Raw genomic sequence first — 71,585 nt, 5'->3', positions numbered from 1 at the left:
CATCGATGTGGTTGGTGTCTGGCGTGGATCTGCCCATGTCACCCAAGCTTGTCAGAGCAGAAGAAAGATGATGTGCAACCTTCCCAGAAGCATCTGTGGGGCTTCTCTTATCACTTTTGTGGTTGTGTTGGTGACCTACATGGTAGGAGCCCTTGGTCTAAGCTTTTCCGTAGTTATCATACTGGCAGGAGGCCTGAAAACTGGGCATCCTCTCCTGAGAGCCCTTCTTGGAGCCTTGGAACTCTTTGTGCACTGCATAGTAGGTGTGGGCTGCTCACAAGGAGGGAGCAGCAGTCTAACTGGTTCACAAGAGAGCTTGGGGATTCTAAAGTTAGCAAAGCCTGGGACCCAGTCTGGAGCATCCCAAGGTTATAAAGATTTCTGGGGTGCATCATTTGATCCAGAGAGGGAAGCATAGTCCAGATCACAGTGGAGAATAGGCATGGTGCCAATAATATTTCTTTGTTGTTTGTTTTCTTTTTTTAAGACAGGGTTCCTTTGTGTAGCCCTGGCTGTCCTGGAACTGGCTCTGTAGACCAGGCTGGCCCTGAACGCAGAGATCTGCCTACTTCTGCCTCTCAAGTGCTAGAATTAAAGGTGTGTGCCACCACTGCCTGGCTAATATTTCATGTTTTAATGAAAGAATGGTGGAAGGCACTGTGAGGCATTGGCAAAATTAGGCACTTTGAGGGCACTGGTGTGGAACAGCATTGAGACTTCAGCTGGAAGTGGATACTGGCAAGATACGGAGTATATCAGGTTCTGACCAAAGGCCATGGCTACTCCTGGAATATGGCGCCTTTCTAAGGGCATTGTGTGGGGCCCCTTCCCAATCATCCTCAATCCGGGAAGTCAATCTGTGAGGGAGTGGGGGTTGCTTAGGATGAGAGGCTCGCACCCTGCTCAGTTAGTGTCGCAACGAGCTGTAACCCCTCACACACACATGTAATCCAGACACATGCTGGATGTCTCAGCAGATAGCACATGGACCTGTTTGGGAAATGTTGACTCCCAGCGACTTATGTGATTCACTGTTTCTGGTAGATGGAGGCATATCCAAGACTGGCTTTAGCTTCTCTCTATCCAGTCAAAAGACAGACTGAATTTGAGCAGAGTAACAGAAAAGAGGCAAACCAAGGGCAGCTGGTATGCAGTAACTGACAGCTTCTCGCCCTCTTGCTCCCTGTGGGCTGAGGAGGAGTGGGGATCTATACTTTGGGACCACATTGTCACCATATTCAGATGAGGGGGACACTGTCCTTACCACTGCCATCATAGGTGAACGTTACAACTCCTCTACAGCCATGAATAGGTTTTATAAAATTATATCCTATCTTGCATTCTTAGAATAAAACCCAACTTGTTTGCCTTGATAGTCATTAGGTATTTTGATCTACAGCTTTCTTGTTTTGTGTTTGTGCTGTTTTTGTCATGTTTTGGCCAGTGTTATAGTTCACTTATAATTATTATAAAGTAACATTACAAAATAATATACCAAGTGCTATTACCGGCAGTAGCATATAAAGTATGTTAACCCATACGTGCTGCGAAGGCTGCCTAATTTATCATTATGAGACTGACTGCTGCCTACCGCATTAACAAGGCTCCTTAAGGGAGCCTAATTTATAAGCAACTGCTCACAGTTCTGAAATCTAGGAAGTCTGTGAGCAAGTGTGGGCAGACTGGATGGTTGGTTAGGACTTGCCCTTGTATTTTATGTGTCCTAACATGGTGGAAGGGACCCGGCCAGCTTTCTCAGGTTTTATACTGGCCCTGATCCCATTTATGAAGGTAGAAGTCTCATAATCTGACTATCCACTGCATTGGGGATTAATTTTCAACATAGACATTTGGAATGGTCACAGACATTCAGAAGACAGCACAAAGCAAGAGTTTACTTTGAAAACGATTAACTTGTAACTTTTTCATGAAGGCAAGTGCTCTACAAGCTTTGCAAATGTCTTCAACAAATGGGAATTGTGGTTCTCAAACTTGGTTATGTGCCAATTGTCGGGAGGGGTTAGAGATGTTGAGAATCCCTAGGGATGGCGATCTCATGACTCTGAGGCAGAGTGGGCTCCTGACATTTTAAAAGAGCTTCTCAGGCGATTGTTACATGCAGCCAGAGGTGAGAATTGCTGGCTTAGCTGGACTATCTGGAAAGCATACATGGATCATATGCTTTTAAGTGGTGAGGCGTTTAGCCACTATGGCAGTTTCTTCTCTACTGGTTCTTTTGGTTAGTTTCTGTACCTTCTTCTTCTTCTTCTTCTTCTTCTTCTTCTTCTTCTTCTTCTTCTTCTTCTTCTTCTTCTTCTTCTTCTTCTTCTTCTTCTTCTTCTTCTTCTCCTTCTCCTTCTCCTTCTCCTTCTCCTTCTCCTTCTCCTTCTCCTTCTCCTTCTCCTTCTTCTTCTTCTTCTTCTTCTAGTTTAAATAATACTCCATGGTATGCACAGGACTCATTTTGTTAATCCACTCACATGATGATGCATGTGAGTTGCTTCTACCTCATGGGCTATTGTGGACACTACTTCATGAACAAAAGTGTGTTTGCCCTGGTTCTCCATAGAAATGGAGTCAGCAACACAAATAGAAATGGAGCCAATAGACTCTATATCTATATATGAATCAACTGTCTTATTTTCTTATAATAATTAATATATTGTTTTCATTTTAATAATTTGTTTTTGTGGTATTTGGATCAAACCAGGGCATTGTACTCTGGTTATACTTCCAGGCCAATACATTGTTTTAATTTCTGACAGAAAGTTGGTCATTTATTTTTCTCAGTCTATAACATGTGTGTACCACAGCTTTATCACTCTATAGTATCAAAAGGGGTTGTTGGTAGGGTTAACACTTTTTGTTCATCCCACTCAAGTAGGAAATTTCTGAAAATAGACATTGAAAAAAAACAATCTAAATCTACTCTGTCAGCTTAAGGGACTCATTTCCAAGAATAGCCATTACTTTCTTTAGTAATGCTTCAAAGATTCTTAGCTCTGAAATGTTCCTAGAACCTGCTGATCCATTGAGATTTATTCTTGTAATACTTTCCATTATGGTCTACTAAATACTTGGCTCCATTAATGGCTAATAGTGGGTCTGATTTTGCAGTCTCTCCAAGCCTGTTCGTTTTGAATTACTACTCCTCTGGCTTCAGTGTGGTTCTGCACTTGAGAGTCAACACAGACAGTCACTGAGCGATGGATGCTGAGTGATGGATACGATTACTTGCCGAGGGCAAAACTACTCACAACATTTCGAGCATCTCCTTTAACTGTTTCTTTGCTCAGGACTGTAAGAAGTAAATGACACTGTAGATATGATTTTGGTCAGAGTTGTCATTGGGGGGAAAAGTATTTGTCTTTTGAACATCCCTGGGCACCATTAAGCTAAGTGTGTGAAACTCAATATAGAACAATGTTTACTTCCGTCTTTGTGCCTGAGTGTCAGATGCTGGTTCTAACATCTGTATTAACTCGGGCAAGGTTTTCCTTTAAAACCTAAACATTTAGTAGCTGGTAGTGGCGAAATCCTTTAATTTCAGCACTTGGGAGGCAGAGGCAGGCAAGATCTCTGTGAATTTGAGGCCAGCCTGGTCTACATAGCAAGTTTCAGGGTAACCACAGTGTATGCAGTTGAGGTCAGAGGACAACTTGCAGTAGTCAACTCTTCTTCCACCATGTTGGTTCTAGGGGTCAGGTTTGAAGGCATGGGTTTTTATCCACTGAGACATCTTGCTGCCTCCTGGGAAAAGTTCTGTAAGTTCCCTGTGCCTCAGTTTCTTCATCTGTGAAGTATGGTTATTGTTTGTTTGATCTCACTCTATAGCACAGGCTGGCCTGAGATGGCTATGTAGACCAGGCTAGCTTTGAACTCACAGAGATCTGTGTTCCTCTGTCTCCCAAGTGCTGGGGTTACAGGAGTGCACCACCACATCTGACTGTTTGTAGAACACCTTGAACTGCTGTGGCCCCTGCCTGAGCCTTAGCTATGGTAACAAGCACTGCTTCCCCACTCCATTCACTTCCTGGAGTCATAACAAAACCAGCAGGACAGCTTTTCACCAACTGGAATTATTGACCTTAGCCGATTTGAGAAACCACTGTTAGAATAAGTCACTTACTGGGGCATTAATGTGTGGAGGAGGGACTCAAGTTCAGTATCTACCAGCTGGGAAATTCCATCCAAGAGCAAAAGCACCTGAAATGTCAAAGCACTGTGTCTGGGACATGCACCCTCTGTGGCTGTCAGCCGAGTCTGAAGAATTGATGATCACTTCCAAGTGAGAGTGTGCAAACACTCATTCCAACTAAGACGGAAGAGCGAGGTCCTCAGAATGGAAGGTGCTTCCATTTGGAAGGGATTGTGTCTCCTGTAAATAAAGAAAAGATGAGGGCCCAGGAACTCAGCATTCAGAGGCGAGAACAAGATAAGTAACAGAAGGAAGTTACTCTGTGTGGTGTGCTTTGTGAATATTTTAACTTGGAGTAGAACACGGGCCTCAGGAAGAAGGTTTGTTTTTTGTTTTGTTTTGAGACAGGGTCAGCAAGTCTTGCTGTGTAGCTCAGCCTGGCTTTGAACTTGTGGTGTTCCTGCCTCCACATCCCAAATTTTGGGCTTACAAGATTGTGCCTTCACACTAGAAGAAACTATGAATTTTTTTTGTTTTTTGTTTTTTGTTTTTTTTGCTTTTGTTTTTATGAGGCAGGGTTTCTCTGTATTGTTTTGGAGGCTGTCGGTCCAGCCTGGCCTCAAACTCACAGAGATCCGCCTGCCTCTGCCTCCCGAGTGCTGGGATTAAAGGCGTGTGCCACTACTGCCCGGCGAAACTATGAATTTTTAACAAAAGCCTGGGGCAAGGTGTTTGACTCCCACAAACTCTGTATAGGTATGGTGGCCAAGCTGGGACATGCTCTCTGTATATCCAAATCACCTCACCTTGACACTCCTGAGACATTGCAGGTCTTTCCCCGCCCCTGGAGTACACAGCCTCACTATATGGCTGGCTTGGGACTCTATATAGATCAGGAAGGCTGGAATTCCCAGAGATCCACCTGCCTCTGCCTCCTGAGTGCTGGTATTAAAGGTGAACACCACCATGGTTTTTTGTTTTGTTTTGTTGTAACAGAGCCTCACCGTATAGCCCAGGCTGGCCTTGAACTTTCAGTTTTCCTCTCTGCCTCCAAGAGATGGGATGAAGGCCTGTGCCGCCACACCTGGCTTCTTACAGCCACACAAATTATCCATGCAACCCTTCTTGTCTCCACAGCTTCGTTTATTGAGATGGTTAAAGACTATAGAAACCATGTGAAGATAATAATCTTGAACATATCTGACTCTTTCCCTTAGATTTTTAATTACTTGTGTTTAGTGTGAGGGTGGGTGAGTGGGCCCTGGAGTGCCATGGGGTGGGTGCAGAGGTGAGAGGATCATTTATGGGGATCAGTTCCTTCCGTAAACTGCTGGTCCCAGGGATTGAACTCAGATCATCATGGTAGGCAGTGCCTTTAACTGCTGAGCCATCTCATTGAGTCCCTTTCTTATTTATATAAATCTCTGTGTGTATGTAGGTTTGTGTTTGTGTGTGTGCATGTGAGTGTGCATGGACTCCTCATGTATGTGTGCATGTGGGTATGCTTGGACTCCTCGTGTGTGTGTGTGTGTGTGCATGTGTGTGCATGTGAGTGTGCGTGTGAGTGTGCATGGACTCCTCATGTGAGTGTGTGTGTGGGTGTGTGTGTGCATGTGAGTGTGCATGGACTCCTCATGTGTGTGTGCATGTGGGTATGCTTGGACTCCTCGTGTGTGTGTGTGTGCATGTGAGTGTGTGTGTGGGTGTGCTTGGACTCCTCATGTGTGTGTGTATGTGTGTGTGTATGTGTGTGTGTGTGTGTGTGTGCTTCTACTCCTCATGCCTGTGCAGAGGCCAAAATAGGCCATCAGGTGTCCCTCTCTATCACTTTCTTCTTTCCTTTGGGACAGGGTCTCTCACTGAACCTACAGCTAGGCTGACACCCAGGAAGCTCCAGAAACCCTTGTGGCATTGCTCTGTCCGACAGTGCTGGAGTTACAGATGTGTGCCACCACGCCCCCTTTTTATGTGGGTGCTGAGGATCACACTTGTACAACAGGTGCCTCTCCCCAGCCCCGCAGCTGATTCTCTAAAATCAAAGTCAAGGAAGTATGTAGTAGAATCAACAAATCTCCCTAATGTCCAGGATTTGCTTGTTTTGTTTTTAAAGAACAGTCTTGGTGGTGCATGCCTTTAATCCCAGCACTTGAATATCTGTGAGTTTGAGCCCAATATGGTCTACAAAAGGAGTTCTAGGACAGCCAAGGCTACATAGAGAAACCCTGTCTTGAAAAAAAAATCCACAAGTAAGTAAGTAAATAAATAAAACACGTCTCACCATGTAGCCCCAATTGGCCTAGGACTGACTCACTGTGTAGACCAGGCTGGTCCCAGACTCACAGAACTATGTTTGCCTCTGCTTCCTGAGTGCTGGGATCAAAGGTGTCCACAATTATTGAAGCTGGATAGCATTCAGTTTAAAAAAAGTAATGGTAATCAGGGTGTGGTAATGCATGACTGTAATGTTACCTCTGGGGAGGCTAAGACAGGAGGATGGTGAATTTGAAGGCAACTGGGACTACATATTGAATTCCTGACCAGCCTGGGCCATGGAGTGAGAGTCCACTAAAAAAAAAAAGCCATGAATCAGCGATTAAATAAATATTATTTCATAGATGAATTTATCTGGGTGGTCCTAGGGTATCTTAGTGCTCCCTGATGTTCTGGTCAAGCCAGTGGTCAGTACTGCGAACACTTGAAGGCCTAACGGGGTGGCAGGGTCCATTTTTAAGCTGTTAATGCTCAGTGAGTTGGTATTTCAGGTGGACAGGAGGCTCTGCTCCTCCACACAGCCTGTCCACAGGGTGGGCGTGTCTTCCCCACAGGGCAATGGCTTTCTTCAGAAGCTGCAACCACAGAAGTCACACTCCGTAATTCCTGCAGTGGTGCACTGGTCACACAAGTCTTGTCAGTTCCTTGCGGGAGGAGACTACACAAGGCTGTGAGGGACTCCAGACCAGAACTGCTTTAGCTGGAAATGACAGTGCACTCCTGTAATCTCAGCACATGGGAGGTGGAGGTAGGAAGATCAGGAGCTCGAGGCTATGCCAGCTTCATAGTGAGTTAGGAGCCAACCTGGGCTACGCACACTGTCTCAAATAACAAACAAAAAATAAATAAATAAGGAAATAGAGTTACTTTAGGACCAGACAAATAGTTCAGGGGTAAAGTAATGACCTAGTGTGTGTGAGTGCCTGGGCTCAGTCCCTAGTACTACTAAAGACACACAGACACACAGACACACAGACACACAGACACACAGACACACACACACACACACACACACACAGAGAGAGAGAGAGAGAGAGAGAGAGAGAGAGAGAGAGAGAGAGAGAGAGAGAGAGAGAGAGAGAGAGAGAGAGAGAGAGAGAGAGAGTCATCTTAGGGACCATCCTGATTGGCCGCTCTTTTTACAACATGGATACCAAGCACACTGGAGGAGTAAAGATAGTCATTTGGTGCTGACATAACCAGTTCAGCTTTTAGCTGCTCGCTTTTGGTTTGCTAGTTTACCTTCCTCCGTTCTCTCTCCCAGTTCCTGCGCCGGTCACTATGTCTCTAAAGGAGGTCTCTCGTCACCATTCATGACATTCCAGGCTTGCACTTGTGCACAGACAAAAGTGTTAGGTGCTTCAGAAGGACTCACGCTTTCATGAGAACAAGACTGTTTAGCTTCAGGGGATAATTCTCCTGTAACAATATCCCAAACAAAACATGCAGCAGCCGTCCAATTGTTCCTCATGGGATGAACTAGAATTTTGTTATTTGAGCAGTAGACATTTAGGTAACAAGGGTCATGTGCATCATTGCGAACAGGTTTACATATGTGCTTCGCTATTCAGATTTATAGCTACCCTTGTGGAAGAGACAATATGAATGTAGATATTTGTAGCCCAGGCTAGCCTCTGCCTTTTCAGTGTGCTAGGCTGATGCGTGCCACCACAAGTACAAATGTAAAGATGGGCTGCTCATAAGTCGGAGCCCTGATCAACGATGACTCTCTAGCCTCCGACACTTTGGAGGGTACACATCCATGACAGTGCTGACCTGAGAATCCACAGCTGCCCTCCTTCCTGAATCAGACAGTGAAGAGGCCTGGTAAGGGAAGGAATGCTGGGCATGTTGGGAGTTCTAGTGTCTTCTTTCATCAGATATTCAGTCTCCTATCACTGCCAATCTTTTGTCAGTGTTCTCTGGGATCAGACCCACCTTGTAGTCACTCCTAAATGATTATTGTCACCGTTATTACGTCAGTGCTGGAGACTGAACCAAATACTACTGAGCTACATCCCTGGCCTTCATTTCTTCTCATTTGTTTAAGAGAGCATGAGCTAGGAATTAAAAACACCAAGCACATTTAATCTTGAAAGTCTAAAACATACATTAATACTATTAACAGACACACAATTTAATACTATCATAGCGACATCAAGTGAACACAGTCAGTTGGGCCGTTTGTGGTCTGGCTTCAGATTGGAGGCGTCTCAGGATGGATGGATGATGGTAGAAGAATTGTGAATTAGTCCTGTTAATGCTGTGGTCTGCCAGCTCTGAGTCACAAGGGCAGAGTAAGTCCAAAAGAAGCCACAAAGGCTTTCCAGGTCATTCACCAGGTCCCCAGTGTATGGGCGGGAGCAGGGAGTAAGAGTGGCCTTTAGACTCAGACAGTATGGCTCCTGTGTACTCACCAATGGTGTGACCTCAGAGTCTAACACACCTTCTTTAAGTGGGAGATGACACTACCTAGCTCATAAGATTGCTGTCAGGTTTTGGGGGGGATGGGTATGTATACAAGATGCTCAGTACACTGTCTGGCTCACGGTTAGTATTCAACTGTTTGTCTAAACACACACACACACAGATATACACACACAGAGAGACATATACAGACACACACACAGTGTCACAGACACACACACAGTATCTCAAATCCAATGCCTCCTTGCTTTGTTTTTGATCAGTAAGACATTTTAAATGAGAATTCTCTTTCCGTTTTCAGCAAGTATTTTTTTTTCTTTTGATTTTTCAAGTCAAGGTTTCTCTGTGTAGCTTTGTAGCTCAGGCCTTGAACTCACAGAGATCCACCTGCCTCTGCCTCCTGAGTGCTGGGATTAAAGGTATGCACCACCCCTGTCCAGCGTCTTTTCAGCAAGTTTAAAACATCTTGGTTAAAGGACAGACCAGAGTGAACATTATGGGATAGCACTCAGGATATGTTTGTGGGATGGAATGTACTCAATTTTGAATACTCGGAGAGCTTTCTAGGTAGAGGTTGCGAGGGGAATTCCCTAAGAGTTAGATGTCAGCCTGAGTTTAAAGGGCAGATACAGCCAGGAATGATTGGAGGGTGTGCTGCCAAGACAAGGCCAGGAAGGAAGGTCTCAGCTTGAATTAGTTAGGCAGGCCCTGGGGAGGGCATGGGGTTAGATGGTGATCAGGGAATACATTTTCAGGAAAAAGTCACATGGTGGATAGCTTCAGCAAAACAGAAAGCTGAGTAATTTACAGAAGAGAAAGCCATCCTAGTCTTGGCTCCAGGTTTAGCTTGCTCAGATAGCAGAGCCGTGGAAGGTTCTGCTCTAGCCCTGCAGACAGTTTGTCTTCAGACTGTAAGCAGGAAGCTCATTTTTCACCCCAGAGACCAGGAACAGTCCTTTCCGGACCCCTAGTCAATTTCAAGGGGATCTCCGTTTTGTCTTGAGTCACTGGTCCAACATTCTGCCCATCACTGTGGCCTTGGTGGGACTGGGTTGAGCTGGACACATAGACTTGGTTCATCACTACCAAGAAAGGGTTCTGCTTACAAAGTAATGGATTCTAGCAGACATGGAGAACAGACCTGCCCAGTCTCCATATGCCATGTACCAAAACTCCATAGTCAACAGCCTCCTGAGCCTACAGGGTCCAGAAGCGATTACGTTGTCATCGGAGACATATTGGTTTCTAGAAACCCCATGTTGGAGCACACAGGTGGCCTTAGGACTAAGTGTTTGGCGCTGGGGTAGAACTCACTGATCATGGGGTCAGCAGAGAGAAGAGTGGGCTGAGGGTACTTCACAGGCAGCCCTAAATAATCACTGCACCACTGGAGCTGCCCCGATTGATCCCTCTGACCGGGGCAAGTAGGTGATGGAAGATGACATGTGAGTTACCGCAGACTCTCACAAGGCCAAGGCAGCCTTCAAACTTGCTGTTAGGCAAGAGTGTCCCAGAAACCCCTGATCTTTCTGCCTCCACCCCACTAGGATTGGGATTACGGATGTGCAGCATCAGGCCCACTTTTATGCGATGCTGGGCTTCACACCCAGGGCTTTGTACAAGTTAGGCAAACACTGTACCAACCAAGCTACATTCCCAGTCAGTTTTTCAGAGAATTATTTACAGTAAACATCACACATGCCGTGCTTCAGCATCTCCCTTTGAAAAGTTCTGAGTGAAGAGGTCTGTGGGGGCTGGGTAGGATTCAGGACCATGGAGGATCACTAGACTGCTCTAGAGCTATGTGGATAACTGAATTTGGGGGTGGTTCCTGGGAAGGTGCCAGCCAGGGAGCTGAGCATCTGGGGCTCACATTACTTCGATGCTTGGTGTTTACTACAGCAGAAAGCCAGCAGGGAGGGCTGCGAGTGCTGAGTGCCTCATGGCCGAGCATGGTAGGGGACTGACTCATCGTATTTACTCTCAGGCTCTTGTCTCGTAAAAGGATTAATCCAGTAGAACTCAAATTCCAGGGGAAAATGGACCATTTATTGTTTTAAATACGGGGCTTCTACACAGCCTGTGGGTTTTCCAAATTGCTTCATCTGACATTTCCTAGAGACACTAGCTAACATTATCCCATCTTTTCCAAATGGAAAGTTACGCTTGAGCATTCTATAAGCCAGCTGGTAAGATGAGGGGTTTCCAATGTTTGGGTTGATTTTGAGTTTGAATTTGATGTTGTTGCATGGTTTGTTTGTTTAGAAACAGTGTCTTGCTAAGTAGCCCTGTCTAACCTCAAACTTGTGATCCTCCTGCCTCAGCCACCAAAGTGCCTTTATTACAGGCATGTCACCACACCTGGCAGAATGAAGTTTTTAAGGGGGAACTTTTTTTTTTTTGGTGATGTGGTAAGTGTGGACTGAGAATTGAACCCAGGGCCTCATTAACGATAGGCAAACACTCTACCAACTGAACTACACCCTCAGCAAAGCTTTCAAACATGGGTCTTCCCTTTTTGCATTTTCCGTTGGCCCTCCAGCACTGGCTTGCTGTGGTGTCTACCCTAGGCATGGCCTTATGTAGAGAGCATGAAAAGCTGTGAGTCACAGCTTCTCTCCTGGAAGAATGCCTTCCTGCCCTGCTGGGCAGATCCACCAGGCCAACCCACTCAGCCCACAGTAAATACTACAATCCTTTGATCTTTCCCATTAGAAATGGTTAAGTCCAAGTAACTTAAATCCCAGCAAGAAGCACCAGCTAATTACATCTTAACTCTCAGGCATGTCTGATTGGAATTTCGGTATTCAATAACCCTTTAGGTCATTTTCCAGGGTTTTTACTTGCTGCTTTCCATCAGTGTCATAGGTGTCTTTCGTATTATCCTATAGCTTTGAAATTATTGACTGTAACTGTACTTTTTCCTTGACAGTAAAATTTTATACAGCTTCAGACATTTGAAGAGGCCACTGGGTCATTAACAATCTAGGCATTTTCCAAGGGTGGATAAGAAATGAGACAGGGGCCGAGTGCGGGTTTAGACTTGTTCATTCAGCGACCTCCGCCCTACGAAGGTAGACACAGCCAAAAGACACTTGGAAATGGTCTGCAAAATGGTCTCAGCAGAGACTTCAGACATGGGCATAGATCTCTGGAATAGCTGGCTTGCAAGCAATAGGTAAAGCCATAAAGATAGTAAACATTTGGAGAAGGCATAGGTGCATGCTCGTAATCCCAGTACTCAGAAAGCTTAGGTAGGAGGACCCTGTGAGTTCAAGCCCAGCCTGGCCACAGAAGGTGAGGAGAAAGGAGATTTTGTAGAACAGAATGTTGACCATGTCTCTCTGGGAGGCCCACGGAAAGGGAAATAAAGGGAGAGAGTGAAGAGGTTATAGGAAGCCATGGTAGTCCCAGGAACACAGGAAGGTTCTCAAGCAGAGTCACAGTCCTTCAGGTGGAAAGAAGGGAGGGGTCTTCAGTCTTGCTGCCCTGTCTCTTCTGATTGCAGCAGGGGGCTGGGTCATGTGCGAGTATTGTGAGAGTGTGTGTGCACATGCGTGCATTTGTTATGTGTGCATGGGTGGTTGCCAGAGGTGGATGTTGGGAGCTTCCTCTGACACACTCCACTTTGTTTTTTAATTGAAAAAACATTTTTATTAATTGAGACTTTCATACAATGTATTTTGATCATTTTTTTTGGCCATCCTTCCCCCATTTCCTTCATTGTCCTTCTCTACCTCCCTACATACCCACCTTCATGTTTTCTCTCGCTCTTATAAATTAAAAATAAAACAAAACAAACAAAATCCCTTTGAGTCTGGTTTGTGTTGACCAGCCACTCCTGGACATGGGCCTGACCGTGGAGTGTGGTCAGCATCCTGGTTGGCGAACCTCGAAGGAAAACCGACTTTCTGTTTTCCAGCAGCGATCAAATGCCAAGAGCCCCTCCATTAGGGCCGGGACCTGGCGTCTGCCTCCCCTCTCCACACCGAGTTGTGTTAGTCTTGAGCTTTTGAAGGTCTTGTGTACACTGTCACAAGTCCTGCGAATTCATAGGAGCAGCTGCCCTATTGTGTCCGGAAAGCGCTGCTGAAGTCATCCGCACTTCTGACTCTTACAATCTTTGTGTCTGCTCTTCCACCTAGATCCTTGAGCCTGCAGGGGAGGGGTGTGGTGCAGATGTCTCATTCAGGGCTGACTGACCAGCGAGCCCCAGCCACCTGCCTGTCGTCACCCTGTCAGCATCAGTTACGGACACTCGTTGCATGTTTGGCTTTCACGTGGACGCTGAGGGCCTGAACTCAGGTTCCCATGGTTATGCAGGGAGCACCTTATCCTCCAATCCATCCTCCCAGCTCCCTTTTTGTTTTTGTTTTTGTTTTTGTTTGGGACAGGGTTTCTCTGGGTAGCCTGGGCTGTCCTGGAACTGCCTCTGCCTCCTAAATGCTGGGATTAAAGGCGTGTGGCACTACTACCCAGCCACACCCCCCCCACTTTAATGTCTGGTCTCATTATGTGACCCAGGCTGGTCTCAAACTTGCAATACTGTGGAAGGATTTACATTACAGGATCTCACACTGTAGGCCAGGCTGACCTGGAACTACATAACCCAACTTGGTTTTGAATTTGCAATCGTCCTTGTGCCTTTTGAGTGTTGGAATGTCAGGGTGAGCCACCAAGTTTGGTGGCCTTTAACAACTTAAAAAAAAAGAGGGGGGTGGATAATATGGCTCAGTGAGCTAAGTTCACTTCCCAGGACCCACTTGGTGGAAGGAAAGAACCAACTCAAATGGAAAAAAGAGAAAAGGAACCAAGCGCCCAGGGCTGTCTTCTGATTGCCACACGGCTAGTCCCACCCACCTCACAAGACAAACAAACAAACAAACAGATATATGCAAATGAAACACGGTCCCCTTAGCTTTTGGAGGCCTCATGTACCACATTTCCATTTTGGACTCTAATCCATGACTCACTTTCTTCTGAAACCCAAAGGTTACACTTAAGAGACCAAAGTTTATATCAAAGGTCATAAATGCTAAGGTCGACCAGTGGAACCCACTGTGGGAAACTCTGACCAGCCGAAGGCCTGATTCTGGTGTGCGACCTGACTTTCTGTGGTAAATCCATCCAGCCCTGTGCACTGTGCAAGTCTTGTTGACAAAAAAGATTGATGGCTGAGCAACCCGTGCTTTAGCTAACCTGATGAATCAACGGACACTTTGAGAATGGAGAGATCTTCTCTGGAAAGTGGAAAACTCCTTAGGGTAGGGAGGTCCCCCTGAGAAATTGTACTGTTCCTGATGTAATAATAATAGACCAGAAAGTCTTTTATTATGGAGTAGGTGTGGCAGCTGAGAAACGGAAAGAGAGAACTGTGAGTCACACAATTAAAATCTTCATTCCATGTCCTTCGGCCATTGCCAATCACAGTCGGGAAAGGTCTGGTGTCTTCAGTGTAGTAGCTCTTGCCGCCTCGGACAGTAGCTTCCAGTCTGGCGGAGACTAGACGTACAGTTGCACTTCCTGCTCTGTTCGACACTTGCTGCTACGTGAGCTGGAAACTTCCTCATGAGGGAGTGACTCAGACAGCACAGGCCTCTGCCTCTCAGCTTCCTCAGAACTTAAAACCTTGCCCCGTCTTCCTTTGGGACTTCAAATCTTGGTCCCAGGTTTCTGCCTCAGAGTTTGGGGTACTCCCGGGGGCAGGCTCACCTATTCTGCTATGGAGTTTAGCAGAAGCCAGCCTGCTCAGGCTGCTCACCACACCTCAGGGCTGGGCCCAAGCAGCTTTTCAAACCTGATGGACGACTAGCCAGAACCTGCTTACTGCTGGCTAGTGGCCAACTTGGAGGCCCCTGGTGCTGTGGCTCTCAAGATCCTGTTAATTGGCATGCTCCGAGACACAGAGGGACATTGATATTCCTTTAGCTAAACTAACAAGACCTTAAAGAATACAGTAGATAATAAAGGAAAACTCAAAATAAGAAACTTAAAAAAAATCTTGGCTCTACTTAACATTTCCCAACTTAATCCTCCCCCCTTCATTCTGACCTATAGCCCAGGCTGGATTTGAATTTCCAATCTTCCTGCCTCTGAGTGCTGGGATCATAGGCAAGTGGTACCATGCCCGGCTCCATTTTCTCCCTTTTATTGCATTTAGTGTGTCACCACATCACACACACAGAGGTCAGATGATAAGCTGTCCTTGCAGGACTCACTTCTCTCCTTCCCCCAAGCCGGCCCTGGGGGCTCCAGTTTTCAGGTTTGGTAGCAAGGGTGCCTTTACTCACTGAGTTATCCAGTTAGCCCCTTTTCCTTTAAGAAGAAAATTAGGCAATAAACATGTATTGCATGCTTATTGGTTGCTTATGCCTTCTGGGTACTCTTTTTTGTTTGTTTATTTTTGGAGACAGGGTTTCTCTGTGTAGTTTTGTAGACCAGGCTGGTCTCGAACTCACAGAGATCCGCCTGCCTCTGCCTCCTGAGCGCTGGGATCAAAGGCGTGCGCCACCGGCACCCAGCTCCTCCTGGGTACTCTTTAGAAAGCAGAGCTCTCATTGTCATCCTCAGGTTTGAACGGCCCCTCAGGTCCCACCTGGCTCATCTAACTGCAACATTTGTCCCCTCTCTGGAGTCCCGGAGCCCAACCAAGCCCTACGAGAAGATTCTCTTGCTAGACACGTTTTGAGGCTGTTCCTCCTGATGCTTCCAGATCCGTGGCAGGATTCCTTTCCCACTGGACCTAGGTTTCATCTCCCTCAGTGCTCAAATGCAACACTGACCAAGCAGTGAGGAGTGACCGCTGTGGGGAAGGAGCTCAGGCCACCATCGTGTGCATAACCTTCCTTCTATGCACTTGGATTTGGAGACATCTGTCCCTCATTTTTTATGAAGTATGGTTTTCTGCTAAATCTTCTAACGTAGCTTGTGTCTTATTTACTGTTGTATAGATCATATTAGTATTTTCTTGCTTCTTGGAGAGATTAAAAATAGATGTGTTTCTAGTTTTCTGAGCTGTTCTGTGTGTAAGCAAGAAGATGAAAATAGCTTTCCGACCTGTGGTCCTTGAGTTCACCCTCCTTAACTTAGCCGGGAAGCCGGCAGGATGGATGCTCGTGAGGGTGGATCGAGAGGTGAGAGGCGGAACACAGAAGGTCAGTCTGCATTTAGGTACCTGGCAGATCGCTTAATCTCTGAGCTGGGGATTATTACAGTAATGTAAACTGAAGAGGAAGTGATGCAGAGCCAAGGAGCAGGGAGGGCCAAGTGCACGGCCAGAATCAGGGTCAGGGGTTAGAACCTGTCTGCCAGCAGAACTGTGAGCTGAGGAGAGCTTTTGCAGAAGCAGGATTCCAGGAACCAGAGGGCCATTCCTCCAAGACAGGGAACGGAAAGCTAAAGCTTTTAAAGTTTTAGTACTCTGTGTTCTCTCTAAGGGGTGTGAGGGTGGCCTGTGTGTGTGAGTGTGCATTTGTTATGTGTGTGTATGGTGTGTATGTGTATGCATGTGTGTATGTGTGTGTATATGTATGTCTGTATGTGTATGTATGTGTGTATGTGTAAGTGTGTGTATGTGTGTACATACATATGTATGAGTGCGTATGTGTGTATGTGTATATATATATTTGTATATGTAAGTGTGTGTATGTATGTGTGTTTGTAGATTGAACCTAGGACCTGTGAGTGCTAGGAAAATGCTCATCACTTAGCTACACTCTCAGCCTTGGAGTTTATTATTTCCTTAGCATCCTATGACCCACCCGTTCAGGAATGAATTCCCCATCACACAGGGCTTTAGGGAGGCAATGCATGCTGTATTCAGGGGTGATCCTCTTCTCCCTACCTAAGCCAGAGAGCTTCCTCTGTAGGACTTTGAATAAGAAGGCAGGAAGCAAGAGCCACCAGCAATGGTGGTGTCATCCTGTGACTGGGGTTCTATGAAATAACCTTGACTGCCATCTTTGCCACCACCATCTCTTGGTTTCCAGTCCATTTCCCAAGCCCTGCTCTCTCGCCCTCCTTCCTATCTTGTGGACTGTTCAATCCTTCCAGGCTACCTTAGCTTAGAAAAAAAATTAACGAGTGCTGGCTTCTACACTTTGGGTGACAGAGTTAGACCGGCTCATCTGCTGGTCCTCCCTTAACCCTAAAGAGGCACTGTTAAGGGGGCGTCTGGCAGAAGGCTGCAGCCCCTCCATAAGAGAAGTTAGAGAAGTTCAGATCGACCTAGTCGAGGGTTTGGAGTGTGTCTTAAAGATTATCTGAATGCAAAGAGAAATCCCAGAGTGCAGGCTCCCAAAGCTGTTCTCAGACCACACTCCAGTGCAAGAGAAGCAGAGCTCGTTTATGTGTTAACTCAGCTCTTTTTTTCCTTCCAGTACGGGCACTGAAATAGTGTGGGGCAGGCAGTGCTCTGCTACTAGATCCAAAGCTAGGTCCAAAGAATTCTTTTCACTTTGGTGACAAGGTCTCACTCAGTTGCCCAAACTGGCTTTGAATTTGTGATCCTTTTGCCCCGTCATCCAGGTAACTGAGTTATGGAACTGTGCCAACAGGCCTTGCTTAAGTCAACTTAGGAGAACTTTTGTCTTTAGACAGGGTCTCTCTGTGTAGCCCACACTGGCCTTGAACCCACAGAGGTCTACTTGCCTCCGCACGGCTCCTGAGTGCTGGGATTGAAGGCATCCATTATCACATCCTTCAACTTGATTTTAACTTTACTTTTTCGTATATAAGAGGAAGGAATTGTACCCTCGTACCTTCTAGACTGCTCCAGATTCCCAGGGCCACTTGGGTGTTTTTGTCTGATGTCATTATAGTGTTCTAATTCTCAAGAGTCCTTTGGAAGCTCAGAGTGTGATGGTGTTGACACCCAGGAGCTCTCTGGCCCTCAGTCCCCAAATTGCACGGTGACAGCTTAGACTACCACTGTCCTGGCCTCCTCTCTTCTCTTTTTCCAGCTGTAGTCTTTAAGCATGAAGACCTTTGGCAATCCATTGCCTAGATTCCTGTGTCCCTGAGTCTCCCACAAAGCTAAGATTGAAGACTTGATAGCCTCCCCAGGACACTCCCAAGGGAAAGGCTCGAATTGCTGATGCTGGAAGAACTCTGACCCCTCACCCTTTTCCTGTCTCCCAGACTCTTTTAATCTGATGAACATTCCACTTTCTTTATTTATATTTCCTTTATAGGGCCCTCTGCGCTAACTAATTAAGTCAATAGCTTAAACTTTGAAAATAAAAAATTCAAGGGAGAATGCCAGTCAGCTATGCTGGCATACGTCTATTATCCCAACACTGGAGAGGCTGAGGCAGGAGAATTCCTGTGAATTTGCAGCCTGGGTCGCAAGACCTGCCAAACTGGGGGTGGGGAGTGTCACATGAGAACTTGTTCTTTCTGCTTTGCCACAAACCTCCATCAGGGCCAGGTGTACAAAGCCTCTATTTGCTCACAGAGAAGGAGGGAGTGGGTTCTACAGGGGTGAGAGGACAATATTTTTTTATCATTTTTTATTTTAATTTTAAATAGCTTGTTTTACATGTCAATCCCAGTTCCCTCTCCCTCCCCTCCTCTCGCACTCCCCTTCCCCCCCTCCCACCCTATTGCCAAATCCTTCCACATAGGGGATATCTAGAGTCTGTCATTTTACTCTGGGTAGGGTCCAGGCACTCCCCTAAGAGTCCAGGCTGAGAGAGCATCCCTCTTTGTGCTATGGGCACACGAAGACAGTTTGTATACCAGGGATAGATACTGATCCACAGCTCAGGGCCCCATAGGTTGCCCAGGCCTTCTTGCTGACACTCACATTTGGGGGGTCCAGATCAGTCCCATGCCGGCCTCCCCACTGTCAGTCTGGGGTCCAAGAGCTCTCCCCTGTTCAGATCAGCTGTCTCTGCTGGTTTTGCCAGCCCATTCTTTGCCAATTTGCTCATCACTCCTCTCTGTCACTGGGTTCCTTGGGTTCAGTTCAGTGATTAATTGTGTGTTTGCCTCTGCTTCCATCAGTCACAGGATGAAGGCTCCCGGATGGTTATAGACATCAAGTTCATTATCAGGAATGGGCATTCGAGGTGGTCTCTCCACTATTGCTTAGCTTGCCAATTGGTGTTATCCCTTTAGATCACTCGAGGTCGCTCTGGTGCCTGATCTGTATTCGATCCTATGATTCCCTCTTCCCCCTATTCTACCCCCACCCCCTCAACTTCCTGTTCCCCCATGACCAACTCTCTTCCTCTTCACCCCCTCTCTTCTTCCCAGGTCCCACTCCCCCCCACCCCTCACCGTGTTCCCCATCCATTCAGGGGATCTTGTCTCCATCCTCTTCTCTTGGGTACTAGACAATATTTTTAAATTAACAGATTTTTAAGAGGTTTTGTCAATAACATCTAAAATTAATGTGAGGGAAAAAATTCCAAATTCAATCAGCTGCCAGATAGAGGGGTTAATTGGATTTGTATTTGATGTCACCATCTTCTGGGAGTCTTTAGAGTTTCCTGAAAAAGGCTGAATAATCCCTCAGCTACTCAGCCATGACTGTCACTCCCTCACTCATCACAGCCTTTTCAAATTAGAGATGATCGTGTTTCTGTCCACACACTGTAAATCAAGCCAGCAATTCTATCTCTAGTTAGTATGGAGCCCGTACTCCAACCAAAAGCAAATATTTGTGTTATAAATGCAATAGCTCATTATATGATACATACTCTACCTCCTTCTGGGTCTCCTGGTGCGTCTGCTTCTATTAATGGAACCTACCTGCTATAGATCTGGCCAGCAAAGTCGCTTGGGTGAGGAGGGATCCCTGCTGGCAGGTGAGCCCCATAATTCACTGAGATATTTTTAAATGCTTATCCTATTTCTTAAACATTCATTGTAAATTCTAATTCCAAGAAGCAGAGTCCACATTTTTGGAGTTTACATCCCCAGATCCCTTCATACAATTGTATTCTGTATCACCATTTCTGAGGAGACACAAACAAACTGCTATTCAGCCAGATAGATAACCAATGACAGACCAAAGTGCAGACACCACTAAAGTTCAACTTGGTGAACCAATGAGTTTGATTTGGGTTATGTACAAAGGAGCAGAAATGACCCAAAGACAATTGCATCACCAAGGCCCACCCCAGCATGGATGACAGCTCACAAAAGCTGGGAACTTGGAGTGTGGTTATATAGTATTTATGATTTAATATAAAGTCACTGAAGATCAGATAAGCAAAGTAGCCAAGTTGCCAGAGAGCTCTTATCTTTACCAGGGCTTGGGGGATCCTGACCTTGATGTGGCTGGAGACTAATTGCCTGAATATGAGACCCTGCTCTTATCTTCTATACCTCTCTAGTACTGGGATTAAAAGCGTGAGCTCTGCTTCTCTTTCAGATTGATTCACTCTCAAGTAGCTTTGGGTGGTCTTGCACTCATAGAGAGCCATCTGCTTCTGCTCCTGAATCCTGAGATTAAATATGTGTGCTACCACTGCCCAGCTTCTATGGCTAATGAGTGTGGCTGGCTGGCTTTGTATTCTGATTTTCAGGCAAGCTTTATTATATCATAAACAATATATAACTACACTGGAGCATTTGGCACAACTTGCAAGCAGCTCAACAGGTTGGAGAGTGTCTCTTTTAGGCAGCTCAGGTGGTCTGAGCCTTTTCCAGATGGCTTGGCTGATGTCTGTCTCTTCTAGGCAGCTCGGCTTGTCTGAGAGAGTCTCTTAGCAATCCTTACAGCTTGTGTATGGTTGGGGAAGGAGATGTCTAGTGTACCTGGTCTCTTTCTGGGACTTCCTGAAGCCTTTGAGTTGTTTAACAAGCTTCCCCTCAGGATGGGACGCTTCACCTTCCCATAAAATGCCCTGTGGTCTCGCCTCCTTTTTAACATTCTGTGCCCAGAGGATTTAATCTGGGAGGAAACCGGTACAAACAAAATGAAGAACAGATCCGGGTACAACTGATGCTTCACTATACAATCAACTGAAAGAGAAGGAGGCTGTTGTGTCTTCCGAGACCCTGTCACTGTAGACCTGAGACTTATTCAAGTGGGCCCACAGCAGAGAAGGGTTCATTGTTCTGTTGAATAGGGACAGTGGTGGGTTTGTTCTAGTACTGGTTTGTTCAGAGGTGGAGTGGCATCGTGGAAGAAGATCCTGCCCAGTTTCACCTCTCTGTCACCATCTGTGTGGCTACCTATGGCTGTGACAATCAGATTTCCTGCACCAGCAAACAGGAGTGGTTTCTTCAGAGCATAAGAATTCCAGTGTCAGGTCTCACTCGCTGGCTCAAACTGAATGGAGATCCCTCTTAAGGCTTGAGCTTAGGATGACCTTTCGAGGACACCCTGTCTCAGGGAGAGAGCTTCTTCTTCTTCTTCTTCTTCTTCTTCTTCTTCTTCTTCTTCTTCTTCTTCTTCTTCTTCTTCTTCTTCTTCTTCTTCTTCTTCTTCTTCTTCTTCTTCTTCTTCTTCTTCTTCTTCTTCTTCTTCTTCTTCTTCTTCTTCTTCTTCTTCTTCTTCTTTCCGAGACAGCGTTTCTCTGTATTGTTTTGGAAGCTGTCCTGGAACTCGCTCTGTAGACCAGGCTAGCCTTGAACTCACAGAGATCTGCCTGCCTCTGCCTCCCCGAGTGCTGGGATTAAAGGCATGCACCACCAATGCCCGGCTGAGACAACTTCTTTACAAGGAAGAAAGAGATGAGTTAGCAGCCATTCAGTGCTGTGTGTAATGCTAGCTTATTCGGGTTCATAAGCCACACTGTATAATCCATGAACTCCAGGGGACTGTCTCACCAGGCACAGGTGTCATCTCTCTAACCTGCACCCCATCAGGTGCCCTCATTTCATGTCTCCAGTGCCTTCTACTTAAAACTTGGGAGAAGCCCTTTTCTGTGGACATGACTAGGAGATCAGAACACCATCTACTCATCAGTTCTTTTGTTGTTATTCTTAAATTTTACTTGGAGGGGAGCTAAAAATAAAATACTTACCTGGTTTTTATTTATGTGCATATGCTTGAGTTTATATGCACAATCATTGTATGCAGAAACCATTGGAGGCCAGAAGAGGGGATAGGATCAGACGGAACTGGAGTTGTAGGTGGTTGTGGAACACTATGTTGATGCTGGGAACCAAATCTAGACCCTCTGCAAGAGCTGTAAATGTTCTTAACTGAGAAGCCATCTCTCAAGCGTGTCTCCCCTCCCCTTAATAGAAGCTCATTCAGCCCAAGCTGGGTTTGAACTCTCAATGTAGGCAACATTAGTCTTAAACCCCTGATTTTCCTTCCATCATTTCTTAATGTGCTGGGATGATAGGCTCCTGTCACCACGCCCAGATTAATAAGTAGTCACCAAGTGTCTGATATACATCAACCTGGAAGGGTGCTGAGGGTAGGAAGTTTCTGTCCTCAAGGAAACAGGCAGAGAGGAAGCCTCCCCGGGGCTGAGGGTATTACCACCAAGCAAGGCTACAGGTAGAGAAGGGGGAACTCTGGATTCAGTTCAGGGGCGCTGTGGGGATAATGCATGTGCAAGGTAGACTGGAGGCCAAACCACATGTGCGATGTTTCCAAATTATTGACCTACAAAGTACATTTTTGAATAATCATCAATTTATGACTAAAGGTTGGTATGAAGATTTCCATAATAAAAGGGAAGCATCAGGTGGTGTTTGTACTGTCGAGCTTTTGAACGCATATCCTGATAATGTCACTTTAATTTTTATCAAAAGCATCTCTTTGGGGGTGCTAATTACAACACCAGATGTTAAAATATGATGTTAAATATTCTACTTTCTGGGAATGTTTCATTTGAGCTGTTAAATTCTCTCTCTCTCTGTCTCTGTCTCTCTCTCTCTCCACATAGCCTCAAACTTGGGGCCATTCTGCCTCCTGAATACTGGGATTACAGATATAAGCCACCATGACAGCTCCACAAGTATCACTTTTACTTGTTCCAGAGCTGATGGAGGAGCAGGGGATCTGTCTATCATGTGATGCAGAGGGTCCTGGTTGTTGAGAATCACCCTGGATCTCAGGCGTCCTCCCTCCTCCAAGAGTCCATCCAGTCACTGCTGACGTATATTGTCCTTGGCTCCTTATTGTTCACAGAACATAACCTCTTCTCCAGAGAGGCTCCTGCTCACCTGATGAGCCTATCATATCACAACCATGCAAATGATGCCTGAATTTGCAATTTTGACCTGTCTCTCTTCCAGGTGTTGAACTCAAATTTCCACACTATGAGTGGATAATTCCAGTTGGGTGTATTGCTAGGAGCATTTAAAGTTAATGTATCTTCCTTCATCTCCCTACCTCTCCCTTACTTTTACTGCTAATACTCAACATGAATAAACGAATCTCACATGAATATGATTCTCATCTTAGCGAAATACTTTGTGATTACTTTCCAGGCAAAAAAAAAATTTCCTGAGTACCTGCTATGGGACTTGGCTTTGGACCGAGTGCACAGAGAGCAAGCTGCCAAGTCCTCTGCCCCACAAAGTGTCTGTTCAGGAGGTGAGGGATGGATACTAGCAAGGCGCTCACGATGGGGAAATGGACCTCTCAAATCTCTGATATTTAGAATTCTAATTGTCTGGGTAAAGACACAATGGCAACAACTTGCTTGAAGGAGAATTTCCTAGATGTAGCTGCTGTGCTTAAGACAGAACAGCTTCGTCTTGATGTGCAGTGTGGGAACAAGCTTGGACACTCACACTCCTTGCTTTCTCTCCCCCCACTGGGACAAGATCTCATTTTGTAGCCCAGGCTGGCCTCAAATTCGTGGTGATCCTCCTGCCTCAGGCACCTTGTCTGGCTTATTTCCCTTCTTTTTCTTTCTCTTTATGACACAGACTGGTCTTAAAAGTGTTCCTTTATATCCAGTTTATGTGGTTAGGGATTAACTCAGGGTCTTGTGCATTCTAGGTGAGTACTCTACTTACTAAGATATCCCCCCCCTTTTTTTGACAGGAGAAAATTAAGGCACAGATGGTTGTAAAAAACTCACCCAGGGCTACAGAGTTCATAATACATTTACTTCCATTAAAATCAAGAATATAATTTTGTTTCTAATTCTGTGTGGCGTCAAAATAAAATATTTAATGTTAAATAGAACCACACGTATTCATATACCTACTTTTTAGCAATATTAACATTCTGGAGAAATATTAATGATGAAAATACACTAATATCTTATAAAGTAGTGTATATTTGTGCTTGCTTTTGGCTCACACGTGGCTTGGCACAGCTATTGTTACTTAAACCACTGCTAATTTTGTACATCATAGAGTTGGGTGTATTAATCTTGACTATTAAAAATATTGTGTTAAAACGTTATTTTCCTTGGGCCATGGAGCTTTTTGAAACCACCTTAAATTTTATGCCTGAGGCAGGGGCCTTGTTCAAATCCCAGCCTTGGTGGGAGTATGGTTCCAGCCAGGACATCTGTCCCAGCGTTGTTCTCGTGACTGTTACACTACCCATGCCCCGCCATTGCTGGGCTTTTATGTCCGCGCCTTCCTTAGCACTGCTTTTCCCGATTAAACCATGAATGCCTTGAGGGCAAACACCGTTCATCACTGGGCCTTCCTGAGTTTCCAGAAGCATCGAGCGTGGTGACCGGTTGGCACAAAGGGTACTTCATAAGGGCTAGCGTCACATGGAACGTTGCTAGCTCACTGAACTTAACCATCACCACCAGCTACCTTTACCAGAGTTTGCAGGCTTTGCTTTCTTTATGGGACGTTCTCCTAATATTTGGGCAAATATCCTCAATTTCAGGAAAATAATTACCTGAGCCATATAAAGATGAAGGTGAATATGGCTAGTGAAGGCACTATGCAAATAAAACACTTTCTTCAACCCAGGGTTTTTATTTAATGATAATTTTAACATTTTTTCAGGATAATATGACCTTAGAGGAGAAAAACCCAAACTTTTTCTTTAAAGATTTATTTTCATTTTACATGTATGAGTAGTTGTATGCCTTCATGTATGTGTGCGCACTACCCGTGTGCCAGGTGCCTGAAAAGGCTAGAAGGAGGCATTGGATCCCCTGGAGCCAGAGTTACAGACGGCGGAGGGCAGCGGCGTGGGTGCGTTGTGGGGTATTCACCGGGGAAGACTGCTGGAACATGGGTTTAAGTCAGGAGAAAGTCTTTATTAGCTGGTTGGTGACTACACTGGGTGTTTGGGATCCCAGTGTAGCCCCAAGTGTTTCTCGGGGTGAGCTTTTAATCACAAAATCCATGTCCTGGGTTGACATACTTCAGGTAATAAGAACAGGCAGCCAGAAGCAGAACTCCAGAAGCCCCAAAGTAAGGTTAGTGCATTTAGAGACATTCCCGTAACTATGGGCTTTGACGAATTAGGTTTTTGTTTTAGTTTTGGCGGGTGGTGCTATCTACATGTTGAGTGTTACAGCCTGAAAGGTATTTCTATCATGCAGTCAGTTGAGCTAAAGTTTGAGGGCCTACCAATGTCTGGTGCCCTGTTACAGGTGCTGGGAATTTAACTCAGGTCCTCTGGAAGAGCATCTAGCACTATTAACCACCGAGCCATCCCTCCAGCCCCAGCCTAGAACAGATGCTGTAGAGAGGGGTAGAATGCTCACTGGCATCACTGCCAATGCTTGGGCAACGGTAGATAGCTCTGAAACCCAACTCTGCCCACCGGAACTCTGCTCATTCCCTTGTCCTCCCTGCTGTGCAAGCCTCTTCACCCGTGGGTGTACCCACTCTTTGTAGTAACTTCACACCCACTTCTTGTAGTAACTGCACTACCGGCTGACTGTATTTTCTGTGGCACTCCTTCTGGGAGTGAGCGGAGGCTGAGTATTTTCTCTTCTGACACTGAGCTTCCAGAAACATGTTTTTTAAAGAGAGAGGATTAGTGTTGAGTGCAGCAATTTCTTCAGGGCACATTATATAAAGCCTTTGAGAGCTCTCCTCAGGGTGGGGCTCTTGAAGACAAAATAAACGAAACACACTGCACCAGGAAATATTCAGTACAGGTGAATTTTCCTGCCAGTTTCCTCACCATTCTTTCTCCTCATCCTTTCCTTTTTACTCCCTTCTTCCTTCTCCTTCTCCCCTCTTCTCCCTCCCTCCCTCCCTCCCTCCCTCCCTCCCTCCCTCCCTCCCTCCCTTCCTTTTTTTTTTTTAGACAGGTTCTCACTGTGTGGCCCAGCCTGGTGTGGATCCTGCTGTCTCCCTGTCTCGGCATCCCAAGTGCGGGGAGTAGGGGTGTGTGCCGGCACTCCTGGCACACCACTCTTGAAGTGGGTTGAATACTTGACGTCACTTTCATTTGTTTGGCTGTCCATCTAGATCTTCTGACCCACGCTCAGCTTCTCTTGGACTTCAGTTCTGTGCCTGCTGCACCTAGTCACTTATTTACTTATCTCAAGACGCAGAGTCTGCTTGGAAGTTAGAGTACTACAGATGCTGCTGGTTTGTGCAGGGATAAAACACTCACAGTCTGTCCAGAAACCACATCGTTAAAAAGTGCAATACAAAGCCTGGTGTGCTCACTGAACAGCTGCAGGCATGAGGAAGTATGCCTGTGGTTTGTCTCGTGTGAAGACATGGGTGTAAAGAGACTGGCTGGGGCTGTTGGTGTGCTCTGAAGTAGCTCTGCTGAAGGCCCCTGTCTGTGAGCTGTCTGCCCCGTAAACCCTGTGCTAGACTTGGTGAAAACTCAGCTTGCACATTCTGGAGTAGAGGCACCCCTGAAAGTCTGGGGAGGAAGCTCAGAGGTTTTCTAGTGTGCCCAAGACCCTTGGTTTGATCTGAAGTACTCTAAATGGAGCTGGGGGCTGGAGCTGGAGAGATGGCTCAATGGTTGAGAGCACTGGCTGCTCTTCCAGAGGACCAGGGTTCAATTCCCAGCACACGCACCGTACCTCACAACCTCCTGCAATTCTAGCTCCGGGGAAGCTGGCACCTCCTCTGGATTTCACTAGCACCTACACACACACACACACACACACACACACACACACACACACACACGCGCGCGTGTGCGCAATGCTGAGAGAGAGAGAGAGAGAGAGAGAGAGAGAGAGAGAGAGAGAGAGAGAATTAAAATCTTTTTTCAAGGGAGAGAGGAATGCTGGGCAGTGGTGGAGTACACCTTTAATCCCAGCACTCAGGAAGCAGAGGCAGGCAGATCTCAGTGAGTTCGAGGCCAACCTGGTCTACTAAGTGAGTTCCAGGACAGTTAGGACTACACAGAGAAACCCTGTCTCGAACCCCCCACCCCAAGGAAGAAAGGAAGAAAGGAAGAAAGGACGGAAGAAAGAAAGAAAGAAAGAAAGAAAGAAAGAAATGGAACTGAAGGATTTAATTTTCCCAGAGCTCCAGGGTTGAATTCATGTGTACCATCCAGGCCTCTGTAGACTGAGGCCAGGTTTAAAACAAGGGAGCTAAAAACTCAGAGATTAACCAGATCTGTCGAAGTGCCTGCTCTAACAAGCTGAGCGAGCCGCTGGGGTTAGGTTGAAGTCCTGATATATTTAGTCTCCAGCTATGGGAAAGAATTGGTGTGCAGTGAGGAGAGATGTGACGAGGAGGGTGTGGTGGACAGTCTGAGTCCTGGAGACACAACGCCACCTCTCTGGATGTTCAGGGAAATCAGTGATGTTTTGTAACCAGGCAGACAGAACTTCGTGGAAGTGTGTCATACTCAGATGGGGACAAAACCACAAGCAATGATCAGAACTCGATTATGTCCGCTTCTAGGCCAGTGCTTCATACAGCAGTGGTGGGTTTGGAAGGTAGAGACCCGAGGATTTGTCCACACGCAGGCCTGTGCTGGGCACTACAGAGGGTTTTGGAGGGCTGAGAGATGAGAGTTTAAATATGACTTCTAGTCTTAGAATTAGACATTCAGTGCTTGCCTGCAGTCTCACACTTGGGAGGTAGAAGCAGGATGACCAGAGTTCAAAGTTGTCAGCAACATAGTGGCTTGAAAAGTGGCCTGGGCTACCAGAGATCCCTTCTCAATATAACTTTCCCACCCCACCCCACCCCCCCAAAAAAAGGAAAAGGGGAAAAGACTTAAAAGAGTGACAACTAGGGATACATGGAAAGATACAATTTTAAAAAAACATAAATTGAGAGTCTACCATGGACTAGCGGCTGCAGACGAAGACCAAAGGAGACTCGGTGCTGCCTCAGGGAGCTGTGTCTTACGTGCCTGTTGCTGCAGGTCTTCCAAGCCTGGATGCCGATGGCCTTAGACAACAAACGTCCTGTCAGGAAGAACCACGTGCTCACACAAAGGAGAAGGTCTGCCGTGGCAGGCCTCAAAGGCCCTGGAGGTGTCCATCCTTCTGGCTGCTTCCCCACACCTGCCCCACCCCCAGAATGCTAATTACGAGCCTCTGTTTTAGAGCCTGTTTACAGTGGAAGCTTGTGTCAAGGGTGGTGCCTACCTACAGAACAATTTAAAAGGGTGACTCTCTAAATGGTGATGTTGTGGTGCTGCGAGATGCCCTTCACTGTACAGCTTAGCTCAGGTCACATCAGTGCGTGGCCAGGCTTCATGGCAATGATCCTGACCTTGTGCAAGTTTATTTGAGACTTTGTCTGTATGAAAGGGTCGAGATCTTGGTATTCCCCTGGTGGGGGGCCGTTGCACCTTTGGAGGCCCAGAAGGGTTTCCACTTGGCCTCCAGTCGAGTGGCATAACAGTGGCTTAGGATATTAGAGCATGCGTGTGTGTGTGTGTGTGTGTGTGTGTGTGTGTGTGTGTGTGTGTGTGTTTTAAATTTGGGAATTTTGTTTTCTTGCTGATGTCACCATTTCGTTTGGGCCTCTCATGTTTGAGCCCATTGTGATTAGTTGGGACGCTGGTATAGCTTTTTCTCCAGTGTGGGTGGAAGAGGAGGTAGGAGGGAAACCAGCAAACAGGAACGGCATGGATGCTTGTGTCTGATTGCCACACATTCACTCTTTAGCTCTCTGGAGATGCTCATCTTCTTAATACAAAACAAAGGTGAGAACGCCTTCCAGGGGTTTCACGGTTACACACTGAGAGTCTGGTCCAACCTCTGGCAATTCTTGCTTATCTTGAGGCAGGGTTGAACATTTTTTAAAAAAATCAAATTAACATCCCGGGAGCGTTTTACCTGCCTGACTGGTTCATACCATTCTACTCAGGCTTCAGTCAGAAGTTTCTTCACCCTGCTGGGTGTGGAAGACCATGACTCACAGGGAGAGATGGTGTCTCCCAGGTGTCACTGGATGACTGGGGACTTGTTGATCTGGTCTCGGCCATTTTGTTCTTCCTTGTTCTCTCTTGGATATTGACATGGCTGCTTGCTCCTAAGGAGAACCTGTCAGATGAGTATTCAAATATTAAATTAATTCCTCTCTAAGTGGCCCAGCAAGTTTTTACTAGAAACTTACACAGGAGCCCGAGGAAAGAGAGGGATGGGAGGAGGAAGACAGAGTTGAAAGGGCAAAGGGAAGTGAAGACTTTTCTGTTTGGTGATGTTTCCTTTGTCCACAATCATGGTGCCTTTACGAAAAAATAGAACAAGGAAATATCTGAATGAAAATATCCACAAATTAAGCTATTTGTGCCACCGAGTCTGTCTTCCCTGACTCTGTGACCTGCCTGGCCTGTTATGGCTCTAAGGGGTAATCTATCTTAGTCAATTACATTTTGGACCATTACCTCCTGTCCTCACCCTCTTACAGAGCGAGGGTTTGCCCAGAACCCTACTAACTGCAGACTGGGCATCGAGTTTGAGGTAGGGGTGGAGGTGGGAATGGGGAGCATCTAATGGAATAGTGAGGGGCAGGAGCCACACGCTGGTGCATTCCCACCATTCCTGAGGCTTCTTTGGGTTCATAGGCTCAGTTACAGAGTTCTAGTACCTTCCCATGCTGGTCTCCTGGCATTCCTCCTGCCTCAGCCACCCACATGCTAGGATTACAAAGTGCTAGGATTAGAAATGTGAGCCACCACACCTGAGTCTCCCACAGACGTTTCTAGAGCAGGTAGCTTGTTATATTTCTTACTCAAAGCATCCTTCCTTCCTCCCTACTCATCCCCCCCTTCTTTCTCTTTGTGTTACTAGTCTATCAGGAATTATACACCAGGGCATTTAAATTAGGCATTCTGTATACTTGCCTCTAAGCCTAACTTGACCTACAGGACTAGCAGGGGAAATATCTAGAAAAATACTGTTTGGGATCAGATGGTATTACTGGTGTATTCCAACCAACATTCGAAGAAGAATTAACAGCAATGCATCTTCAGTTTTCCAGAATTCATCCTGTGAGTCCAGCCTTAACCTGAATCGGAGGCCTGGAAAAGATATTACAGGGAAATCAAGCTACCGGCCAGTGTCTGTTGGGAATGTAGATTTGAAAGTCCTCAGCATGGTTCTAATGGATAAAATTCAGCAGCATGTTAATTTTATACCATGACCAAGTGGGTTTATCCCCCAAAAGCAAAGTTGGTTCTACATATATAAGCAGTGTAAACCACCACATTAATAAAATGGCAGAAACTATCAGATGGCCATCTATCTTAATTGATTCAGAAAACACATTTGGCCTAATTCAATATCCTCTCATGTTATAAAACACCCAGTAAACTAGTAACAGACAGGAGGAATACCACATGAATAATCCTAACAACATTACTTAGAGGTAAGAGGCTGAAGGCATTTCTCCTTAAAACAAGAAAAACAGATTCAGTCTCCTAGTGAATACTGAATATAGGTTCATGCTATAAGCAGTCAATATATAGCCTGAAGTAGCTCAGGCAGGTAATTAAAGGACATAAGAGACATAACAATTGGAAAAATAAGAAAATAAAATGATCTGTTTGTAAATGGTGTGTTCTCACTTGTAGATAATTTTCAAGATTCCACCCATAAAAAATAAAACAAAACAGGGGCCCAGGGATGTCACTCAGGGCACTTGCTAATACACACAAAGCTCTGGGTTCATTGTCAATACCACAGGAACCAGGGAGCTGGTGGTGGTGAACATCTGTAACCCAGCACATGGGAGACGGAGGCAGGAGGGTCAGGAGTTCAAAGTCACTCTTGGCTACATAGTAAGTTTGAGGCCAGTTTGGGCTACTTGAGACTGTTACACACACACACACACACACACACACACACACACACACAGTTACACACTCGTACACAGTACACACACACACACTAGAATGCCACTAACATCAGCACCATCTCTACCAACAAAAACCCAACTAAACTAAAACAAGAATTCAACATACTTGCAAGAAAATTAAGGAAAGAATTCCACTTACAATAATATCATAAAGTGGAATCTGCCTGAGTCACTTGAACCAACATGGCCTATGACTTCCATACTGAAAAAGACAGAGCATTGCTGGGGGAAATTAAAGATGACAGAAGCACAGAGAAAGACACTCTCTGTGGATTGGAAAATTCAATATGGTTAAGATGAAAACAGTACCCAAAATCATACATATATTTTATACAATTCCTTTTAAAGTCTCAGTGGCTTTTTTTTGCACAGAGATAGAAAAACCCATTTTAAAATTCATATAGAATCTCAGAAAAAATCCCAAATAGCCAAAATAATCTTGAAAAACAACAAGTCAAAAAACTTACTTTGTAGCCATGAAAACAGCATCAAAAACAAAACCAGAAAGTAAGTGCTGATGTGGACAGCATGAAATGTTTTCAAGTTGTTGGTGGGAATGCAAAATGGTGTAGCTATTTTAGAACTCGATCGTGGTCTTATATGTAGAAAACAGTTTGGCAGTTTCTTCAAAATGCAAAATAAAATTGTATATAACCCAACTATAATCTGTACACTCTTAAGTATATGACAACACTTAAAAGTGGGAACTCAAATGCCACTGTACACGATGCTCACAGCAGTGTTTATAAGAATAGCCAGAAGTTAGAAGCAGCCTGCCCACCAGCGGGTAAGGCAATTTGAAGATTGGTACATCGAGACAAGGGAAAATCGGTCAGTCACAAGAAGGAATGAAATTCTGAAACACGCTATGACAATGTAGACAGTGCCATGCTGAATGAAACCAACCAGACACTGAAGGACAGATGTGGTAAGATGGTCCTGTCCTTGTTAAATCTTGTCACTTGATGAAAGCGAGAGTCAGCTGAGAAATGCCTCAATTAGACTGGCCTCTAGGCAAGTTTGCAGGGCACTTTCTTGATTAATGATTGACTTGGGAGGGCCCATTGAACTATGGGCAGTGCCACCCTTAGGCACATTGTTCTGGGCTGTATTTTTTTTTTAATAGGCAAGCTGAGCAGGTCACAGAGAGCAAGTTAGTAAATATCATACTTCCGCACGGCCACTGCTTCAGTTCCTGCCTCCAGGTTCCCGCCCTGACTTCCCTTCATGACGGGCTATGATCTGTTGAGTAAACCAAACAAACACACCCTCCTCAGGTTGTTCTTGGTCATGGTGCTTATCTCAGGAATAGAAAGTAAGCTAGGACAAGTGCCTAGGACCAGATAGAAAGTCCAAGAAAAGGCCACAAGGGCTGGGGGATGGGAACCTGAGTGTTACTAGTTTGTGGTACAGTGTTTCTGTTAGTCGAGATAAAAAAATTCTGAGCATGGACAGTGGTAATTAATACACAACATTGTGAATATGCCCATGCCACTGAAATGTATATTTGAAATTGTTATAGCCAAGACCAGGAAAAAATTACAGTGGTAAATTTCATCCTGTATACTTTACCACAGTAAGTTTGTTTTAAAGATACGTGGTCTAGGGCGGAGTCTTGAGAAGAGCTGAGAGGCTGATTCGGTAGGTGTGAGGCAGGAGCCTGCTCGGGGAAGGTGAGGAAGGAAACAGGAGGACATTGAATCGGGCCAGAAGCTGCTCTAACTTCCTTAGGAACATCCAGAGAGGGGACTTTGCGCAACCTCCTCTGCTCTCAGGGAGTTTGGCCCCGTGGGAGGGTAGCCCTGTGCTGAGGATGTCTTCACATTCCAAAGGTGGGCAGCTGGAGGGACTGCTAAATCTGTGGGAGCGCAGGCATGCCCCACCCTTAGGTAGATTAGTTAATTATTGAAAAGTGTTTCAGAAACACACCCACGAGCTTATTCACTGGCCTCGTGGGAGTCGGCATTTCTGAGGGGACACAGAGCTTCTCAAGGAAGCTTCAGGACAATCTGTCTTCCACTGGTCAGGCTTGCTGAGTTGGGTTCAGACTCTTGCAGATAATTCCTGTATCACGCTTAGCGGTCTGGTTTGTGAGGTCTTTTTATTTAGTGAGTTTAAAAAATTGTGACAGGGTCATGTAGCCTAGGTTGGCCTCAAACTAGATGTGCAATCAAGGATGACCTTGAACTCTTGATCCTTCTGCTTCCACTCGTCAAAGTGCTGGGATTACGGGATTACGGACAGGTGCCAACAAGCCTTACTTTATTACATTTGTTTGTGTGCATGCGTATAGACGGGAGCTCACTACAGTGCTCATGAGGAGGTCAGAGGACAACTTGTGGGCTCCTCTTCCACCATGTAGACGCTGAGACGTGAACACTGGCTCTTAGGTTTGGAGGAAAACTCATTTAACTCGTGAGCCATCTTGTCGACCCACTGTGCCCCAGTTATGGGATGCCAGGGATCGAAGTCAGGGCTTCACACTAGGCAAGCGCATGACAGCTTGCATGTTTACAACTCAGCAGGAGGTCTTAGATAAATTGATTATGAGGTCTTTGATAAATAAGCCACAGCAAATTTAAATTTCTAATTTTCTTGTGTTTATAGCTTTTATTATTTTTTAATGTTTACATTCAAATAGTTTTTATGTAAACAAGATCATATAATATGTTCTGTTCTTGGATGGATTTTTTTTTTCTGAGACAGGGTTTGTCTGTGTAGCCCTAGCTATCTTGGAACGTGTTTCATAGACCGTGTAGACCATGCTGGACTCCACTCAGGGATCTGTTCTGCCTCTGCTTCTGGAGTGTGGCACTGCCCTGCAGGATGGATTATTTTTTAAAAACTCAGTGTTCCCTGGAGTTCACTCTACATCACTAGATAGGGTTTTCCCTTATTTCCTGCAATAGACACATTCCTCCCAGGTTGTGGGGCTGTAGCACAGCATTATTAACCCCTACTCTACAAAGGGCAGGTGTGGTCTTCCATTTCTCACCATTACAAACAGTGCTGCAACGAACATTCTTGTGGAATATTTGTGTGCATAAGGGTCTATGTTTCTGAGGGCTGTATTCATAGGGCATGCACATTTAAGTTCTTGATCAGAAACACCACATTTCTTCCTGAAAAATCTGCTCTATTTTATTTACTTATTATTATTATTGTCAACCCTGAATACTATAATTTTTTAAAAGATTTATGTATTTTTATTTTATGTTATGAATGTTTGCCTGCGTGTTTGTATGTGTACCATGTGTGTGCCTCTGTCGGACAGAAGAGAGCACCAGATCTCCTGCGTCTGGAGTTATAAATGATGGAGTCACCATGAGGGAGCTGGGAAACAAATCCAGGTCCTGTGGAAGAGCAGCCGCTGCTGTTAACCACCAAGTTGACGCTCTAATCTTTAAGAATTGTATACTGCCAGCATCGTGTGCAGGGACAACCAGTACCATTTTAAATGTCATTGCCCTGATGTGCCAGTTGGGTGGGCTCTTCATCCTAGCATATTAGTGTTGACCACTTGGGTTTTTTGGTTACTTTTTTCTTGAATTATAAAAATACACAAATAGTGTATAAAATACAGCGTACCTCTCAGTTTACACAAGGTGAATTCTTCCTCATAGGCAGGTTAAGGAATAGATTATTATCAGATGTTCCACCATGCTTCAAACAACCAGTATCCTGACTTTTAATTACTATAGATTAGTCAGGCTCATTTCTCCCTTTATTTAATCGGAATCATAGCCTTCGTTCAACATCACATTTGAACTATTCATGTTCTTGTGTATAGCTGTGAGATATTTATTTACATTGCCTTTTATGTTCCATTATGTGAGTATATCATGTTATTTATTTGGGTAGTTTTCAACTTTTAGGCATGAGCATTCGTGTGTATGGCTTTTGGTATACATGTGCACACACTTGTGTTTTTGTATGTATGTAAATGTAAGGAATGAAACTCCAGGGTGAGGGGTGAGCTCTAATCAACTTGATCAATTTTTTCTGTGAGTTTCCTATGACTATTTGATCATTTATTTTTGGGTGGCTTGTGCCTTATTATTGATTTGCATGTGTTCTGTTTGTTCTGCATTTTAATTCTGTGCTATTTCTGCAAATATTTTCTCCTAGTCCTTATTTATAGTACTCTTTATTTCACAAAATTTAACACTTTCATATCATAAAATATGTAATTGTTTTTCTTTATGTTTCTGCATTTTATATTTTGCTTGAAAGCTCGTCTCTGTCTTGAATTATAATAATTCTCTTTTGTTTCCTTCAAAGACTCATTTTATTTTAATTTTCACATTAGGCTTTCTAATCAGTCTAGATTTTATTTTTGAGGGTGAGAAGTAGAGACTAATTAATTATCTAGCACTCAGGGGATGAATAAAATTAAACCTTTTAATATCTATTTTTTACCATCTCAAAATAGAGGATAACATAAAAGAGATAAGAAACTGTAAAAAAAAAAAGTTTTAAAGCTCATCTTTTCCACTCCAGAAGTCTCCCTTAGGTAACACTTGTTATGGCCTCTGTGAGGCAAATGTTAAATGGTGTTGGTTGCACAAGGGGCATTGGAGATCATTCAGCCACTGCCCATCCTGGCCTAACAACTCAGAACTGATCTCATGGCTCTGTTTGTCTTGCAGAAGAAAGGCGCCATCCTGGAACCTCCAACTAGCCTGCGCATACAGGGGACAGGAAGCCCACACCTTCCTAAGCCTCCAGTTTCTGTGAATCTCAGCAGAAGTCTCTGCTCCCGTCCTCGGGAGAGAAAGCCAGCTTGAGTTTTCAAAACCCCGACTTCGACTTCCTGTGATGACTTCCTCATGCAAAGCTGACCAGAGGAAACCATATTTCTTGACTGGCTGATAAGGGGAAAGAGTGTGTTTGAAGCTGCTCCATTTCCCCATTAATCTGAAGTAGGTCACGCATGGCAGGCCTGTGCTGGCTGTGTGCAGACAGTCTGTGTGCTCCGTGTGAGCAGCTCGCATCCTGCTCCCCTCCTGGTTCCTACACGCTGATGTGAGGACTGATGTCTTGTTACCTTGGTTAACAGGTCGTGGGACTAAAGTCTGTGTGGGGTGAGGAGTGCAGACATCCCCCTTCTCTTGACAGAGAGCTGGCTTGAGTTTGGGGAGCTGCGTATGCCGTTGGCTGCGCGGCTTTTCTTGGGGATTGCTCTGTTGGCCGAGCTCCAGCAGTGTCATCACTGAAGCGGCAAGTTCTGCGGCTTGCCTTTGTAGTTTCCCATTTTAGGGATTTGTTGGTGCTTGTTCCGGAAGCAATGGGATCCTCTGCTTTTGCCTCCCTCCCCCCAAGGCACCCACTGTGTGTGTATACATGTGTGTACATGTATGTCCATGAATCACAGAATTTTCTGCATGGGTATGTTTTATGGCTAGATTGTTTATACCCCCAGAGAGGCTGTGATTAAGGATCATAGTGTGAGGCAGATTTCCTTTGATTTGAAGAACTGCATATCTGGGTTTGTGCCGCTGCGCCTATGTAAAACAGAGATACAGAACCTTCAGTCGAAGAGCAGCCGCTCATTGGGGATAGTCGTTGAGCTTTCTTCAGGACTCTGCTTCTGAGACATCAGGGGGAAGTTAATCCAGGGGAAGCCAGGGTGTGCCAGTTTTCAGAGGAACGGGTGTATTTTTCCACACATTTTTGGGGGAAGTGAAGTCTTGGAGTTTTGAGGAAGTCAAGGGTGAGGTCCGTCAAGACAGTTATTTATATATGTGTGATGTGTATCGAAAGCCTGAGCTTTCGTTCTCCTGTCATCCCGGAACCAGTTCAGAGAAGAGGAAGGGTGTGTCTTGCCTTGTTGAACGTCGACTGCCCTAAGAACGTCTAGTGTGGTTTAGACTTTGGGTAATCTATATGGGGGCTCTGTGGTGTTAGAAGAGTGACCACTTGTTCCTCCTTCAGTCTAGTTTGTGGATAAAAGCTCACTTCCAGTTAGTTGATCCACTGAGGCTCAATGTTTTTTTTTTCTAACTTTCCCAAGATAATCCACAATATGAGCAGCCTGGTGTGTGTGTGTGTGTGTGTGTGTGTTGGGGGGGCTGAATTATCATCAAACTCAAAATGAGGGTGTAGGACTCTAGCAAGCAGCAACAAACCAGGGATCCCTGGTTTTCTACCGTATTAAATAATGTCTCTGTCACCACCCCATCTTTATAGCTCTTGAGTTCTGATTTTGCGCCCACCCCCGGTTCTTTTCGTTATGGGAAATGAACATGTTTGGGGACAAACATGTCAGAATTGTGAGGGAGAGACTTGGCAGTGAGACTAACTGTGTGATATGCTTGACAAGAACTGAGAAACAACACACCTCAGTTTTTTCTTAGACACTTCTCAACTTCTGGTTCAGAAGCATGACTCAGAAGCCACAGAAGGGGAAGCGCCCCTCAACTCAGAGAGGGCTCTCTCAGCTACTCTTTCCTGAGGAGCCAACAGTGGCCATTTCCGGCAAAGCAAACTGCAGCATCCGAGGGAAAGCCTAGCCCTGCTCCATCGGGCGTGTCGGGGACTGAAAGAGAAAACGTTTGTCTTTCATGATGAAAAAAATCAGTGTAAGCGTCCAAAAGACAAATGTCCATAATGATGGGGCAGCGAGGAACTACAAATGGTGGGAAGCAGGTGTGCGTTGGCATAAATATGGAGATTCTTCTGGGGTTTGCTTAACCCCAGTCTTTGAAAGTTGGCCTTTTACGAGAATGAGCTTGGTTTAATAGTGAGCAAATATTAGCTCACATAATTAGAACCCGTTGGGTTGAACAGGAAACATTCGATGGACATCTGCAGGTGCTTGCAAGTAAGGACGGTCTTGGTATGTTGATTCCCTCTCTTTCCCTCAAGGGGGGTGTTCCTGGAATGGAGCCACTGGCATGTGAGAGGAGACAGACAACTTGTAAAATGCATGAACAGCACAGGAAGGCTCTCAACTCTGGGGAAGGTGTTAAAGGTGTCCCCAGATTTTCATGTTTGTTTGTTGGAGGGGTGTGGGCATCTCCTACCCCACCCATCCCTTCCAGAAAATGAGATTTGTAAGCTTCCTCTACCTCAGGGGTTGAGTCTATTACCAACTCCACTTCAGGTTTCACACACTAAAGGAAGAGTTCACTATGATTTAAGAAAAAAAAAAGTCAGCCTGCTTTCTCAAATCCAGTTTCTCTTGGCAGCCTTCATCGTCAAGCGGCTGGTGTTGAATGGGAGACAGGTTCAACTCTGACTACATTAAGTCCTTTCCAAACCAGCGTGGAGACGAATCAATAAATGGTTGTGTGACTCACTCCAATGCATAGGAAGGTGTGATATATACCATGAGAGAAAACAAACAAAGCATTGATGGAAAATTGATCGTATTAGTGAGGCTTATCTGTGCTGACATTCAGGATTAGCCTGAAACATGAGTTGAATACTGACAGATTAAGAAGAGGGCACCGCTAGTATGTCTATGTTATTTGTGTGTGGGGGGGTGGGTACATGTGTGTACATACATGTAGAGATGAGTGATCAATCACTTGGAGGACCTCAGTCACTTGAAGAACCAACCTGCTTCCATTTAGGCTTTAAAGCCATCTTTGTAAAGACAAAATAGGTTCATCCCTGTTTATGATTAAACCTCTGTTTCTCAGGGACTGGGCTATGCCCCGTCTATAACCTTAGCTAGAAATGGCCCTGCATTGTCTGTTTCAGGAATGACAATTGTGCCTTTACTTCAAAAGGTTGCTTATAACCATCGTGCAACCCTACCTTTGTTTCAAAGGGGTGTGGGACCACCTATGACTATCTTGTTATGACTGACTGCCTGTTGTTATGACTACCTTGCTATGCCCACCTTGCAACCACGTATTTGTTTCAGGAGCCTAGGCAGGACTAGCTTATGTTTATTTTCTGTTCCTGTAATGCTACCTATTTTGCCTGCCACATCCCCCATTTGGAAACCCCCTACCCCTGAGCTATAAAATCCTTGTTCTCCTCAAATCCAATGCTGACCTTCTGAACTCTGCCTTAAGGGGAGGCAGCCCATGTGCACTAGTAAAGAAGCCTGCTTTAATTATTTGCTTGCCTTAACTGATTTGGCCATGATGATTTGGATCGGTGGTCTTTCTCCTCCTGTCTTTGGGATTAACACACGCTCCACTATATTTTGAAACAGGGTCTCTCACTGAAGCTGGAGCACACTGATTTGGCTAGACTGGCTGGCTTCCGGTTTCCAAGGAGTTGCCTGTCTCTGCTGCTTCAGTGCTGGGGTGACACTAAAGAGAACAGCTTTTACCTAGGTGCTGGGGGTCAGAACGCATGCCCTTCTGTTTGTCTAGTGAATGGTTTCCCACCCCTGATGGGACTGTGGTATTTTGTAATACCAGCTGTATCATAATCATGTCCTGGCACTTTTATAGGACTGGTCCTGGCTGGCTCTTCTGCTGATAGGAGCATCCCGACTGTCTTTCAGTGGGCCAGGTCTCGCCTACTCTCAGCCTAAGTGGCTGAAGTGAGATTGGTTTCATCTGGGCTATAAGGCAGGTAGTGACCCAGTCAGGCCTATCAGAAACTATTTCCTTAGCACAATGATTGCCAGTTGATTCTAGGGCAGGCTTGCGTTTCAGACTGAACTAGTTTGGGAGTTTTTTTTTCTTTTTCTTAAACTATTGTTTGTTTTGTTTTTTTCTTGATCTATAGGTGACAGGGCCTCTTCTTTCTGCTGGGAGCCCAAACTGCTGGGCTCTCATTCTGAAGCTTCAGGATACCTGTCCACAGAGGGAGACGTCTAGGGATAGGGATAGCCTTCAATGTTGGATCCAGTTGGAAGTAAAACTCTACTCTTGACCATTTTAATAATTTGACCCAATATATTCACTTTTTAAATCATTTTGTGCTTGTCCCTAGCAAGGAAAAAATCTTACAAAAGTCTTTATCCGTTGCTTTAGAAAGAAGCTGTGCTGAGGGCAGCTGCAGATACAAAGCAGGCCCCAAGGTCTTCGCACTAGTCACCTAAGTAAGCTTTTCAGCCCTCAGCAGCAAAGGCTTTGAGACTTCAGCTCTCTGGTCTGAGACCTTTTAAATCTGTATGGGCTACGTATTTTTCCATGAATCAGACCAGAAATATGCAGCTCGGTAGCCACAGGGCTGTAGCGCCCTGCCAATTCGCCCTTCGTCTTTCCAAGCCCTTTTTTTTCATGTGTCGCATCAAGTGAAGAGGCATAATGACAATCCAGTTGGATTTATTAGCGGTTGAGTAGACTATCAAGAACATATTTATTAACCAAGAAGTGAGTTCAATGTAAAAGAACTGCACAGAGTCCAAACCATGTCTCTATAATACGTTTTCAGCTCCTTCAGGAAGACTCCCAGCTAAAGGCCACTTCTTGAAATGTAGGATACACGGCTTTCCCTGAGCGCTACTATGCCTTGGGTACTATGAAGTTTGCTCACAGTCTCTCTGAAATTCAACAGCTCATCAAGGTAAGTTCTAACCCCACTTTAGGTGGAGGATGAGGAGAACACTAGTCACTACCCATGTTTTCTCCTTCGTACCCACAGGCAGACAGTTCCAGGTAGTGAGTGCTTCCGGGTCAAAGGTGAGATTCTCCTAGATGTTTGCTGTCCTCAGCCGTGGGTGGCCTTGTGGCACAGATCTGGTTGGTGAGATGAGGGGGTGCTGACACTTGTCGTTTCTTCCGGTCTGCGATGTGGGTGTGAGGCTAGCAACAAAGAAGCCATGCTGCAGTCTTGAGCTAACCACAAAGAAGAAAGACACACTTGAAAGCTAGAGGGACAGGAAACGGGAAACCAGCCAGTGTCTGATTAATCCAGCGAGGCTGGGATTCTGGTGGGTGACTGAACACAACGCCTAACTGATTCAGAGAAGGCGGGCTGGAAGTGAAGGGGTTTGGTCCCGTGTGAAGCGGAACCTGGTGTTGAGTGAGATGCGGTATCTACCTGGGAGCGCACATCCCGGTTTGGAGTTTGGGAGACACCTGCATGAAGAAACGTTCACAGCGTCACTGAGAGCGCCATGGGGAGCTACGGGAGCAAAAAGAGAAGAAACAGAAGTGGCGATGAAGTTGGCTCGACAGAAGAAGAGAGGCAGAAAAGGAGATTATTATAGCTGGAGATGAGTGGAGCGAGGCGGCACCAACGAGCCAGGGGCCACAAGCTGTCTGCGATGTTGGGCAGAGGCAGCTCATTCAGCCGTTGCCATAGCATTCAAAACCAAGTGGCTTACCTCCATTTTGTCATTTCCCGTAATTCTACAGCCTGAGCTGAGTGCAGCTGGGTGGTTCTGCTTATAGAGCGTAATTTGGGGTTTGGACACTCAAAACAAATCAAAGTAAAACAAGAAGCTTCTTTACTTGACTACTTGGTGCCTCTAGCCAATTGCCTGGGCCTCCCTGTCTTCCTTCATGGAGCTTCTGTGTGGATAGTTTGGGCTTCTGTGTAGCTTGGTGAGTTTTGTGTGGTTGGATTTCATTCCCGTGCATGGATGGCTTCCGGGTAAGAGGAAAAGTGGCAGTGCGCTTCATGTGTGGCCCCAGAAGCACAGGAACGTCATTTCCTGTAAGTTGCACTTTCAATGCGTCATTCTGTTGCTCAAAGCACACTCAAGGCAGGCCTGGTCAAGTCAGGAAGTGTCGTCTGCTTCTGGTGGGAAGGGGGACACAGCCAGGTGGAGGGAGGTGCATTAGTAGTGGCCTTCTTAGAGTTCCTGTGCCAGGGCGGAAGGGCAGGGTGAAAGCCGGCCAGTCCATTTCTCAGGAAGGTTGATATGAACACCAGACCTGGGATTTCTGCTTCATATCTGAAATGGGAAAGGAGAATTCCTCTCATAGCCTGATTCAGCTTTAGTAACGAGGAACAAAAATTGTGGTTCGGTAGAGGACTGGGGTTTGGCTTCTCCGAGCCCCCCTTCACGTCCATGTGGTACGGAGAAAGCACAAAGGTTCACACCTGTCGTGGAGATGCTGGAGTCGAGGGTCAGAGTTTTCTCTGGGAGCCACAGAGATGAGGGGACTGAGGCAGGTGCTGGATGGAGACACAGTCAGAGCTAAGGTGGGGTTTGTCTGGGCGAATCTTTGAGTCCCGACTAAACTGAGAGATCCAACAAAGGGTTCCCTAACACTTGCAAAAAAAAATATGACCAAGGGTGTAGAGGACCTGGCATCAGCTCCAGACACCCATCTTCTAACTCTCCCAACGATTACCTATGAAGTCACAAAAGAGTGCAGCTCTCCCACTCCAGAAATAACCAGGTCCAGGACAGACAACCTAAGGAGATGAAAACACCTGAAGAGTTGAGAGTACACCCGAGAGGCTAAAAACATGCCCGAGGGGGCTGACAAACTACTAGTGGGGCTGAGAGCATCCTTGAAGGGTTAAGGATGCTGGGGGCGGGTGTTAAAATACACCTCAGTGGCTGAGGACACTCTGGAGGGGCTGGGGACTCTGTGGAGGGGCTGAGGACTCTGTGGAGGGGCTGAGGACTCTGTGGAGGGGCTGAGGACTCTGTGGAGGGGCTGAGAACTATCTGGAGGGGCTGAGGACTCTGTGGAGGGGCTGAGCACACTCTGGAGGGGCTGAAGACTCTGTGGAGGGGCTGAGGACTCTGTGGAGGGGCTGAGGACTCTGTGGAGGGGCTGAAGACTCTGTGGAGGGGCTGAGGACTCTGTGGAGGGGCTGAAAGCACACTTCAGGGGCTGAGAACACTTCTGAGGAGCTGAGAACATTCTGGAGGGGATGAGAACACTCCAGAAGAGCTGAGAAAACTCCTGAGGGGGATCAGAACTAGCCTGAAGGGTTTGTGGATATTGTTGACACTGTTGAAGGATTTGTAACACTCCTGAAGAGGCTGAGAATATACCCAAGAGGCTAAGAACACTCCTGAGGGGCTGAGGGAGATGATGTCAGTGGTCTCTTCATAGCATTTCCTATACTGTACTGAAGTTTACCCAGCGAGAGACTCTGAAGGACAGATAAGTTAAAATGGTTGGTGGCTTGGAAGTCAAGCTGAGGGGATTAGTAATTTACAAGCTGTGGAGTGTGGACAGGGTTTGTAGGTGATGGGATGGGTGAGGTCCTTAGCCCTGCTGTCTGAGATGAGAGCATCCAGGTGGAGGAGCTATTTAGGTAGAAAGTTGAGTTCAGTCAGCAGGTAGCTTGGGTTCTGAGGTGGTTGTGGGATATCTGGGAAGACACAGTATGAAAGGACGCAGTAGTAGGAAGTGTTGGAGGCTGTAGCATCGGTGCAAACAGAAGCAGGTGAGAAGCACTAAGGGAAAGCAGAAGAGAGAACCGTGGAAGGGCTGGGGTTGGTGGGAGGCATCAGTTGTTCTCAGTCTCACAGAACCCCTGCCCCTGGGGCTTTGAACTCACTAAGAGAAAACACACACCCTCCCCATAAGAATCCCTCTTCCTGGGGTAAGGCGATGCAGATTGACCCTCTGCACCCACTGTATCCAGTTCTGTCTAGGTTAGCCTGCCTGTGGGATTGGCTTTCCTTTCTCTTCAGAAACACTGAAGGAGCATAGAAGAGGCTTCCCCAACTTCCACAGAGCCAGCTGAAGTCCGTTTGAACCCAAGAGGCCCCACCCTTCCCTTCAAGGTCAGACGTGACGAGGTTGCAGAGCTCCTGACCTATGGGCCTTGGCCTCCCAGGTCAGAGGCTGCTTTCCCCTGAAGTCTTTTGGGAGAAAGGTGAGGAGAGTGGGTGGGAGCTGCAGGGTTGCATCCCGAAGTCTGTCTGGGTACTGTGGCTTCCGTGTCCTCACGGTTGTAGCAGGCATTTCTGAGCCCATTGCCTTTTTCGTATTTATTCTGGCAGCCCTGCCCTAGGGCCTCAGAGTGAATGTACCAACACTGAGCTCCTTGGAAACTTCACATCTTCAAGTCGCCGGCACCACACTCCCCGGCCTCTTCTTTTGAAGAAGGAATATGATGTTATTAATAAATGACATGATTTCCTTTGGGTGGGTTTGTTGGCAGTCACAGCAACATGCACAAGCTGTTCTGAGCAGTGTTGGTTGTCAGTGACTTTAGGGGAAGCAGATCTGAGAGAGACTATAGGTGGTCCGGCTCTTATGTTGGTTCCTCATTCCCCTGTCTTTGTAGTTAAATAAACACAAGGCTTTGTCAGCCTGTGTTTATCCTTGGTGATTACCTGAGCATTCTCTCTTTGAACCAGAAAAAGAAAAGGTTTTTTTTTGAATGGTGGTGGTGGTGGTAGTGTGTGTGTGTGTGTCTGTGAGAGAGAGAGAGGGGGGGGGGGATGTTCAACCAATCGTGTATGTTTAGAAGCTAGAAGTTGATATTAGAATGTCTTTAACTGGTTATCAACCATATTCTCCTTTCTCTCTCCTGTCTGTCTGTCTGTCTGTCTGTCTTTAACAGGGTTTCTCTGTGTAGCCCTGGCTGTTCTGGAACTTGTTCTGTAGACCAGGCTGGCTTCTAACTCACAGAGATTCGCCTGCACCACCACTGCCTAGCCAACCTTATGTTTCGAGTCAGAATCCCTTACTGAGCCTGGATCTCATCGTTTCTGCTAGACTGGCTGGCCAGGGAGGCCCTGAGGTCTACCTGCCACCATCTTCCAGCCCTGGGATTACAGATAAGTATCATCACTCTTGGGTTGCACGTGGACCCTGGGGATGTGAACTCACGTCCAAATGCTTGCACAGCCAGTACTCGAGCTGTGCCCCAGGGTGCATTGGTTTCCAATTTGGATTCCAGTGTGATGTTTACATTCTAAACTGGACAGACTCACAAGAGGGGAGGGGGAGTGGGTAGGAGTGGTGATGTGGGGTGAGGGTGGGTGGGAAGGGTGAGGTGTCTGCCATAAATTGGGATTGAGGAAATTTAGGGGAAGCCAAAGCAACAAAGCAGCATTTCAGAACCAGGGAATTTCTCAAAGCATTTTTCCAAAACAGTAGATTTCAATTACAGTAGGGAGATGGATGGTGGGAATGCAAGAGGGTCTCAGCTTGCTTAAAAACAGCCTGGCTGTCAAGAGCTATGCAGCCGTATAATATGGTAATCGAGGAAAGAACGTTTTCATGCAGCAAATACTCCAATGATTCACTCCAAACAGATCCTGGAGTTGCTTCCAGGGTGGTTCACTCACCAGCTTGGAACTCACCAGTATAAACGGCAGCCTTCTGGTGCAAGACACATGCCAGCGTAAGCAGGCACAGCAGAGGGCAATCCGCACTCTCTTTTCTTTCTGCTCAGGCAACTGGCATTCATGCAACTGAGGCAAATCCCACTGGCTTCTCAGCTCATGCCCCTGCAGCCGCTTCCAAGAGAGCAGGCTGGGATGGAAGGCTCAGCTGGGACCTGACCACTGCCTTGGGGTTTGCTTCTCTTGTCTGGAACATCTGACCATCTCTCCTGATTGTTTTCTAACTATCAGAACCCTTTCAGCCATCCCTCTGACTCTGGGCTTGTGGGTCTGTGATAGTTGGCCTATTCCAGCCCTGCTAACTCGGTTGACTCTGGGATAGGTGTTATTAGCTGGGGGAGAGTGGGGGAGGGGTGAGTGAAAGGCCTAGGCACAACAGTTTCAGGAAACTGCATTGTAATCCAGTCTCCAGAGAGGTCATTTTAAAGGAATTTCCAGGCATGTGTGTGTGTGTGTGTGTGGTGTGTGTGTGTGTGTGTGTGTGTGTGTGTGTGTGTGTGTGTAAGGTGGGCGGAAGACTACGATAAGGCAGAGGAAACTGGAGGGCTAGGAAGAGGATGGTGAGGAAGATGGGAGGAAATGGTGACTGCCATTTATTAGTTCCTTCACCCACGTCCCAGCCATGCTACGATGCTCAGGTACATTATCCCAGGCACCCAGGATACACGTACATGCTATCCTTATCTACCATGGTCAAATTAAACCCCTTTAAAGCAACTTAGGAAAATCGTATCACTCCTTCCTTCCTTCCTTCCTTCCTTTCTCCTTTTTCTTCTTCTTTTTTGTCTGAGACAGGTTTCTCTGTGTAGCAATGGCCATTCTGGAACTGGCTCTATAGACCAAGTTGGTCTCAAACACAGAGACCCACTGCCTTGTGAGTGCTGGGATTAAAGGCATGTGCCACCCCCCCCCAAATCACTCAATTTCTACAGGCAACATTCAGCAATTCTTACAAGGCTCCTTACTGCAGGAATCCCATTTCGGGGAATCTATAAAAACTCTAGAATAATTAAAACAACAGCCATCGTGTATTGGATGGTGAGTATACTGAGGGGTTTCCACGTGTTGAGTCAGCCCTGAGAGCAGATAGTGTTATCATCATTTGAGACTGGTGGGGCAAGACCTCGCCCAAGACCTGTGCTACCAGGTAGATCTACACCGCTAGAGTGGACCCTCGAAGAGGCTAGTATCTCTGGACCCAAAGTCTCGCCCTTACGTTCCGTGAGGAGTGGCCACAGGTGACACATGTGCCTCCTCATCTGCCCAGTGTCCTCACCCCCATCTCTCAGACCATTTCAGTCTCTCCATTTTCTGGTTTCCTTCAGTGCAGCACAGAAGTGCCTAAGCCCTTTTCCTCCGGGCACAGTCTTGCTCAAGAATGTGGCCCAAGGGTCCAACTCAGAATTTCTGGGGAGTATCTACAAGTGCTGGCCCACTGCATTGGAATCCCTGCTCCAGACTCTTGCTGGGTCTTCACAGTAGGAGAAAAAGCACACCGATTCAAGTCTCCCAGGCGCAGGGACTGGGCTTGCTCTGTTCCCAGCTGAGCACCTGGTGACACTTGGCGGGATTCCCTGGGAGGGACGTGAGAGTAAGGGTGGAGGGACATGTGGAGTGGCAGTTATGGGGTAGCTGGAGAGGGAAGGGTGTCAGAGTGTTTGCAGGAGAATGAGATAGAGCAGGGACTCTCTCACTGTCCTCTCCATCCCCTTTCTCCCTCAGACACATGATTCAGTAGCAGAAAATAATCTTTTGAAACTTGAACTCCAAATGCCAGAATGAGTAATTGGGTCTAAAGTGGGTCACAAGGAAGTGATCACTAACACACAGACTATTTTAACTGCTGAATCAGAAATCTCTACACCACGGTTTGAATACACAGGAAGGAAAATAAACAGATGATAGGAATGGAAGGAATCCTACCATAATATTTCCACCCACAAATTCTGCCTTAACACACACTCAGGAGGCTGGAGGATGCTCCGTGACTCCCAAGAGCTGGAGAGTTGAAATAAAACAGATAAGAAAAGCCCCAGAAGAGGTAGACGCCACTGGGGATCGCGCGAGCCTCGCCTAAGAGCATTCTCGGTCCATGGGTTTTGGTTGCTCTGCTCCACCACAGCAGGCAGGTGTGCAGCAAGGCAGGAATACCCTAAAATAAACTCATAAATAAAGACTTAGACATCTGTTTCATCCTCCCCACCTCGTATAAGCAAAACCCGCCTCTTTGGATTCTACTGACTTCACCCTTGTGTGTGGGAGTGGTGGTGAATGTTTGTGTGGTGCACATGTATGAGCATACACATGGAAGCCAGAGGTCAGTCTTGGATGTTGTTCCTCAGAAGCCAAAACCTTGTTCCCTCAGACAGGGCTTCTCTCTGGCAGAAGCTTCAGATGGGTGGTCCATGAGCCCCAGGGATCCTCCTGTGTCTGCCTTCCAGGCTGGAGTTACAAACATATACTCCCTTTGTTACTGTTGTTTTTAATTTAAATGTGGGCTTGGGGGACCGAACTCAGGCCCTTATGCATACACAGAAAACCCTTTATGAGCTATCACCCCAGCCCCAGATTTTTTGTGATAAATATACGTAACTTAATATATGTTATTATTTGAATCATTCTTTTGTTGTTATTTTTAGATGAGGTTTCTAGGCTGGCCTAGAATTTGTTATGCAGAGCAAGATGGTTTCGAATCCACACAGAGCTCTGTTTGCCTTTGTCCACCAAGACTGGAGAGTAAGGCTGTGCACCACTGTGTACAATTCTACCCATTCATTAGTGTGCAATTCATTGACATTGAATACATTTCTGGTGTCTCACAACCAACATGATTTCTAGAACTTTATCTGCACAGAAATTGTACCAACAAGCAATAATCACTTTTTTCTTATCTTAAGCCCTTGAAAACATCACTCTACTTTATTCCCCTCTTAATCTAATAACTTTGTGTGTGTGTGTGTGTGTGTGTGTGTGTGTGAGCGCACATGTGTGGATGGGTGGGTGCTGGAGTGATGTTACAAGTGCGTGTTGCAAGGCAATAGGACCAGAAAAGCTGGGTTCATGTACAGCCATGACCCTAGCATAAGGGGGGCTGAGGCAGGAGGATCATTGGAACTCACTGGTTACCATCCAGGAATAGAAAGGAATGAAACAGAGAGTGATAAAGGAAGACACCTGATACTCACACATATACACCACACACACATACACACAGACACAACATAAACATGTACAACATGCACACATATACAACACATGTAGATCATACCCACACACATCTATACCACACATTCATCTCTCTCTCACACACACACCACACATACACACACATATACAACACATATATAACACACACATATATACTACATAGCACACTCATACACATATAACACACACACACACACACACACACACACACACACACACACACACACCAGCATGTCTGTGGCAGTCCCTTGAGGCCTGACAAATACAGGGGCTGCGGATAGGCCTGCAGGAATGCTTGCCTAATCAGTGGCTACTTCAGAGGAGAGGAACCCAGAGCTAATGGACCCCACATCGTATCCAAGGGGCCGAAGATAGGCCTGCCCTTTGCTCTGTCTTCCAGGTTCCAAGCAAGCCCCCCTCTTGCTTTAGAGACATGGCAAATCTGTTTTCCAAGGCTGTATGTCATCCACACATCCTTGGAAAGATGGTCACATGACAGGTGGCCGGTATCTCTGGCCACAAGCTACACAGGAATGTGTGGGAGTGTGCAGAACTGTTTCCAGTATGCTCCATTTCAAGGCCTTCGGTGTCTTTTTGGCCAGAGCTACCTCACATGTCTACCTCTAGCCATGAGACTGAGCGCATCTGGGTGAGTCTGTGGTAAAATTGTGGTTCTATTTGCAAGGAGGTAAATGAGACTTGAGCATCCTTGGGGCAACGCAAGTTTTATGTCCAGGTGTTCTTCATCTGTGTGACCTGTGGGAACACCAGACCTTGAGCAGAGACCCACTTCCCCTTCTGCCTGGGAGTAGGCAGCTGTAAGACAATGTTTAGTAAAAACATGTTTACTAAAAATGATACAATAAGTTCCTGGGAAAGGCCTTCCCACGGAAACCGCCCTGACCTCGACCTTGTCCAGAGACTAACCGCACCTTCAAAAACCCACACACATCCACCTCTGGGTCAGAGCGGAACCAGCCAGGGTAGAGGAAAGAGCAGAAGCTTCTCTGGTGGGAGCTTTTCTTAGGAAGTTTTTCTTGAACCTTTTTGGAGCCTGTTTAAAGTTTTCTTTATATCATTGAACGAGTCTCTGTGTTTTCAATACCCGACACCCTCCGCACGTTCTCGGACACAGGCCGCGCAGCAGACGTGACAGTGACCGAAGTCCTTTTCCCATGGTGCAAAATAAAATAAGATAACATCATGGCTTATCGATTTGTCCAGAAGTAATTTGTACAACTCAGACACAAACTCCTTGCCTTTAGTGCCCCCAAAAGTATCCTTTTATTGGTTTTGAGTAAGTTATTTGACTTCATCTAAGTGTGGTACACAGTTTCGAAGCTATAGCTGAGTAGAGTATGGCTCACAGCAGTAGAGTGCTTGTCTAGCCTGGGCAAGTCCATAGATTCAGTCCTCAGAAGGGGTCGGGAGAAGCATGTCATGTGGTGCTCCTTAAATGATCTGTTTTTGGTGGTTTTGAAACGAAGTCTCCCTATCTTCCCATGTAACCCAGGCAGGTCTTGACATCCTGTCCTCAGCTGCCTGAGCTGGGATTACAGGCCTATACCTACTATCCCACTTGGCTTAGCCTTTGTAATGAAGAAAAACTCTGTCTTAGAAGTTCCTCCATTTTTTTTCTTTTGGAATATCTATAGCTTAGAAAACACACTTTACCCTGCAAACATATAGGTGGTTAGAAAGAGATTTATAAATATGCCTTTTCTGGTATCATTTATTTTAAGAGTATTTTTTCACCCCACGACAGTCACTTGAGGCTGACAGCGTTTCCATGGTAACCACGTTCCTCCCATAAAAAAACACTGGATGCTGATAAATATCGATCCTTTAATGTCTCAACACCTTTGATTACCCCGTCTTGAGTCCCCACGTGAAAGGGCTTCATGTTAGGGCATAGGCCACGCCCAGCATGGCAAGGAAGTGCTCAGCAGATCTGCTGTTTCTGGCGGGGGATGTGAGGATCCCAGGGGGAATCTGACTCAGCCTGCATGGTATGGTTCACTTCCCCCACCAAAACGGCTTTGTTTGCTTTTCAGCTGCGTGGAGAGCTCGGAAGCTATCCTGTGCCAACATGGAAGGGGCGAGGTGGGGTGGGAGCGAGCATGCCTTTCCCACAGAAGTTTGCAAATGACTTTTCAAAGCCTTTGCTACATGATTTTTGAAATACAAATGCTCCTCTCCTGAAAGGGAGGGAAGGTTTTGAATCAGGGCCATGTAACTTGGTTGATTCAAATCCGAGTCCAGGGGCATCATGGGAGTAGTGGGCAGGACTAGTGTAGGGTAGACGAAGAGAGGCTTGAGTCTCTTCTGCAGTAAAGGGGAGAGAGTTTTGCTTTCAGCAAGGTTGTGTGTGTGTGTGAGAGAGAGAGAGGCGGGGGAGGGAGGCTTGTTAGAGAGAGCAACTTTGAAAACTTAATTTTCCTTGCCAAGAGCTAATGGACCGTCTGCAGTGTGCATGAAATTACTTTCTGAGCAGCCGAGAGAGAAGCCAAAGGGAGGCCTCTGCAGAGTGAATTTGGCATCCATCTATCATCTCCGTGAGACAATCTGGAGGCTCTTGCGTTACTCTCTGCTGTAACCAAGAAAACAAACAAAGGCCCCACGAAGCTTCACTGGGCAACAACTGGCCACTGGAAAGGAACTGGAACCAAGATAGAGTTGCTTGGGTTTTATCCTCGAGTCTCCGAAGCCCAAGAGTGCTCAAAGGTAGACATGATTCTTCCCCGTTCCATTTAAGCTTAACCAAGTCAGCACAGAGGTTTGTAATGAAAAGATTCTGCATGCAGACCACCCAGTATCCTGATGTCTTGAGAACTTTGAGGAGAATAAAGGGGTTCCAGAGCTATCTTCCTATCTTTGTCCTATGTTTGCAGAGGTGAATGTGTTTTCCTGAGGCACACATCTAGGAGACAGCGCAGTTAGAGAAACCCTTCATTTGTCCCCATAGCCAACCTTCATGGAGCCCTGGCCACCAACCAGCTGTTTTTTTCTCTAGGACTTCCCAACTAAGACTTGGCTGGAGGCTCATCCCCCCTTCCCAAGAAGGTCAATGTGACAGCTGACACAGAGACGTTAAGAGACTTGTACAAGATCACACAGCTAAGGTTACAGAGCACCACACTCTGTGTAAAACTGACATATAGGGCCACTCTAGTTTTGTGGCTCAGGAATGTCAGAGTAAAATGCTACAACATGGAGAGAGAAAATCGGGCTGTGGCAAACTGTAGGGATAGTCGGAGGCTCTTCAGGCAAGAGCAGTGTCTCTCAGGACAGTGCACAGTCTCGTCAGAGATGTGCTGGCACGCTCCCCCGCCTCAGAGGTCTACCCAGGCTTTTTTTTCTGCCAGGGTCACTTGCCCCCTTCCACTGGGGTGACTGGAGCCACAGAGAGAAGCCCAGGCTGCAGGCTGCCCCAAGCCTGGCTGCTCTTCTCTTGAGCCAACAAGGCAGAAGAGGGAACCATTGCTAGAGCAGTTCTCCTTCAAATAATCTTTCTGAGATGAGTCCTGTCTGTTTGGGTGTCTGTGCTTCTCAGCAAATCCTTTCAGGCTCCAAAAGGATAACTTCTGATAAGCATCCAGTGTCCTTGCATTCTGGTCTTGGGGGGGGGTGGCGCAGAGTGGATCCCAGTGTTCCTTTTCTGCAAGGTCCCTGTTGTGCTAAGAGTAGCAAGGTCTGAATACCAAGCATCTTATCAGCAAAATGCACCCCAGGTTTATGTTGCCTGTGCTCTCCTGGGAATGGAGCTCTGTTTAATCCAGACAATGAGTTTGGAACTGGGATGGAGTAGTCTGTTGTTGGGAGTTAGAAAGCTCAGGCTGACGCCTTCCTCCGGAGTTTCTTTACCTGCCCTTCAAACCGGAAGAGCCTCAACTTTGCCATTATTGATCCTCTGGTTATGAAAACTAAGACAAAGCCCTCACCCCAGCACAGTATGACAGTGTTTTGATTTTAAAAATACATGGGCACCTCTATTAAAGTGGATAACTGCATCAATTAACACCGTTTAAAAACCCCATATCAAGCCCCGTTGGATGAACCCACAGTATGTAATCTCAAAGGTTTGGTTTAACCAGTGTTTGAGCACACAGGTTAGCTGCTCCTCTGAATATTTACTGAAAAGAAACATCACAATTAGGGATAATTGTTCACATCTGCCTGGCGATGCTTCCATTTGGAAGGACAACGTGAAATTAGGAGTTACAATAGCTTTCCGTTTGTAATGAAAATTGAGTTGGCAAAATTCAAGCCAAGGAAAGGCGTATATTCCGAGAAGATATTCTCGACAGGAGGACTCAAGGTAACAGGCTTTGTTGGCAGACATTGTTTTCTTCGTTTGATTATTTGGCTTTTGCCCAGGTGAGGTGGGAGGAACAGATGTTTTGACTCTAGTGAGACAATAATTCCCTTCATGGCTGTTTGACTGCCTCGTTTGTGCCACTCATCGTGATTGCAAGGCTGTCTGTGGCACCCCCCAAATGTACCATGAGGGGCCAGGAACCCATCCTCCCAGCTCCCACTGTCTCCAACAAGATCGTGTTCCAACATCCTTGATGCTGGGAGACGAGTCTCCTTAGCTGCTGATGCTGACCACAGACTGGTCTGTTGCCCTGGGCCCAGCCCAGGGAACTGAGAAGGTTAATATCATAGTCAGAAGCCAGGTACAAAAGAATGACCTGCACCTGGAAAACCCAGTTCCGGGGAAAGATGTGAACAGAGAGAGGGAATGTGTGGGGGCTCTGGCTGGGGATGTTGAAATGTGCTGTGAGTTAATTTTCAGGCCACTGTGTAGCCCAGGCTAGCCCCAAACTTGTGCTCTCCTGCCTCAACCTCTTTTGGGCTGGGATTACCAGCGGATGCTACCACATCTGGCTTAGAAGTAGAGAGCTTAACGAAGGCTAAAGGTGTCTAGTTAAAGAGGACTCAGTGAGTGGCCATAAACAGAAAGAGAAGATACTGTCCAGGGATCCTTGCTGAAGGGAGCTCAGCTTTTGAAGATAAGAGCTTATGGTGAGAGCAATCGCTGCTAGAGTTGGGTCTCTTTGGAGGAGATACAAGGTGAGGTCTGAATGCAGAAGCCAGACTTGTTCTGCAGGGTGAGGCAGAACCTGCTGGCTGCTTACCAAGATCCTTTCTCTCCTTTTCCCTTGACACGACTGGATTTGAATGTGGTGATGTGCCCACTTGAAGGCGTTGGCAGCCACACCGGTAGCTTGAGGCACCAAATCAGTAAGGTGCGAAGCAGATATTTTGGAGGGAATCTTCTGAAAGGACTTTGTAAGAGGGAACAGACGGCTGACATGCTGTTCCCCCTTCCTTCCTAGGACAGGTAGATCGGTGGAGTAGCTGTGACTCTGGCTGCCATGTTGTGCCATGAAATTATTTTGAAGTAGAAAAGTCATATATGAAGGTTTCTGGAAGAAAGGACAGAGAAGCCTGCAGTCTTGATGACACTGTAGGTCCCAGGCCAGGCAGACACCAGCTCTCCCTGGAGAAGGTAGCAAGCTTTGTCTCCCTGGAGAAGGCCAGGCTTTCATTGTTGAATCACTGCTACTTCCTCATTTACTGGGCACCACAGACCTAGGAATCCTGGGGAAAATTTAAGGAGTACAAAGCTGTATCTGCTTTGCTGTGACTATTTCTTTAAGAGAAATTAACATGAGATTAAACGACATGCATAATTTCTGAGTTAAATCACAAAAAGGAACCAGAACATAATGTACTGTGGTATAGTGTATGTATTGGGCTTAAACAAAAAGCAAAAAGAGGCTCTGTCCTTTCATGTTATGTTGAGAAATCCACAGGCTTGGTAGACCTCAGGTAGGACTGGAGATAGTGCCTGAGCAAACCAACGAAGATCACGTTGTTCAGGCCTGCATGCATGAGTGCGTGCGTGCGTACGTGCATGCATGTTTGTGCATGCACGTGCCCGTGTGTCTATCCCACCAACTGAGCTGCCTCTCCTCCCCTCCTTCCCATTCTCTTTTGAGATAGGATTTCACAACATAGCCTAGGCAGACCTCAACTTCACTGTCCTCATCTTCCTGCGTAGTCTCCAGAGTCCTGGGATTATCACACCTATTTCTGTCTCTTAGTCTACCGTGGTCCCGGAGTTTGTTCCCAGACTGTCTTTACGGATGATCACAAGTTGGCTGCAAAGGATACAATTTGATTTGAGTGTGTCCTCATTTGTGTACAGTTAGAGAAAACTTTCCCAGAAGACCCTGGCAAAGCATCCCTGCCCCGGTAGGTAGACCACCTCTGATGTGTGACAAAATTTTTCCTAGGGAGATGCTATACCCGTGTCTACTTACCTCAGATCAGGAACCATGGCAGATTAGTAAGGATGACATTAGAGTCCAACTTGGTTTTACTGGCTGGGCTCGCTTACAGGAATATGGGTGAGCAGTTACTTATAGGAGTAGGAATGGCTCAGGGAGAGCTGCATCACTAAGGGCCACCCCAGGATGGCTGATAAACTCACAAAGCTGAGAACCTGAACCATATTGCACAGCCTGCAGGCCGCTCAACAAGTTGGGGTGTCTTTTCTGTGTGCCTCAGTTGGCCTAGTCCTCTTCCAGCAGCTGGTCTGGTCCGGGAGTCTGCTTTACAGCTTTGCTTGCCCGAGAGCCTTCTTTTGCAACAATCTTTGCCTCTTCTGCTGTTTACTCTGGCAGGGAGGGGTCTAGAGAATCTGGTTAGTTTCCAGGATTCCCTGACGCTATTCCCTGCAGGATGGAATGTTTCAATCTCGGAAGAAACTGTCAGGAAACCATCTCTTAAGACTATAACCCAAACTAGCGTGGTGCGACTCACTGGTTGGCTGAAAAGAACTATGGTGAATTGGAACTAGGTTACCCTCTCCCTGAAGCACAGCTGGGAAGGCACGTGGAGAAGACACAGGATGTCCCCTATCTCTCTTGGTCATCCTCATCAGATAATCTCACTTAGTTTTTTGTTAATCTTGAGGCCAAAGTCTTTCAAATTTCGTCCTTACTAGTGGGAAACCTTAGACCTACTGATTGAGATCAGGAGAGGTCTGAGTTTCCAGTGCATGTTTGCCTATTCAACCTCCGCCTAAGAACTCAACAGCAGGGACATCTTGAGTTCTACCAGCCCTATCTCCACAGGTTTTGCCTGGGATGATGAACATGGTCGAAGAGGGCAAACCTGGCACAAACCATTAGGACCTGAGCACTCATACAGGAGAAGATACACTGTTTAAGAAGGTCGGGGAGCAACTATGAGGGTGTAGGATAACTGGATGGGTGGGTTTTGACAGGGATGAGGGAATGAGACTTGAGCTGGGCACAGGATGAGGGTCAACAGGTGTGCATCACTCAGCAAAGACCCCGAGGGCTTTTGTGAACCACAGGAAAAGAGAAAGGTACCAGGGTCATGTGGAGGATTGGGACCACATCTCCTCTGCAGCTTCAACTTGGTTGGGTTTGCCTTCGTGGTGCTGGGTCCCACTGAATAGTAAGTCTCTTTGGGGGGGCAGGTAGTTAGTAATTTGGGGGCACTGTTAAGATGGCAGGAAGGGGAACTAGGGAGATGGTTCAGGGGGTGAAGAACGTGTGCAGGCATGAGGACCTGGGTTTGAGTCCCCAGCGTCCATGCAGAAGTTGGGCATGGCAGTATGCATTTGAACCTGGGAAGGGCATAGGTGTGTGTGTCCTGGGAGCTCACTGGACAGCCAGTCTAGCTGAAATGGCAAGCTCCAGGGCTAGTGAGAGACCTTGTCTGAAAAAATGTGAGTGGGTTGGAGAGATGGCTCAGTGGTTAAGAGCATTGACTGCTCTTCCAGAGGACCTGGGTTAGATTCTCAGCACCCACAAGGCAGCTCACAACTGCCTGTGACTCCAGTCCCAGGGGATCTGATGCTGTCTTCTGGCTGCTGCAGGCTCTGGGCACGCATGTGCTGCACATGTAGGCAAAACACTCAAACTAAAAATGTAAGGTGAGAGACATAAAGACACCTGGTGTTGGCCAGTAGCCTCCTCATGTGCATGCACAGGCTAGGACACGCACACAGATACACAGACACACAGACACAGACAGAGAGACACAGACCGACACACACACGATGCCCAGAAGAGGTAAACTGAGGCACAAAGGAGTCTATACATATATGTGTACCACCTCCCTCCTCTCTTAAGGGAAACAAAGTAAGCATAGAGCTGGAGACCTAATCCTTTGCCCAGGGAGACCTAAGACTGGGATTTCTGAGTGGCAAACTTCCAAGGAAGACCCCATGAACATTACACCGGTTTGTGATAAGAGTGGTGACTGTCCTTTTTATGCACTTTCTACCCTCTAGATTACTCTGATGGCACTCTGTGGATGCCTCCAGGAAGTTGTATGTTATAGATAAAGCCCTGGATTTGTAAAAAACTCTGTACTCTGACCTCTGTGTGGCCAAACCTGCTGTGCACCCTTGAAAAAGTTACTTAACCTAATCCTGTACTTGAGAAACCCGGGTGAAGAGGTGAGAATATCTATGGTTGCCAAGCTTGACTGTTCATGTATGTGTGTGGCATGATGTGTGTATGTGGCATTTGTGCTTGCTAGTATGTATGTGTGTACAACAGCTTGTGGGAACCAGAGATGGGTGTCAGGAATCTTTTCTTGACCATTCTCCACATTTTTTTTTGTTCTGTTTTTTCTTTTCAAGACTGGGTGTCTCACTGAATCTGAAGCTCATCAGTTCAGCGAGGTTGGCTGGCCAATGAGCTTCAGGGAAATATCTGTGTGAGGCTAGCTAGCCAATGTGCTTCAGGGACTTATCTGTGTGGGCTGGCTAGCCAATGAGCTTCAGGGACTTTCCTGTGCCCACCCCCCCAGCCCTAACACTTTTTTTTGGTTTTTGGAGACAGGGTTTCTCTGTGGCTTTGGAGGCTGTCCTGGAACTCGTTCTGTAGACCAGGCTGGCCTCGAACTCACAGAGATCCGCCTGCCTCTGCCTCCCGAGTGCTGGGATTAAAGGCGTGCGCCACCAACGCCCAGCCCCAGCTTAAGTCACAAGCAGTCAACCTAGCCAAAACAGCAAGCTCCAGGTTCAGTAAGAGTCCTTATCTCAAAAATAGAGGGGAAAACAATAGAGGCAGACATTTAAACATGTGCACAAATGGGTGTATGCAATCCCAATCACGCATGCACGCACGCACGCAGCAGCAGCAGCACCACCACCACCACCTACTACTACTACTACTACTACTACTACTACTACTACTACTACTACTACTAAAAGAGAGAAAGAATTTCAGTCTTGAGATTGACGAGTTTGTACTGAGTGTCCTGGACCAATAGGATACATCCTTACTACCAGGCTAGGTCATGCAGAGTAAAACCAAATGTAATGTAGCTGTTGGCAATGGTCAGCAGTCATGTCAGAAATGTCCCAGACACAGCCCTTATGGCCTCCTTCACAGCCAAGTAGCTCATTTCCATAAGGAGCAGTCCTCCTGGCCTGGTTCTCTGCCTGGTTGGCAACAGGCAGCCTGGGTGAGTGGAGCTTAGCCATGTTGCTTAGCAGGCGTCTATGGCGGTTTGAATGAGAGCGGCCTCCACAGGCTCACATATTTGAATACTTGGTCTCCAGTGGGTGGAACCATTTGGGAAGGATTAGGAGGTGCCCAGAAGGAGCTCCTTGGAACGGCACCCCTAAACTTAGACATTACTTCTCAAAGATATCCTAACTCGAGAAAAAAATAGAACACACACAAAAAAAAAAAAAACGTTGAACAACATAAATGAGCTACGCATTACTCGCCAGGAAGTGGTAGAATTCTTTCTGTTACCACAATGCTACCATTTGCTGTTACTTCAAGGAAGTGATTAGTGGGTTTCAATTTTAAAATAAACAAGCCAACCAGTCAGTGACCCTTCACTAAATTGGCTGTTATCATCATGCTTAATCACTGCCTGGTAGGCTTATGATTCTCTTCTGAAAACCCGCCATCAGCAGCTGGCAGCCGCTTGCTCATACTGCATTTGCTTAAATTTGTCTGTTAATGGCTGGTTGGATTGCAGCTTTCTTTCTTTGACTGGTAAGTAGTGGTAACTCAGGCCTGAACAAAAGACTGTAGAGGACTTTGACAGGGAACACGCTCAGTGTGGACCAATCTTCAAAACTGTTTTAATATCAATGATTTTTAATTAAACCTTTTGTAGTAAGGTTATTTTTATTTTTCCCCCCAAGACAGGTTTTCTCTGTGGTTTTGGAGGCTGTTCTGGAATTAGCTTTTGTAGATCAGGCTGGTCTCGAACCCACAGAGATCCGCCTGCCTCTGCTCCCGAGTGCTGGGATTAAAGGAATGCACCACCACTGCCTGGCTGTAAGATTAATTTTAATGATTAAAAAAAAACCTGAAGTATGAAATTGGGTGAAAGAGGATGAGGAAAATCACTCTGCGGAAGAGATGACCACAAGTATCTGTGGCTCTGTCTGTCACCGCCCTGCAGTCTTCCGAGTCTAAAGCGTGCTCACAGTCATTGCTGCTCAGAGTCACGCTGCCTTTCTCACTCCCCGCCGGGAAAACACAACTGTGGCAAAGAGACTCCAAGCTGGCATCTCCAGTGGTCCCCTAGGCAGCAGGGACATCTGACACAGCTCTACAGTTTGGGGCCACATCACAGGCTGAGCGTCTTTATACTTTTCAGTTTTGTTTAGAATCTGTCAGGATGTGTCTCAGATGCCTTTGCCAGCCTGCCGGCTTCCTAAGGGCTCATCGGGCTGGCCGTGTCTTTTACACTGTGAGGACAGGAGGCTCAGAAGCTAAGAGTCACAAAAGTGGAGAAAACTAGTGTCTGGTGGTCAGAGATACTGTCACATGTACACAGTCTCTCAACATGCATTTAACCTAAACACACACACATGCCATCTTGAGTACAGGAAGTGGCTTTAATTTGTCTCCTTAATTTGTTTCTACACTTTGTGTGCACCAGAATACAGGTGCTTCTACCTACTAAGTCCTCTCTTGGGCCCTATTTCTAAAAATTAAAACACTCACCCACCTATTCAAGGATAGTGTATAAAAATTATGTAACCTACCGGTCTTAGTCCATTTTGTGCTGCTGTAACAGAATATCACAGTTTGGGTTATTTATAAAGAACAAAAATCATCTGGCAGGGCTCCCAGAACCTACTTAAAGAGAGAAGGAGAGAGCTGGCCCCACATGCCCACTACACGTAGACTATGCAAATGCATGATAATCAATAATGGTAATGTATTTTTAAAGAATCCACTTGGCCCCTGGTTCTGGAGACTGAGAAGTGCAGCCTGGGCAGGCTGAAGCTGTTTAGGGCCTTCTTGCAGCAGCATGACGTGGCTGAAGGCATCATGAAACAAAAGAGCCAAGCTAATACAGTAACGATCACAGGAGTGGGCTTGTTAAAAGTTCTCATAAAGGTCCCTTGTAAAAGCCCTTTTAATGCCTCCTTTTTGTTTGTTTTTTTGAGGCAGGGTCTCACTCTGTAGCCCAAGCTGGGCTCAAACTTACTATGTCACCCAGCCTGGCCTTGAACTCAGAATCTTCCTGCTTTAGCCTCCTGAGGGATGGGGTTTCAGCCCTGAGGACATCCTGGATATTTGTTGCACACTAGGTATTGAGTTCCCAGAACGTGAATGCTGGGGGCACGTTGCAACCACAGTACCATTTTTATCTTAAGTCTAGCCCTTGGACACCTCCAAGAGGGAGTAGGGTATCTGGTTGGAAAGAAGGGAGCAGGGAGGCCAGAGAATGAGGCTTTGGTGTGGGGAGACACCACAGAGCATGCCACAGGCAGGTGGGAACTCCTAAGCCTATATTAAAGGTAGAAACATAGAAGTGCCTTGGAGGGCATTGTAAACATCACTGTTTAAAGCAGCCCATGGGCTTCTCAGCTGTGGCTTGAGTCACGTTGAAGTTCCTAGCTCACTCTCCTGAGGAAACTGGGAGGCTCGGAGAGCTTGAAGCCAAAGTTCCATGGAACAGAAAGAGAGAAGCGGCTTCCTGGCAGGAAGCTCAGAGGCTGAGGAGCCTTGGTCTGTTGGAAATCTGGGCTGTGCTTCAGCTGAGGGGTTAGATTCCCTTGATCCTTATAGCAGACGAGGGAGTGGGGATACAGTCATGGATGAGCAGAAAAATGGCCTTGAGAGGGGTGGGGGTCACATGGGGAGTTTCAAATTCACAAAGGCTGAGGGAAAGATGAGGACACTGGCTTAGAGAACTGCGCCCCAGAGATCCCAGCCTTGTGGTTTTAATTACCCAGTTAGTCATTGGTTTACTGTCATCCAATTTTAATAAGCTCGACTGTGGCCTGTGAGAGGAAAAAAAAATTACCCAAGTTTATTTGTGTTTTGCCACCATGGGCTGTGTAGCAGCCTGAGGTAGGATCCTCCAAGGCCACCAGACCTGAATAAGGAGAGGTTAGGGACCCTGGATGGCCTATCTTTTCTAGCTTTGGAACCATGGTCTTGAGTGCATGGCCTCAGGCACTAGCCCATCCAGTTAAACCGGAAAAATTTAAGAGCCAACAGTTTACAAACTGCTCAGGAAAAGGTTTCAGCGCACAGAGCCTGTGAAGGCAGGGTCTAGATTTTCAAGCCCTGAAGGAGGGTGGTTTGGGTGGGGGGCTGGGACCCCGATGATGCTAGATTGCTCACCTAGCTTTACTCAGGAAGTATCAGAATCCCCAAGGCCCCCAAACCCCTGCCAATGCCTGGGGAGGAGCGAGTGTGCCCGGCTGGCACCCTCGAGGGCAGAAATAGGCAGGGTTTTGTGCCCCTGATCTTGGGGCAAAGCCGGAGTTCCATGTGTGCAGCCTCAGCTTCTGAGATGAGGAGCCCAATCCTCCTGACTGGAACACTCCAGTCCTTGTGCTAGTCACAGCAGGGTGTCCTGCTCAGCTCAGCTGTCTCCTGGCTTCAGCTTCCCTCCTGAGCATCTGATGGCTCTTGGTTTTCTGTGACTCACTGCTGTTAGATCTGTCCCGGCTGGCTTTCATTTCCAGTATTTCACTGTAGCTGCTGCGACCCAGCTCCCAGGCAAGACTTTCCACGCCAAGACAGCCAGGCTAGCAGGAGAGGAGACCACCAGCCCATCTGTCAGCCTTTGAATAATTTCCCACACACACAAGTCTCTCTGCCACCTGGGCTATTTTCGTTTCCTTGAACTGTGGAAACTAGTGACACTGGCCAGGTTTTTCCTTCTGTGGTGCTTCTTATCACCTGCGCATGTCATGAGCTCACCACACTGGTTTTTCTCTGAGGCCACCTCTGAGGTGGCTTCCTGAAGCTCCAGCCAACTTCCTGTTGTCTTCATTCTGTTTGTCTGGGTTCTCAAGGTGTTTCAGTTCAGTCAAAATGTAAGGAGCCTGAAGTGGGGCTAGTCTGGGCTACATCGGGAGATCCTGTTGTGAAAAACAAAACTCCAATTAATCAAGTAAACAGACAAACCAACAGGACAACCGGTCTGCATAGGACTGTTTGACTGCTGGCTGCTTGCTGGGTATCACATTGCCCTGGATGCCCAAGTCCCCAAGAGGACTGTGGAGGGTCATGCAAGGTGAACTCCATCTAACAGTCCCCCCCCAAAAAACCCAACAACAACAGAGAATCCCACTATCAAATTTGCAAATCTGCATATCTATCCCCAATTTTGATGATTCAAAACTCGTATTTATGTAGGTTCTGAGGAGTCTTATAGCAATTCCTGTTCTCCTTTTGAGGTTGCCATTTCCTAAACCCAGCATGGTTCTGACCACTACTCTTTTAATTTAATACCATTTTATAGCCTCAAAGGCCTAATTAATGTCTTTTGGACTGTATTTTAGGAAATTATCTGGCAGTAGTTTTCAAGCTACCTGATCCTTAGGACTGTGTTTAGGACGTAAGTGGCATTTTGGGTTGCCACAAATCTTGTGAACTGCTACTGGTGTTTAATGTGTGTGTGTGTGTGTGTGTGTGTGTGTGTGTGTGTGTGTGTGGTGTCTGCCTGCACATGTGGGGGTGGGGAGTGGTGGTAATTAACTTCCGGCAGGGCAGCCTGGTTTTAAGCCAAGAGAACCTATCCCTCCCTAAGGCCACTTCATTCTGTGGCACACTGGGGAACGGGTTAAATATGTACCCAGCACAGGGTTTTTGAAGGTCTCTGTGGTTGCGATACCCCTTGCTGTCCTTTGGGCCCCCCTCATCGTTTTTTTGTTAGGTGCTGACATGGACTGTTGGGTCCCGTCCTGCTTCCCCCACCCCCCATCCTCAATTCCCAGTTCCTGGAGAGTGTCCACTTTCGGTTTTTGTGGGTCTGAGCCCATTTGGAGCTGGCAGAAGCAACCAAAGGGCTTTGGTCTGTGGCTTCATCTGTTCTGGAGGAGAAGAAAAGGGTGTGGTTCAATTGGTCCCTGGGGAAGGCTGGGGAAGCAATTTTATTATTTTAAAAAACAGCACCAGCTTCTCAGAGTGGAAAGAAAGAACCCATGGCTCTAGCCTCAGAGAAAACACCTGGTGCCTCCCCAAGGTGGGGAGACTGGAGAAGATCCGTGAGAACAGAGGCGACCTTCCCGTCATCCCAGCGTAAGGAGACTGCAGCGGGAGGCCCCCAACACAGCCAATTTGCAGCAGAATCACTAGACTCTTGGTCAAAACAGAGAAGGCCTGTGACAACTGGCTTGTGTGCAAAACGACTCAGCGCGTGTTTTATGAAAACAAGGGGTGGCTCTGGGGCAGTGGCCCGAGGCTGGGGGTGGACCTCAGGCCAGGAGCTCACGAGGCTCGCCCCTGGCCTGAGTCCTAGCACCTCAGGGCAGTCCAGGTAGCTTAGCAGCTGCAGGGTCCCCGCGGGGCGTCCGCAGGACACAGGTGAAGTCTGGCTTTGGACCCTGGAGTAGGATACTGGGGAGGACGGACACGGTCAGCCTGCCCGCGATGGTTCCTCCTTTCAGTTGAGCTTGAAGTGGACTGCCACGGAGCCCAGAGCAGGAGGGCAGCCCAGGGATGTTGGCTCGTGGAGTGTTTGGACACGTGCCTCTCTCTGCTTCCATTCCTGCAGGATGTGTGCGGCAAGGGAAGGAAGGCCTTTTACAGTTTTTGAAAGTGACCTTTAGAGCGATGTCCTACCAAGTGTGCTACTCAACCGGCAGATTTTACAGCCCCAGCCCGTGAGCTTCTAGAGAAAGGATTTTGGTTATAGTGCTGGAGAGTTGCCGGCCAGGAGAGAGGTCTGCTGCTTGGGCATGAGGCTTCCCACAACCACCGCTGTTTCCCCTTTAAAAACCCCACTGAAGCAAAATTTTGTTGATTTTTCCCAGTGTTAGAAGTTATCACTGGTCCTGCACACCTGTAATCCCATCACGTGGAGGCTGAAGCTGGTAGGTCATGAGTCCCAGGCTACACTGAACTACACAGAGAAACATTGTATCAAAAACAACCAAAACAGAAAATCCCAAGAACTGTAAATATTTAAGGGATTTGGAAAAGGCCCTCCCAGTATTAAACGTTACCACCCATTAAGACCATTTGACAGTTTGCCTGGTTCTCCGGCAGAAGGTAACTTTAAATCGCTGTTTCTTATGAACTAGAGCCTGCACATTTATAACTACAAACTTAGATGACCCTGCATGGAAAAGAGAGAGGAGGAATTAGACACATTCCCTGGTGCAGACAGATAAGGGGGGGGGTGGCTAGGTAATAAAAGTTGCAAACCTCAGAGATAGCCAGTTTCTTCCTCAGCCTCAAGTGTGGCAGTTTCTGTCTCCCACCAGCAGGCCCCTGCTGACCGGCTGGTTCAGCAGGTTCAAGACTGGATGAGGACATCACAGGTCAATTTCAGACCAATCAACCATTTCATATGTCTTCAAACCAATCAACCATAAATCAGGCGGATGAAACACGTTAGAGGCTTAAGAGACTGGGATTTCCAGCTTCCTAGGCCCCCTCTCTCATTAGCAGAGACCCCTTCCTGTGTGTATCTGCTGCACGTGTGCGCCTCACCCCCAGCAAACACCTTTCTTCAGCTGCTGACTAGGTCTGCGGTGTTCGAGATTTCTCTGCTGCTACCTGGTGTGATGCAGATTTCACCCGGTTCTTAATTCTTTAACTGGCCAAGGAAACAGACCTGATCAAGACCTCAGATCATACCATTTCCAGACCCCTAGACTGCATCAGAAGTTTAAAATGTAAATGACTTTTCTGTTCAATAGAAATGCAAATCACGTTTGTCAAGTATGTAAAAAAGCCCTCGCCAAATATATAACCCCAAAGGTTACAGTTTCGGGGTCCCATGGGACTTTATTCATATTTAAAATTTTAATTTTGCAACTTAACTTCAGCCTTCCTTTTGTTCTCTGAGTACATATTCACTGCTCCTTGTTTTCCCATAGATTCTCTAATAAATGAATGATGTGAATCATTGACATACCCAGCACCTCTTGTCAAAACCTATATTTCTCCCCCTCCATAGTACATGGCATGCACACCAAACACCTACTGTTGACTCTCTGGCCACCCCGCTGGCCACAGCACTCATCCTTGGTGTATGGCTCTTCCTTTATTACCCAAATGTGGCCTCAAAGGGGCCCCGCGATTTCTGACTTTGCCTTCAGAGTGATCCAGTTCCTAAGAACTATTTACACGTGTCTATCCTTCCAATCAAAAGCTCTTGACTCACCCTCTTACCCTTCCTAATAACTTAACAGTTATGCAATTAAAGGTTAATCATTATATAAATAAAAGTATATCACATTGTTGGCAGGAATGTAAATTGATCCAGTCATTATGGGAAACAATATACAGGCTCCTCCAAAATCTGCAACTATAAATGCCCTACGATCCAGCAACACCATTCATGGATATATATATCTAAAGAAAGAGAAATGAATGTGGAAATGAACTTCCAACACAGGTGACCACTGACAGGTGAATGCATGAGGAAAAAGTGGATTAGGGGTGTGGCTCAGAGGTAGAACACTTACTTAACCATGCTGAGGGTCCTGAGTTCAATCCCTAGTACTGCAGAACAGGAAAAAAAGAAAATGTGGTCTGTCTATCCCAACCAAAAAAAGAGAGATGAAATCCTGTTACATGCTGAGACATGGCCGGAAGTAGGGGAAGGTGATGGTGAGGGAAATGAGGTACAGAGAGACCGATGCATTAAAGAGTTAGATGCTTTAAAGAGTTGTCTTACAAGTAAAGAGTAGTCAGGGGCTACAAGAGTCTGGGAGGGGGCAGAGAAAGGGGAGAACAGGAGGGAAGGATGGGAGATGCTTTTAATGGGCACAGGAGAACAGCTGGTTAGAGAATTACTTCTAACATTCTAGACCAGATCTGTTAGCTATGGTTAAATGCAATGAACTAAATACTTCAAGATAGATAGTTAGGATGATGAGTATTTTAAGACAGGGTTTCATGTAGTCCAGGGTGGCCTGAAACTCACAGTGTAGCAGAGTAGGAACAAATTCCTGATCCCCCTAGGTCTTGGGATCACAGACTAGACTCATCACAAATGATGATGTGACGCTAGGGAACAAACCCGGGGCTTCACGCACACCAGGTAAGTACTGTACCCATGGAGACACATTCCCGGCCCTTCCTCAAGGATTTTTCTAGGAAAAGATTCTAAGACAGTAAAGCAATGTTTAAACTTCTAAGACGTTCTCAATTCTGCGAGTGTGGTCAGAGTGGGGTTTGTGGAGGGTGATTGTGAGGATGGGTGCTGCGTACATCACTAGGTGGGCATGGGGTCCTGGGCTGCCCTGGGTGGGGTGAGAAGGAACGCCACACTTTGGCTGGCAGCTTTTCTCCTGGTTTTCATAGCTCTGGCCAGGAACCTCACGTAACCAAAGCCATATGTTCAACTTGGATTAATTAAATGGCAGCCTCAGCCAAAATTCGATGCCCCTTCTGATGTTTTCTGTGTTGTAATGCCTTTAATTTTTTGTCTTTAAATATTTGTTAATGGAAGTTGTTATATTTAGCCATATGGTGTATTCTATTGGTCTGTAAAATTTAAACATTGAGAGACTTTTGGTCCCAATTTTAAAAAATGAGGACTATTTGTGGCCTTTTCCATGAGAACATGCTCCTCTAGGTTGGACTCAAAGGGTATTCAGTTTTGATTTTAATGGGAGATGACTGTAAATTTTGTGGGCTTTTTTGGATAGATTTTATATAACCTAGATTGGTTTCAGATTCACTATGCAGCCAAGGATGACCTTAAACCACTGGTCCCCCTGTCTCTGCTCACTGTAGTCTTAACTGGTTAAAGTACCAGTCCTTATTTGTCACCCACTAAACTTCAGATAAAATAAAGTCCCTGCCTTGTTTCTAGTCCTGAGTGTCTTGGCACCCAGGGTAGCAAGGCTCAGGGGAAGAAGAGACCCTTATCTAGAGATGGATATCCCAGGGGCTACACCCGATGCTGTAGTCAAGCTGTGTACAGGCAAACCCCACTGTGACACTAGGTTGTGGCTCTCTGCAGAAGCAATGGTTTTATAGGCCGGCCCATTTCCCTCTCCCACAAGGATCACCACCAATGCTGGTGGTAGAATAACAGGTTTGGTCATTTTTATTGGGTGTCGGGGACTATAGGTTGTCACAGTTGTTGTAGTGAGGAAGAGTTTCTGGGATTTTTTGTGAGTTCTGTTTCAGCTTCTGCTGTTTTGTTTATTATTTATTTTGGACACACAGTCTCACTATGTAGTCTGGGCAATCCTCCTGCCTCAGCCTCCGGAGTACTGGGATTATGGATGTGCACTATGATCACTCTGGTCTCAGCTTCTTGTACAATATACACAAGGACAACTTTTACTTCTAGACGTTGAGTGTGCAAAGGCCAGCTATGTTTCTAGAAGTTGTTTTGGTTATGATTTCCTACACACTTAGACCAGGCATCCTTCAGACACAAGCAGGGCTCTCCTTGCTGTGTAGCACCACCAGGGTTTTCCTTGGAATGGGTCACACAGGTTTATCTCTGAAGCAAGGTGGTGTAGGGTCATGCTGGTCCATGAGCGCCTGGACCTCCTTGTTTTAGTTACTTTCTTTGTTGCTATGATAGAGGACCAGACAAAAGATCCTTAGGTAGGAACAGTTTATGGTACTTCACAGTTAGTTCATCAGGAAGCCATGGCTGCTGGTCACATTGTATCCACAGTCAGGTATCAGAGAGATGAATGGTGGTGTGTGTGTGCTCTGTTTACCATCTTCCTTTTTATGTGGCCAAGCATCCCAGCTCACGAGATTGGTACTATCCACATTTAGGGTGGGTGTTCCCACCCTTACTAACCCAAACTAGAAAATATCTCACAGACCTGCCCAGAAGTGTGTCTCCTACAGGATTCTAGATCCTGTCACATCGACAGCCGCTATTTACCACCACACACAACCTGAGGCTGAGCAGACAAGGGTCCACTTCAGCTGGTCTGTGGGGCCAGGCTGCCCTTTGCATTTCCAGGTACCAGCTCACATACCCTCTCCAGCCATTTTTTACATGAAGCCCTGTGATCTGGGAGATTTTTCTCCCCCAGGGTTTCAAGAAAGAAACAGGATTCAAATGGCATCCCTCTATTTCTAATTAATACTGGAATAATAGTATTATCGTATAAGATACTTAATCAAACAAGCCTTTTTCTGAGGTTCTTCCCCACTCTACAGCAACTCTTACAAAGAAAACACTTAAGGTGTCAGCTCACCGTTTCAGAGGTTCAATCCATTATCACCACAGCAGGAAGCATGGCAGCATGTAGGCAGACATGGTGCTGGAGTAGTAGCTGACAGTCCTACATCTTACAGTCCAAAGGAAGTTGACTGAGACACTGGGCAGTATCCCGAGCACAGGAAACCTCAAAGCCCACCCCCCACAGTGACACACTTCCTCCAGAGAGGCCATACCCACTCCAACAAAGCCACACCTCCTAGCAGTGCCACTCTCTATGAGATTATGGGGGCCAATTACATTCAAGCTACCGAGTGCTCCCAGTTCTGATGGAGCTGACTCACCTAGCCTCAGAACTGCCATCGGCACAAGCCTCGTCATCAACTGTGCATTCAAGGCTAGACGTGGGCCCAGGTCAGACAGACAATGACCAGTCCCTGGATATTTGCTATGGCTGGTAGAAAAGAGGGGCTAGCCTGTTCCAGTGTGACCCTAAGGCTGCGAATGGCCGTCTTCTCGCTGTGTGGAGGTAGAAAGGCAGTTAGAGGAAAGCGACTGAGAGAGAGCAATTGCCAGGACTACTGAAGCTAAAGGCGCCCCGAACTTCCAGTACAGCAGACTGGGAATACATGTTTATAGTATGTCCATTGAATTAGGACCCCCACACACACCCTTGTTATAACTATGGAATCTATCCCCACCACACTCTCAGGGGAAGAAAGGGCCCATGGGCATCCTAGTTATCATCAACAGAAGCAGGGCAGGACCCAGGAGGCAAGAGCGGACGCAGGGTGCTGCTTGGTAGCTTGCTCCCTCTGGCTTGCTCAGCCTGCTTTCTTATAGAACCCAGGAGCACCGGTCCATGGATGGTCCCACTCACAATGGGCTGGCCCTCCTCCACCAGTCACTAATTAACAAAATACTCTATAGGCTTTGCTTTCTTAACTGAGGTTCCCTCCTCTCAGACGACATTAGCTTGTGTCAAGTTGACTAAAACTAACCAGAACTGTGGGCTTGCAAGATTTTCAGTTCATAATGGAGTATACGCCTAAGAATTCTTTCCATGTTCGAATTCTTTCCCCACTCAGACCTGCGCCTGCGGTGACTGTGGCATTGGCCATCCAGATTCCAGCCCACGAGTCTGAAAGTAAGTCATGGAGTCTGTGTTCTATTTGAACGGGTTTTCAAGTCTTCAGGCTACACAGGACTTCTGTGGGACAAGCAACTTCCTGCCCAACCCAGGCAGCAGTGGGAATTAGATTGAGTTCTTAACGACTCCACCTCCCCATCCCACACAAATGATGTAAACAAGATAGAATCTACTTTCTTCTCATATAAATAAAATCTGCACGAGGGCTTTCTGAAGCTGTCAACAGTGTGGTATCATTCTAGCTTGTTCTCTCGCCACCCTCAACACTGGGCATATCCTTCCCTCCTCTCCCTGGGATAGCGTGCTCTCCTCCACACACACACCGCTTTCCCTGACATCACTGCAGAGGGAACCACCACCAGCAAGGGAGGCTGGGAAAGGTGTCTCGTTTCTGTAGATTCCCAGGGAGCTCTTAACTGAGGAAAGAGAAAGGTAAATGGAGACTGTGGTGGGGGTGGGGTGGGACTCTACAGCGTGTTAGCCTAATGTGCCACAGCAAGAACCCTTACAGGGTTAACCCCACAGCTGGTGGGGCCGATGAAGCCCCTGGGCAAAAGGATAATTGATTCAGACAACTCAGTAGACACACCCCTCCCTGCTGCGAAAGCTAAGAAATTGGCTTGGGACCTCAGGGGAAACCTTCACTATTATCTGTCCTGATCACTCACAGGTCACCACCCAGGTCAATTCCACAAGAACAGCTGGGTTTACAATAGTGTGAACCGGTTCAGGAAGCTTCCAGAGAGCCCTGTCCTTACTTGACCCCATCTGCCTGAGAACAGACAATAGCAGCTTTCTCCGTGCCAAGGTGGGGCGGGGTTTCTTGGTGTGACATGGAAGGGGGTTTATGAGCAACTGAGTGGTGTCATTCCGTGTAGGAGGGCCTTCTAAAGCCCAGGAGACCTGTACCTGGATTTCAGATACTATCTCGGTAGGCCATTAGCAGCCATGCGACACACGCTTACCTTCCCTGTTCACTGGTTGTCATCGGAGAGTGCTCCCACATGGTACTCGGTTCAGGTCCTCACATGTCATCTGCGTTACTAACTACTCGTTCAGTCTCTGCTGTGCACACAGGAGCTTGTAAGCACTGTGGGAGGTCTCGGAGATGAGAAGAAATCCTGTTCCTCCTCTCACAAAGTTCAAGCCCAACAGAGACAATAAGAGTCGTTTCAAAAGTCTCCTTGTGACATGGGAGATTCCAAAAACAGGAAAGTTCAGGAGAAGGGGAGAACTTCTGCACTTACAGTCAAAGTGTCTCGAGAGGCTGATTTCTCAACCCATGGGTGTGTCTTCCCGAAGAGACGGTGAGGGTAGGACAGGGCTTGGGGCTCACAGGTGAAAGCCATGCTTGCACACAGAGGCTCGGGTAGCTCCTGTCAATTCCAGGCCCGGCCTGCTTTCTAGCTGAGCCCTACCTACCTCAGTTTACCGTCTCCCAAGGGGAGCAGTTGTATGTGCGTCGCCTTTATTTACACTCTGCACTGTAGTAGCTTCCTGAGAACTGGGTTTTAGTCAAATCTTTCTTGGAGATGTCAGTGTGATGAGACTGGCTTTTCAAAATGGCTGATTTTGCTTTGAATTTATCTTTCTTGATTTTTTTTTCTGATACTCAGTTTATAGATGTAAGGCAGTCACCATCCCTTCTTTAGGAGCGGGGTCCTCCACACTGTACAGCAATATGTGGTCCTCGAATATGTCCACATACAGTTTTCTCTTATTTGTTCACCTGGCTTTTCATCCTGTGTTCATTCAATGTTTACCAAGTGCCAGGCCTTAGCTTGTGAAATTCTTGTCTCTATTTGCTATCTGGAGGGTTTGCATTATCTTCTTTCTGTGTAATTAGCTTCATTTCCCAAGAGTGATTGGCACTTGCAAACAGATGCTTCTTGGCCCCTTTTCTGATAGCAGTGACTCAGTTGTTCACGGAGGCACTTTCCCCAGCAAAGCTTCACATGTCTTTGGCCCAGGTCAGTGTCCACCTTTCTGGCCTCCTACAGGTATTCCTATAGGCCATAGTATCTTTACTTAGTGCCCAAGGAAATCAGAGCCACCTAGATCTGGCGAACGAAGACCCAGGTCTGAATCACCTCACAGGCCTAAATGTAACTTCCTCCCCTGGGTCAAGGGAAAGGAAGCTGGTAAGGAATGCCGATTGTGGGTCAGGACTAAGAGGAAGCTTAGAAGGAATGGAAGCAGAGTTTATCCTTAGTGATTGTGGGTCAGGACTAAGAGGAAGCTTAGAAGGAATGGAAGCAGAGTTGTTTATCCTTAGTGATTAAAGGAAGAGAGCAGTACAAGACAGAAGGAACTGCATTTGATGTGTGTGAAAAAAAACTTAGAGATTTTGATTTTTGATTGACTTCAAGCTCAGAATTATATGTCTAGGGAGGTTGGTGGCAGCCCATCTG

The 71,585-nt window shown here is 46.5% G+C and overlaps 3 long non-coding RNA genes across 4 annotated transcripts; 1 reads left to right on the top strand and 2 right to left on the bottom strand.

The window, feature by feature from the left end:
• Positions 1-40,204: 40,204 nt before the first annotated feature.
• On the bottom strand, positions 40,205-41,742 carry LOC110341392. 2 transcript variants are annotated; one of them, XR_002383327.2, is made up of 2 exons: positions 41,226-41,742; positions 40,205-40,977 (listed from the first exon to the last, which is right to left on the bottom strand). It is a non-coding gene; the product is annotated as an uncharacterized LOC110341392 (long non-coding RNA). The 2 variants fall into 2 exon arrangements; XR_002383326.2 differs by having other exon boundaries at positions 40,205-41,023; positions 41,226-41,357.
• A 7,666-nt stretch (positions 41,743-49,408) lies between these two features.
• On the top strand, positions 49,409-51,240 carry LOC121139353. The gene is made up of 2 exons (XR_005876305.1): positions 49,409-50,386; positions 50,826-51,240. It is a non-coding gene; the product is annotated as an uncharacterized LOC121139353 (long non-coding RNA).
• Positions 51,241-58,731: 7,491 nt separating this feature from the next.
• Positions 58,732-70,339, bottom strand: LOC121139354. The gene is made up of 2 exons (XR_005876306.1): positions 70,140-70,339; positions 58,732-61,788 (listed from the first exon to the last, which is right to left on the bottom strand). It is a non-coding gene; the product is annotated as an uncharacterized LOC121139354 (long non-coding RNA).
• Between the last annotated feature and the right edge of the window lie 1,246 nt (positions 70,340-71,585).

This window comes from Mesocricetus auratus, unplaced genomic scaffold (genome assembly GCF_017639785.1).
Source record: "Mesocricetus auratus isolate SY011 unplaced genomic scaffold, BCM_Maur_2.0 Super-Scaffold_15014, whole genome shotgun sequence".
Lineage (NCBI taxonomy): Eukaryota > Metazoa > Chordata > Mammalia > Rodentia > Cricetidae > Mesocricetus > Mesocricetus auratus.
Note: the sequence above shows the minus strand (reverse complement) of the source record. Positions and strands in the feature narration are given on the sequence as shown.